The sequence below is a fragment of the Scleropages formosus genome, chromosome 16, assembly GCF_900964775.1.
Source record: "Scleropages formosus chromosome 16, fSclFor1.1, whole genome shotgun sequence".
Taxonomy (NCBI): Eukaryota; Metazoa; Chordata; class Actinopteri; order Osteoglossiformes; family Osteoglossidae; genus Scleropages; species Scleropages formosus.
In genome coordinates this window covers 15,342,638-15,414,726 of record NC_041821.1, presented here as the reverse complement: position 1 = coordinate 15,414,726, position 72,089 = coordinate 15,342,638, and the positions used below count along the sequence as shown (strand labels likewise).

Genomic DNA, 72,089 nt, shown 5'->3' with positions numbered 1-72,089 from the left:
TCTGACAATAGAACAGATTATGTTTAACATTAAAATTATCACTTTGGATGTAAATATAATTGTAGGCTACTGGATTTACTATTTATTATTTATTACTATTTTAATAACTATTTTGTAGATTTTATCTGTACTCGTTTTTCTTTTTGTATTTGGAGGATTTCAGTGATCAGCTTTCTTTAGAACTTTCTTCTGTCAGATTAAATTATAATTTTATCTAAATGACAGATCATAGGTACATACTTTTTTTGGACAACAGACATGAACAATGGCACTTTATCACTTCTAAGAAACACTGTAATTTGCTGTTCTTCATTTATACTTCCAGGTGCGCTTCCAGTATTATTGCATTGTTACATTTCTCTGTGTATCATAATAACCTATATAATCATAGGCAACGCTCAATTATAATATCTAAAGATATTTCCTTTCACCGGGGTGCGGTGGCGCAGTGGGTTGGACTGCAGTCATGTTCTCCGGTGGGTCTGGGGTTCAAGTCCCGCTTGGGGTGCCTTGCGGCGGACTGGCATCCCGTCCTGGGTGTGTCCCCTTCCCCCTCTGGCCTTACGCCCTGTGTTGCCGGGTAGGCTCCGGTTCCCCGTGACCCCGTAAGGGAAAAGCGGTTCTGAAAATGTGTGTGTGTGTGTGTGTGTGTGTGTGTGTGTGTATTTCCTTTCAGTCAAATAAACAGAATTTATGATCTTCAAACTACAAGAAAACATAAAGAGCAACAGTATTAATTAACACTCTAAATGTAAATGACAGGGGGGTGCAGTGGCACAGTGGGTTGGACCAGGTCCTGCTCTCCGATGGGTCTGGGGTTCGAGTCCCTGCTTGGGGTGCCTTGTGGTGGACTGGTGTCCTGTCCTGGTTGTGTGTCCCCTCCCCCTCCAGCCTTATGCCCTGTGTTGCCAGACCAGGCTCTGGCTCCCTGCAACCCCAAATGGGACAAGTGGTTCAGACAGTGTGTGTATAAATGTAAATGACTGTGTTTAGAAATGATGGCAATTACAGGGGTCACAATATTCTTCAACACTCTGTCTTAGTCAAAGCTTCATCATTCTGTCCAGCTCTTCTGTCAGTTGCACTTATTGTGATGCTGTGTGTGGTATGTGCAGGATGCGGGAACCACACACTTCTTAGCTTTAAACTGATCTGTGTAAGTGGATGGGAGCGTAACAAACCAAACTTTAACATCAAATGAATGACAAATTATTCATGATCATTAACAACCTAAAAACAAGTGTTTAGCCTCTAATGAATTTTCCATTAAGCAAAGGTTAAAGGAAAGTTGAACAAATATTCCACAAGTACTTAAGATACAGTATTAAAAACACCATATATGATTACCCAGATAACAATGCCCTTCCTAAAAACATGATATTTATTATTAGCCCTTCATGTATTTCTTGTTATCTGCAGAAAAACAGATTGAAAACTATAATGAGATTTTGTATTAATATTAAGAGTGCAGATTATACCATTCTTATCTCTGAAGGTATAATGACTTTAAAAGTAAATTTAGATAAAACTTAAACCAATGGGTCTAATGTAACCGGACTGTTCACCTATAAATCTTACAGCTATACCTATACATAAAAATATGGTGGCTTCTTGAATTACAAATTATTGATAAGTCTATGCGAAAACTGTAGAAGTTAAGCAGAATATTTTCTTATTTGCAAAACCATTGTGTTCAAGGGCTAGAAATGACTGAAGGTTCTGGCTGTGAACTGAAGGATCTAGACCCAACCACTCCAAGTGGTAAATGTGTGCTGTAACCACAAAAACAACTACTGCAGTCAGAAAAGGTGTGCTGGGGGACCCACTGAAGGTACAGTATGTGATGTGCACTAAAGGTGGTTTGCATGTGCTTCTCTGTTGCAATCTCTTAAAAACTATTAAACTCTAAAAGTGTTTTACACACACTACTGGTTATATTACGAAATTCAAACTAGCAGGTGGTACCCTGGGACTACACCTCTTCATGGAAGTTACTGGAACAGGCACATCAGTTGTAAAGTGGATATGAAGTTTGGGAAAGAAAATTAGAAATATATGTTTGACAACCACTAATGTAAAGTTGGGTGGAACTTTTTTTTTGAAAGAGTAATAGAAACACAGCACATTTTTTTCCAGGCCAAGGAATCTTTCTTCATAGTTTTTTCCTCAATTGCTTAAATACAACTAACAAAAAATTCTGTGCATTTTTTTAATTTTTAGGCAATCTCTGCAACAGCCAGCTCATTCTTCAAAGCACTACATGCATTCTTCTTGCTTGGACAAAAAATGCTTCAGTCAGCTACTCTTTTTCAAACTTCTAAGTAGTAAACACAAAAGCAGACACACACACACACACACACACACACAAAAAAACACTTACAGTACTGTGTTAAAGTTTTAGGCACTTGGTTGCGGAAAAAAGCTGTAAAGTGAGAAAGCTTCCAAAAATAATTCTCTTAATTAATAAACTTCCAACAAAGCTTAGTAACCATCCATCATCAACAATCGCTTGTCCTGAGCAGGGTTGCGGTGGGCTTGGTCGGGTCCCGCTCTCTGGTGGGTCTGGGGCTTCGAGTCCTGCTTGGGATGTCTTGCAATGGACTGGCGTCCTGTCCTGGGTGTGTCCCCTCCCCCCTCCAGCCTTGAGCCCTGTATTGCCGGATTAGGCTCCGGTTTGCCCCGACCCTGCTCAGGACAAACGGTCTCAGACTGTGTGTGGACTTTCTTTCTTTCACGACATACAAAACCCTTACTGTAATACTGTAATTTTTTGCAAAAGGAATAGTTGTAAATCTAAAATATGCTCTTTCCCATTGATACTAATTAATGACAAGACATGAAATAACCGTCTAAAACAAATATTTTTTGTGAAACATCTAAGTGCCCAAGGATCTTACACAGTACTATAATAAATTGTGGGGGGTGCGGTGGCGCAGTGGGTTGGACCACATTCCTGCTTTCCGGTGGGTCTGGGGTTCGAGTCCTGCTTGGGGTGCCTTGTGATGGACTGGCGTCCCGTCCTAGGTGTGTCCCCTCGCCCTGTGTTACCGGGTAGGCTCTGGTTCCCCGTGACCCCGTATGGGACAAGCGGTTCTGAAAATGTGTGTGTGTGTGTGTGTGTGTATAATAAATTGTTTTCAATTAAATAGAATGTGGGTTCTTAGTTGTAAAAAACCCATGACACAAGCTTCCAACCTCACCTCACCACTGTAAATAATGTACTGAATAAACATCAGCGCTTAATCAAAGGGTCATGAGCTGTTTATGGGGATATAGTCCTCAGTGTGGTGAAGGAGCTTCAAGATGGAAGAGCAGGAGGAACCTCAGCAGTAACATTCCATTGTCAGAGGAAGAGGAAGAGCTGTTAGTATGAGTGGTGGCACAGTGTGGGGTGATTGTACAGGAAGGGGAGGGTACAATGACTACATACAGTGGGTGTTTGTGAGTTTGTGGTTTAAAACAATTAGCAAGGGTTTGCTGATGCCATTGGATATCTTTTAGTGCTTTAAGGTTATTTTGCTGTTACAATGTATGTGTTATAGGACTTGCTGTGGGGTTTATGGGTGGGAAATTTATGTTGTTGATTTTTGTGTTGGTTGCATTGGTTAGACTTTAAGGAGTAATATGAACAGAATAACACCCAATGCTTTTGCAAGGACTATAGATGTAAATATATAAATCTTTTAGGCTTCAGTTGACCACGACCCTGCTCACGACAAGTGATTACTGAAAATTGATGGATGAATGCATGAATATTCATGAACACTAATTCTAACATTACTTTTAATTTGATTAAATTTTCTATGTAATTTTCATTTCACTCCAGATTAAACCCTTTAGATTATGTACAATTCCGCACAGATAAATTTACACTATCAGTCAACAAGGTAAGAATCAATTTCCACTAAAATTTATTTTTAAAATCATGGTAAGGATGCATGCAAGCCCTCTGAACTTTTGATGTTTGAATTTTCACATGTGTGGTAAATTGGCCCATCACTCCTGTCCAGAGCAGCACACAGTGAGAATGAGTTTATCAATCAGAGCACTGTTTAGGAAGATCAATGGAGAGATGGAGCATGAAGAAGGACAAAGACCTAAGGAGGCTGATAAATGGCAGCAGCGCTGGGTCTGAGGCAGAGTCATTCATTACAGCTGTGTGCACTTTACTGCTGCCTCCGTCTAGACAGCTAACCTTTGCTGCTGTGGCAGTCCTGCTAGACAGATATGGGAAATTATCAAGACATATGTTGAGGGAGCTGTTTTTTGATGTGTTGCCCAGTTTAATTGGGAGAAGGGCAGCCTCTTTCACAGGGTCAGCGAGGCATGGAAGGAGGAATCTGCAGGGTGAGGGCTCACATGAGCCCAGGCAAGGATAAAAAACATGTGCCACCTACAAGAAGGAAGGGCTGGTCTCATGTGGAGGAGAGGGGGGAGGAATACATGATAAATACAGGTGGAGTGCATAAAGAGACATTTGGCACACAGTGGGGAGGGAAAGCGATGTTGCACTCGCAAGATAAGAGAACAGAGACATTCAGCTACTGGAAAAGAGCATCTTTCCCTTTGTTTCTGCTTGTGAGCAAAACCAGGAAGCTCCAGGTACCAGCTTGTGGGATTGGTATCAGGTAGAGTAATCTATTTCCAGGTATGTAAGAAATACGCAGACAACCTTCATTTACTGTGACTAATGGCTTATTACCATGTTCCCTGTAATTATTGGCATGAGCCTGAACTCTTGCATGTGTTCTGGATCATGTGTTGGAAATAAACCAAGAAACATAAGAACTGGAAGGCTGTGCAGCAACGCTAGACTCCAGGGCGGAAAGTGAGTCCTAGTCCTGCTCCGCAGTGAAGACATGGCACATGCGCATTGTGCAAGGAAGGGTGACCTTGGTGCCGATGATTCGCTGTCTGGTGAGATCAGCTGAGCACAGATGGTGTCCATAGCCTTTCCCACACCTCCTGCACCAAGGAAGATGGAGAAACTGAAGGCAGGAAGCAAAGTGGGGTGATGAGAGAGGAAGAGCATGGTTAGGCCTGGAAGGAGAAAATGGAGCAAAATGCAGTCATGGAAAACAGAGAGACTCACAGATCACCCCACAAAGACATGCAAATGGCCTCAGAAAAAAATAAACATAAACATAAACAGACACATAAGCTGGATAACACCTTCGTGTTTTCTAGTGTGGCATAGTGGCAGAACAGGAAATGCTGTTCCCTCGCAACTGTAGGTTTGTGCGAGAAAAAATGGCAAAAATCGACCAGAGGTTTTTCAGTCATCAAAAACTTCATGCAGCAGTCAATATAAATTGACTGGTTTCTGTCTGTTCCTATCAAGCCAGCATATATTCTTACTATCTTTGTCTTGCTCTCTTTGTTGATGTCATTTCTTTTCACAGACTCATAATTTATATCATGTCAGATTGTTTCATCTGTAATCTGAAGACACTCTGAGTCTGTCTTCAAGACAGAGTGCTATAAGAATAAATTGTATTTTATTGCTCATGGTGCACACATTTTAGATATGGCTAAAATCTTGCACGGAGTGAGTATTTAGCTTCAACAACATGGTGGCACAATGGGTAGTCAGTAGGGTCAGTGCCTCAGGACCTGGGCTGTGCAACTGAATGTAGGTCTGATCCCTGGGGAATCTGTGTCCAGATGGCATGTCCTCTCTGTGTTTCTGTGAGTTTCCTCCAGATGCTCCGGTTTCCACCTACAATCCAGAAACATATGTTTCAGGTGGATTGATGACTCTAAATTGCCTTTAGTAGGTCTATACATGTGTGTTACATTTCTCTGGTGTATAGATGGGTGAATTATAGTAGGGAGTTTAGTGCAGTGTATCCAGCACTGTAAGCAGCATCAGATAAACCTGTCACCTAAATAGTACTTTGGAATCATTGTATGTTGCTTTAGAGGTAAACACGTTCTAAACAAATAAACATAAATTCAGTCACAAAGATTTCTTAAAAAATCTTCTGTGTACAAAATAGTGTATCTGGTTTTTATCTGCTGCATAGAAGTACTGTACAGAAAGACAAACCATGCTAACAATGTACACACACCCACACACACGCATTGTCTGAAACCGCTCATCACACTAACAATGTAGAAAATGACAAATTCCCAATGAAAATCACTATGGCTGCTTCTTAGATATTTTTATGTGCATGTTCATAAGCAGCTCTGAGAAATGATAAAAAAAAAAAAAAATGTGTTGTCCTTGTTGTCCAATTTTTACCAATTACAGTGAATTGATTTTAACATTTATTAGTTTTGACTGCACAAGCAATCATTACTGTCAGCACTTCATTTAGCAAGATTATAATCGCAGTCATGATTATGCCAGAAATAGACTGCACCATTTAATAAGCCAGCAATTTCTGAGAAACAAACCTCCTGGAAAAAGTCCACGTTTAATTTATAACTGGTCCTGGACATGGTCACAGCTTGATTTTTCACAAGTGAACTCTACCTTCCTATGCAAGAAAACAGCAGAGGGTGCTCTGGTGTCCACACACTGATAGTCAGAGGGGGGTGGAGTCAGAAGTTCGTGTTCAGTGCTCCATGGATTGCACTGGCTTCATGTCAGATATGAGAGTGGTTTGCAGGATTTCTCATCATGGTTAACACAAATCGGCTAACAAATTGTGTGTTTCTCAGTCTCTGTACTGGCAATCCCCATGGGTATGCTGGTCATTGTTCCACCTAAGCTGTCACATTGTATTGACTGAGCTATTCCTAGAATAAACAAGATAATTAAACTAATTTCATACTGATATTACATGTGCCACAAGCATCCCTTGATTTACAAACTCTCTTTATCCAAAATTTTGCTGTAATGGCTCTTAGCTTTTAACACCCAATTTTCGATTTATGGAACAAAAAATTAGTACAACAAAATTTAACTGAAGAATCTCCGGAAAAAGAACTGTATATCGGCTGAGTGAAGAAGTGCAATAATGTTCATGTGACATGTCTGCAACCAAATCTCAGTCTGTTGGTGTGTTAGGAATGTGAGAGTATTTTTTAAGAGAGTGGGGCATTATGGGAAGTATATGAAATTCCACAGTAGTATGTGTCACCCATACTGGGTCATCATTCATCGATTTTCAGGAACTGCTTCTCCTGATCAGGGATGCAGAGATCTGCAGCCTATCCTCGAATCACTGGGTAAAGACAGAGGAAGAATACTTCCCGGACAAGATGCCAGTCCATCCCAGGATAGCCACATGCACATAAGTCTAACATACAGACACACACACATACACACCATCAAACAGATGATCACAAGTGATACAGAATTTATGAAAAAACAAGAGACAAAGATAACGAAGAAAAAAACATTTCTGACTAAAGAAATGGAGGGAAAAAACCTGTAAGGGTCCAAGTACATTCTAATGTATCGCAATGGACCTGGGTAATGAGTGTCTGTAGCTAAGAAGATTTCATTTGGTTCTCTTCTTTTTCCTCTCTTTGACTGAGGTGCCTTGGTGAACTGGGAACAACAGTCCCTGGCAAGGACTGCAGTGGCGCTAGAGTATTAATGTCCCCTTGACAGGTCACCTGATGTCTGGAGCTGCTGACCACCTACAACAACCACTGGCTTCTATGGCTGGGAGATGACAACTGCCTACCTTGACTGATGGGATTAGTAACCATGGGTCTGAATGCCATTCATGTATTCAAGAGACTATAGCTCTGCCTCACTGGCACTTCAGTCTTTGGTACTAGACACATCGACCGAGACCCCCCATCACCACATTAGATTGCTCAGGAGGGGGTAGGCAGCTACTGGTACTTGGACCCCTAGAGGTTTATTTTTGTCCTCTGCAGCGGGAGTTTTTTCCTCTTCTCAGATGCCATCTGGTTTAAAGTAATACAGTAGTTAACTAGAACTATATTTTGTGTTCTATCTTTTCCTGGAATTTTGTTCAGCACTCTGTGTGACCTTCCTGAATACAGTTCTTTATAAAAACAAAGTGAAATTCATCTGAATTTAGTTGAAGCAAACAGAGAAGTCATGATCTAATCATTAGGTAGCAGATATCACTATGTAGTCATCACAGTGCAGGCGTTGGGCAGATGATCTGGGCACTGTAATGTCTCAGGAAGATGTACAAGACAAGACAAATGATGAGTAAAATATTCATGACTTGGAGAACATTTAAGCAGGTGAGATACAAACTAATGGAGGGGATTGCAAACACAGTAAGAGGAATGAGGCAGAGTGGATCATTAGACAACATATAAAGTCTTCGGTCTTGCTTTGAAGACAGGGACAGAGGGTGTAGCTTTCAAATCACTTAGGAGCTCATTCCACTATTTATTTATGCCTAAGAATTGACAACAAACAGAAAATGAAATTACACTGAATGAGAACTACTGCATTTTATAAATACGATATTTAATTAACTATGTTATTTTTATACAGTCAAGACAGCCTTTGCAACTTTAAAAAGAATCTTTCACCAGTTTTTGAATAAACCTACCACATGTAGCCTTGTAAAGTTTATATAAGTACATACACAACAAAAATCTTAGTGATCTAAGAAATCTAAGAAATTAGCTGAAGAGAGTTTAAAAGGCATAACTAGTAAAATTTCATAGATCCCTTCTTATTCATCCTCACAGATTCATCATTGTCTATTTAGTTATAATGGGTTACCTTCCACACTAATGAATGACTAGATACAATGTTATGCTGTTACCAAGGGTTGTGGGAAACACCTGTAAATTAATGAATGATCTTAACATGGAATATACAAGGCTCCGTGATGCTTTTGGGAAAACTCTCCCATGAATGAACCTGTAACACACTTCAGGGATAAACCACCTCGGGATTTGGCAGGGATGGGCGTCTCCTAAACACCACCAAAGAGATACGATCTAGTGTTTGGCTGAAAGGAAACGTAAGTGAATACATATGCTTGGTATAGTTGTCACAGTGTAGAAGCTTGACCGTGGAGACATCACAGAGAAACTCACCATTATGCAGATGTGGACATAAAAATGCAAAAAAAAAAAATACAGTTAATGGAGTAAAGCACTTCAAATGGCTTAAAAATAATCTCCATCATCCAATCCATCAGTGAGCACATCCAGGGACAAAGGAGGAAAGGATTAAAGGTTTATTTGAATCTTCGTCAGTGAGGTACTGCCATAATCCCATCGCATGTGTGCCTGTAGGGAGGACCAGTGAGGACGTGAAGCTGTCACAGGGACATCTCGTTGGCCAGGAATCTCTGAGAGACAACTGGAATGTATCAGCACTCATTTTCCTTTCAGCGTTAAGCAGTAAGCAGCAGTGATGATGATATGAACACTGAGGGTAAGGATACTCATGGCCATCATAAGAGTTGGGACAGTTCCAGGACCCTTCATGGCGAAGAAACTTCAGCTCTTCTGAAGAAATAGAGAGAGGACCATTGCAGGCTACTCACTTGTACACCAGTCCGCTCTCATGAGAGAGCTGAGAGCAACAATGAAGATTACTGTCTGTCTGGCTGTCATTTTCCTCTGCAGCCTCCGTATGCAGTTCTCTCTCATCAGTGTGTCCCAGGGGTACTCTAGTAATTTCCAGGATGATCCATTTGTTACAGCTGAAGCAGCTCTATGATCTTTACAACTTATTTTTGTGGCATTTTCCAAATAAATTTCAGCATGCCCTTTTAACCTGGAAGTCACTGATGGAGAAGTGCATTTGTTTTGGCCTATTGAGAAGCAGTTTCGAACTGCTCATCCCTCCCTTTATGTTGGCCTTTCCAGATTTTTCACCTCTATTCCAGTTTGTTTTCACTCGAACCATACTAAACTATTCATTACTCCACGCTTGCCGCATTCTTCTTCCCCTCTCTCCTGTGTGCTGATGAGGTTTACATTCTTAGATGTTAAGTGCCCATTAGATTAATTTTGACTGATTTAGCTGTAAAAAAAAATTTAATAATATTTTAGTTATTTAAATATTATATTATAAATATTATATTTGAAAATTATGTTAATTTCCTTTGAAAACGCTGTAGTGTCAGTGAAAAGCTCATTCAGTAGACTTACATCTGCAGACTGGGGACCATTTCTAGGAGGTGGCTTCAAACCGAGCATTTGTCGAAGTGATGTGAATGTGACACAGCAAGAAAAAGGAGGGAGAAACAGGGTGGGAGGAGGAATAGCAATGAGATCGTGAGGAAGGAAAAGTACTGCGATGCAGTAGCTCCTTGTTCACGTGAGCTGGGAGGGACACACAAGCCCAAACAAGTGAAGGTGAACAAATGTGTCAAGAGACAGCAGAAATGTGCAGAGCTGGGTCCCTTGAGTGGGCCTCTGACGTCAACCAGGAGGCTTTAAATAAAGAGCAGTCAAGCAGTCACATGACCTGTAGCCAAACGAAAGCAGGTTGAGGGAGGGATGGTCGGCAGGCGGAGGAAGAGCGAAGGGGGGCGAGGCAGATGGGCAGAGGGGAAGTGAGGATCGATGGAGGGAAGGAGGGACAGAGAGACAGAGAGCAAACAAAGGCTGATTCTCTCAAAATCACAGTGGCTAAACATCTTGCCAACAATGAATGCAGAATTTTTTCTTGTGAAGAGTGATAAGATTTCACACATTTCTTTCTATCCTCGCTCGTTACCAATGAAAGCTGTCCAGATAACCAGAAGTCCCTCAGCAAAGGCTGTTCACCTGAACCTCACTCTTAACCTTAATCGATGAAGGTTTTCACCTGCTTATAGTTTCACGTCCTGTTCTGAAATTGGTTTTCCTAGCCCTGAAATCTTCACCTCGAACAGTGAACACTGGTCATCCTTACTTTGCCATAAAATGCTTTTTTGTTCACCTGATTCCATCTTTGGTTGGAAAGAGGGGCTCTCAGCTAGAAAAAAGAGCTTCTATTCTTCACTCGCTTTTCAGCACTTTTTACCCAACCTGATACAAAACTCCTCTCAGATATCAGGTTGCACTGATATCTCCCTCCTCCCTTTCTTTAACCATCTATCCTTGTCAGGGTCACAGGGGTTTGGAGGTTATCACTGGACACTAGTCAAGGAGGGCTGGACCCTGGATGGGAAACCAGCCCTTTGCAGGCTACTCACATTTACACACAGTTACGCATTACAGACAATTTAGCATCACCAATCACCTGAACTGCGTGTGTTTGGATTATGGAAGGAAACCCATGCAGACATGAGGACCGGGCAAACTCCATACAGACCAAACATGTAAACCAATGCAACTTATAAACCATGTAAATATATAGTCCAGTGCCAACCATGTGCTGGATAGTTGATAATAATTGTCTGTGTGCAGTTTGTATGTTCTCCTCCAGTTTCCCTCCACAGCCCAAGGACATGGAGTTCAGGTAGATTGGTGATGCTAAATTGACCCTCATGTGAGTGAGTGTGTTGCTACTATGCAATGGACTGGGATCCAGTCCAGGATGTACCCCCTCTCAACCTTTCACCCAATGCTTCTGAGATAGGCTCCAGTAATGTAATGTACACATACACACACACACATTGACTGAAACTACTTGTCCCAAGCAGGGTCACGGCAAACCAGAGCCTAACCCAGCAACACAGGGCATAGGGCTGGAGGGGGAGGGGACACACCCAGGACGGGACACCAGTCCATCACAAGGCACCCCAAGTAAGACTTGAACCCCAGACCGACCAGAGAGCAGGACCCGGTCAAACCCGCTGGGCCACCGCACCCCCCTAATGTAATGTAATGTAATATAATGTAATGTAAATATAAGTAAATGAAAGGAAAGTTCTCACTAGACATGTTTTACTTCTTCTACATGATTATGCTACATGATTAGTTGTGAGTGTCATATACATTGTTTTAAGTGTTTCGCATATATACCCTGGAATGGGCTGATGTCCCACCGAAGACATGCAATGAGCCCCGTGCTTCCAGAATAGGCTCCAGACCTCTAGCGCCAAATCTGTGCAGTTTTCTGCAATGAAATTTAGAATTTGGAACATTTAACTTTAAAATTTGTGTCATTTTTTGTTTTCACAATAATAAAATGGGCAGCACAGTAGCTTCACAGTGCCTGGACTCTTTGGGTGTAGGTTCAGTTCAGCTCAGGCCGTGTGGAGATTGCCTGTCTGTGTCTGGTGCTCCGGTTTCATCCCACTGTCCAAAGACATGCATTTCAGGTCAACTGGTGACTAATAATTGCCCGTAGTGTGTGATTGTGTGCGTCATCCACAGCAGGTGGTGACACTGAGCAATCTACCGTAGGAAAAAATGTGGTGATATTGAGCAGCCTCCCTTATAGTCAAAAGCAAACAGTGATTACAGGCAGGTCACTTAAGAAACATTAAAGGAGGTATTTTAGACCTCACCAAGACCAACAAAACCGGCAGGGATATTTATCATCGAGCATGGATTATTGGAATATGTTGCAACATTTGGTGACCTGCTTTTGGAACTGGTTGCAAGGTTTGGGAGACTGATATTGGACAGTTTGTCTCGGGGTAACAGCGGTCAGCAGTTATATTAGTGGTGACATAGAACCCATGAAAGAACACAAATTTTCTCCTCATACCATCCAGAATTCAAGGTGTTCATCTCCCTTTTCTCAGCACTTTGGCTCAGCCGCAGCGCTAGACCATGCAGTGCCCACATGGTTTCAAACATCTCCAACAGCTCAAGGCCACCTGGCTTCCAGGACGCATTTGATCATCTGGTGGAAAGAACAGCAACACAAAGACCTTCTGGAAATCCTCTGAAGGAATCAGACCAAAGCTGAGTATGCTAAAGGTTACAACTGAATGAGGCTAAAAGGACAAAACCATCTATTAACAGCAGTGATAGCACTTCCCAACTGGACACCCTCCAACCCCCAGCTGTGCACTGATGCCCTGTCTATGAAAATCAGAAACAGGAGCACAGAAAAAAACACAATCTTTATGGAATAGGATTTCCAAACTGAACAGATTTCATTTAACATGGAAAATATAAATACATGTTACAATGCCTTTGCACAGCTGCCTAGCAGCATTTTTTTTTTTGGTGTGTAGTTTGCTCACACTGGGTTATCTGTGTTTGTTAACACAAAACTTGTTTTGTGTTTAATCTTGGAGTTCAGGGGAATATATTTTATGGGAAAAACATGACAAACTTATCTTACAGTTCCTTGGTATGGTACCTCCATATAGTCCTAACGCTGATATACCAGTCCAGATTCCCACTGAACATCATCCGTCCATCCAATTTCAATAATCACTTGTGCCTAGTAGTGTGACAGTGATCGTTAAACATTGGAGGCAAGGCTGAGGCAGGCTGGGTACCCCCTGGAAGGGATGCAAGTCGATCGCAAGGTAGCCACACACAGTCACTCTACCATTCACACACAACAGGCAATTTAGCATCACCAGTTCAACCAGATCTGCGTGTCTTTGGACTGTGGCAGGAAACCGGAACACCCAGAGGAAACCCACGCAGACCCAGGGAGAACCTGCAAACTCCACACAGACTGAGCGGGGCTCAAACATTCTTTTCTCACACCACCCAGGCACTGTGAGGTGCCACTGTGCCACCTACTGAATATCATGGTTTAACAACTGTTTTCAGAAAGTCCGAAGAACTCCCCCATCATTGCCCCGGGACTATAGCATCAACCTCCTCCCTGGCTGTAGTCCATAATGATGAAGTATATATGCTCTCTGTACCTGAGCAGCAGGCCATGGAGGTGTATGTTTCACAGGTCTTGGCCCTATTAATTATATGCCCATGTACCTCATTACATCTGCTGGCTTCTTTTTCATAGAAAAGAAAGACAGAGGCCTCCAGTCTTGCTTTCACTATTTGTGAACAAGATAATCAGGGATGTTGATTTACCTTGATCATGCATGGATTTTCGTTTCAATGGTAGAAGGAACATATATTTTGAAATGTCTCTATGAAAGGGTGAAAGAATTCCAGTTCCATCAGGCCATATTTGTGTGTTTTGTGTATTATGTTTATTTGGAGGTTCAGCACAGCAGGAGACCCACTGTGAGGGCTGATCTAGGCTGTACTAAGACATCTATCTTGGACCCCTGAGGTGGTAAGTGCTATGTCTTAAGGAGATGATTCACTATAGCCCCCATTTTGAAACATCCTGACAATGCATTGCCATTTGTTGTAAATGCTGATGTTTATGAAGGCAGGCAGGGGCTGTGCTTTTACAGTCACATGCTACCCCTCATCAACTCTCCTCCCGCTTCTTTTCTCGGAAGCGATCTCCAACAAAACGGAATAACAAAGTGGGTAGTTGTTAACAATAAAACCACCAAATCAAAAGGCCACACAGCACTGAATTTCTTTTTGTGACCCATCTACTTTTTTGGTAAATATTCCACACTGGAACTTTTTACTTCCTGTTTCAGAAATTAAACCTTCTGATCCCTGATTCTTTCACACATACTGCATTGTAATCAATAGCAATGGCTGCATGATATTGACAACTGAATGAAAAAATAATTGAACCATAAATTGAGTATCACACGGAATTTAACAACTAAACTTTCTCAACTGTCAAAACTAATTACTACATTTACATGCTGTTGCATTTCTTCAATAAAACGAACAATGTTACATTTGTATACTGAACTACTTGCAATAATTTGCTCATTTATACTTCTGGGTAATTTTTACTGGATCACTTTGGAGTAAACCCTATGATGATGGGCATTACAGCAAGATAGGCATTCGAACCAAAGTCCTTTGATAACCTTAGTTCAATTAAATGCGTTTTGGGCTGGGTTATAGATACCTACAGGGGTTGGACCGAAAAATAGAAAAAAATCCTAACAATGTATTAATGTCAAGAGTCTAATAAGAAGAAGGGCCACATTTTGCCCTCAGAACAGCTTCAGTCCAGCTTGGAATTCTGAATTGTGTGTTGAGGGATACTGCACAATTCTTCAAGAAGAAAAGCCTCCAGTTTTTAAAGGAATGAAAGTTGTGGAAATCTACTTTGCAACCTGCCATCCTGAAGTTCCCATAAAGGTTTAGTGATTGTGACAGGTGAGGCCATAAAAGATGTTCATGAACATTACCATCCTGGAACATAGGAACATCATGAGGGAACAGTGTTTGCACCATGGGGGGCACATGGTCCTGTAAAATGGCCTCATATTCCTTGGTCGCCATACAATCACGCAGATCATTTACCGCAATTAATGACTCCCATGAGATGGCTGCCCATATCATAATAGATATTACATGCCCCACCATGTTCAACTAGCAATATTATTGGTTGAAAATGTTCTTTGGCTTTGCCCAAATGTAAACCTTTGCAGATGTAGCAAATTTAAAAAATTATGACTCATCAGACCTATTACTTTGGATCATCCATTGCCAAATAGGAGCCCTGCCGCTAAATGCAGCTTTGTGAAGTTAGTTAATGATTCAAATGTAAACCTTTGCAAATGTATGGACATGTATGAAATGGCAGACTTGCTGGGTATGCCCCTGAAGGTGTGATACTGATTATTATTTGTTCCTGTTTAGTTAAATAACAGCAATTGTTAATTAAAGAACAGAACAAATTAAATCATTAAAGTAAACAATTATATGGGTCAAGCACATGTGCTGCATGTCATGAATGAATCCAACATTGAACAGCTTTAAGGATAAATCTTCCTGCTATTTGATTTATACAAAAAGATAGCATTAAATTTTCTGCCCAGCAAATTCCAAAGCCAGCTGGCACCGCATTCAAAAATGTTTTGTGGTATTTAGCCCTGTACTCTTTTTTAACCCAGTTAGTGATGATTACAGAAAGCTACTAGGTACAGAAAGGCTCAGAGTGAATGACTGTCACATGACCTTATGTTGCCATGGGAACGGATCCCAGCAACCAGCTCTTGTAAGAGCATCACATGGTTGGCTGGAACAAGCAGCATGCTCACACTGCACATCCATCCAAATGTTTACTGCGAAGGCCTGCAGGTGCTGCACAATGATAGGGTATCTTATATCCCCCCCCAAATTGTTTTGTTATCAGTTCAGTTTCTAATGTTGACTTGCAATATCAAGCATATTCTTTTTATTCAGTAGACTTCTCTACGAAATAGAATTTCTGAAAGTGTGTGTGTGTGTGTGTGTGTGTGTGTGTGTGTGTTGCATAAAGATTTATGTTATGATTTATTGAAGGTGCTGAGTGAAGTCTGGTATCAAACACTAGGGTAAAATTTTTTTGAGGCACACGGTTGAAAAATTCTAAGGCCTGTGATGCCAGGAAAAGCTCGAGCCTGACTTTGGAAGGGTACAACGAGGGTTTGCCGCTCATCAAGGTGAAATATGACAGTTGTAACAGGACACACGTCATAGTCTGCCACATTAATGTAAAATATGTCAATTATATTTCCGAATGCTTATATTTCTGTTAGAGAATGGGGTACAATTAATTATTAGCACCTTTAATTCACATGGCACCACTATAACATAACAGTATGTAAGATTTATATATGACATCCTTTTCTTACTCCTGTAGATGATAAGAAGTCTCTGCAGATGCCGTTAACCAGAGGATCTCTCTGTAGTCTTTTCATAAATAGGGTACCTACGTCTACAGTGTTATGACAGAAGCCAGGATGACTCATGGATGTGTCACATACGCATTATCAATTCTGTATCTCAGTGCAGGATGAAAGATATAAATGAAAAAATGAATGGCAGAACGACCGAGTGATGTGGGTTTTTTTTTTTTTATAGTTGATACCGCTAGTATGCAGGTGGCGACAAGTTCATTCGACCTCTTCCAGAAGAAACACATTATTAAAGCGTTGGGAATGCACGTAAAAGCCTATTATTAGGTGTCCATAATAAAGCACGGGGATGGGAGAGGCTTTTGCGTCACACGGTTTGCCCCACACTCTGCATGTCAATTGAGAGGCGAGGCGGCACGTGATTAAAGCCTTGGCGCGCGCAGACGCTGCTACTGAGGCTGCATGGAGCCCGATCTGTCCGTCGCACCTTCGACCGTCTGCGCGAGACGCCGAGCTGCTCTCTTTATGCGCTCTTTTTAGCTCAACGTACTGGAGCTCTTTTATTCTTCGTCCGACTCGAGCCAGGTAAGAAAATGATCCATACCTCATTTCCTGCTTTGCTTTGCAACTAATTATACTTCTTAGGTAGGGGCTTCCTGTGTGCGTTGGTTTTTACGTGATTCTGATGGTGAAATACATATTTATAGGTTTTTTTGTCCAGTTTTCTTCTGTACATGTGACAGATTGAAAGGAAGGTGCATCCTCTACAAATCAAAATGTTAAATGTGGCTGAATTTGCTTACTGAGAAAACTAAAAATGATTCTCGTAGACGATCGTACGTCTCTAGGTACCCCTTTGATACTTAGTAATTACTGTGTGTGTTTGAAGTGGAGAAGTAGGTAGGTGTCGTTGCCTGGACGCGAAGAAATCGAAGAAATTACATCTTTCCTTATAGTAAAAATTTTCTTCACATATTATATATATTAGCGGTGTCGGATAAATGCGACGAGGATGTGGAGTACAGATTGAAACATATAGATTTAATTATTAATGTGTCATTGACTTGCAGCATAGTTTGACCTTGAATACCATTCAAAGTGAACGTCAGGTTGGGTTTTTTACTGCGATCGGGAGATGCGCTTGAAATACATCCTTGTGTGCTGAAAATGTCCAGCAGAATCGCGCGGGGAGGTGAAAAATTTATAGCGCTGACAGATTGCTTAATAGCAGCGGTTATTTTTAGCCTTGCTCCCGTAGAGAGGCTGGCCGACACTGGAGGCCATACCAATAGATCGCACCCGTCTCTTTGACCACTTTGACATATTAGTTGGCTTCATGACCGTTTGTGCACGTGCTCCACGCATCCGAGCTGATGATGCTGAGAGAGAGCGAAAGATCACAGCTCTACTTCATAAGCCCTCAGCAGTCACCATGTCTCATCCGTCACATCTGCGTCATGCCTGTGTTGATAAACCTTCTCTTGCTGCATATTTGCATTTTTATAGATGGATTTTAGAGTCATTATTTTGCTGCCATATGTGACTTCTGCTCTAAGTACCTTGCAATTTCAATCACACACAGTGGGAACAGAAATAGCTTAAAATATAAAAAAAGGTATGGCGATGGAGGAACCGAGAGTGTGTCATCACGGACCTTGATCAGGTGTGATGACACATTCTCGGTTCCTCCATCACCATATCTTTTGCTCCATCTATCAGAGACCTAGTGGTTTACAGGACTGAACAGTTTGCTTACAGTTTCTATCATGTGAACTTCATAGTTCCCACCCTCTCCTCCTCTCACTGATTACTTACCTCCAAGAAAAAATGGTTATTATTCATCTTACACTGATCAATCAGGGCCTGTAGGTTTGTTTTGTCATAAGCGGTGGATATCTCAGACATGGCACACAGTGAGAATGTGCACGAGGACAAGTGGATACTGTAGCAGCAATAGAAGAGTGATCGTTTCATAAAACGCCATTGCCTAGCAACCAAACCAGACAAAACTGGAACATATCCTTCATAAATGACACTTGAAACCTGATCAGTTATATCATCCTCAGGGTATTGTTTCACAGAAAGGTAATAACAATAAGCCACTTAAGTAGTGACTCCCACATTCATTGCCGTCCTCTGTGGTGCTACATGGATTTAAATATTACATATTAGTACATCATTTAAGATTAAGATACTTGATTGTCATTGTATGAAATACAATGAAATTTTGTGTGAAACCAGCAGCAGAAAGAACAATAAAAAGTACGTATTGTATAACTATATATAGACTTACTTGCAGCAATTTACATACTTTAAGGCAGTATATTCATTGACTTCTGTGATACTACATTGACTCTTCTTTTGGCTGTGCTTTACTGAAAGAAAGTGTAATATTTCTGCTACTTACATTCATGTGTCTTTCAAACTGTGTTTGGATACCCTATTATAAAGTTAGAAAATAAACTGCAGAAAATGTTTGCTGTGCATTCTGCATATCAGGAAGAACTAAAATGAAACTGCTGTTTATTTTTATATCATGTTTTCAGAGATTACATTACTAACAATAATGTGTTGACTTTTGTATGATGCCACTTTGATTTACCTGCTGCATGTCACAACATTGCCACCATGTGTCAGAACTGATGATGATCCTCTGCAATATTTTCTCTAGTTTTATTCAGCTGTATTTGCGCTGACGTACTTACGCAAGGTACCTAACCCAAATCACTTGTGTGAATATCCACTTGTATAAATGAGTAGAGTTATAATTCACTGAAAACAGGGGCTGGCTAAGGAATTAATAATAGTTATAATTTTTATAATGTGCCTCTAAAAGACCTACTTTTACAATTCAAGTTTTGAAAGGACAATAAATACCATGAATGTCAACTCATAACTCGCATCAAACAAGCGTTCTTCGGAATACCACATTTTGGCCTTGCTGTACTCGTTTTCCTTTCGTTAATAGAGAGGGTCGGATCCGTACTGTATTATGTCTTCACTCAGTGTTGTAGCCTACCGTACATGGCAACATATTACAGAGATCTGGAGTAATAGAGATGAGAAAGTAATCAATTAGAAATCCAGAATACAACCGTAACTGTGGTATTATCTAGCAGTTTACACAAGATACTGTATGTGTTACACTACTCTACCTTGTAACTTTAATACGTAACATTTTGAAACCAGTACTGCTGTATTGTAATGACTGTAGCACCACAGAGCATTAAATAGTACTGGCTGTCACTCTTTCGTGAATGAGTGAAGGAACAAGATTTACACCTGCTCTACTTCATTTTCTCAACACAGGGCATATTTCACAGTCCCCTAAAGTAGTTTTACTTTTCTCTGAAATCTACAATTCTTTCACTTGTCTCCGAGTACTTATTTGATTTGTGTCAGTCTGAAGCATAAATACGTAAATTATTCCGTTTAGACTTAGAATTCCGTTTAGAACAGCTATGTGCGTGCAGTGTTTTACATTTAGACACTGCTGTTTCAGTACATGTACAGTATTTCTTAAAAATTTGAACTGAACAGCTGCTGATTTACAATATTTCTACTTTTTCTGTAAATTACAAATGAAAAATATGAAACTTGTTTTTTAAAACAGTGATCTAAAAGTGTTCCAAAGCATCCAAGAAGGGCATTATAAAAAAATAAAATTAAATTTAAAAGAAAACTGAATATTGGTCTACTCATTACTGAATGAATGGAGCAAAATCTAGAGTAAGATTTACACTTTCTGCCAGTCTTTGTCTTTTCCACTATTTACATTTTAAACGCTATAGTATTAGTCGTCTTATGCGGATATCAAAAATTCGCATGTGCTTTTTGTCTCAATTTAGTCACAGCCAAATACTCTGTACTTAGGGCTCTCCATCAAAGCATAACACTCATGCAGCTTGGGAGGGGGGAACACAGGCACGCTTCTCCTCTGATGTGCATGTTATGAGCCACTCATTGCTTCGTTGTGTGGGCTGCAAGCTTCATCAGGCGACATAACAAGAGGAGAGAGCTATTTCTGTTTCCACCATCAGCCATGTTTGCACCTAGCCCACTGTAGGTCTCACGGTGTGCAGTGAGGGAGGGAGAACTCCAATAATCCAGGACCACGATGAGCCTGTTTGTGTTTCCTGGTCTCTCACTACAGATGGTTAGTGGCACAGCTTGGTTTTGGACCTGTATTTCCAATATAGGTCGCCTGTGCCAGATTACCTAGAAGGCTTTACACACCTTTGGGCCATACAATAATATCCGAAGGTACGCCTATTCAGGTTTTGATAATTCAGCTTCATGAGGATTTTCATTTTATACCAACACTTCTGCTGATGAGGTGTTTCTTCATGTTTATGAGGGCTGAATTTGGATTTTGCCTACTTCCCAACAGCTGAGTGGCATGAGACCAGAGCCACCGTGCAGTGCTCTTTGCAGTTATAGTTTGGCTCATGCTACATTAAGTTCTCAACCTCCATTATCCCTTGTTTGCTAGTTTCACTTGTAATCTCATTAATCATGGCCCTCATTTGGAGTATGCAAAGAATGTCAACTTGTCTGGTGAGTGTGAATTCATTTGCGTTATTTTAATGGATTTTTTTTATTGTTGTTTTTTCATTTAAGATTGAAATAGTACATGAACACAGTATATGTATGTATGCTAAGTGTATGATGTTTATTAAGTTTACAATACATGCTTGGTATGAAAGAGTTGAACAAGCACAGGTAGACAGCTTTACGGTATTACATAATAATTAATGAAAAGAAACTGCATTGTTATTTTGTGTTAACTAATAGATATATCATGTTAAATTTTGAATTCATTGGGTTTCAATTTTAATGGGATATTTAATATTTTAACATAAACGGGTATTCATTTTTGGGCTTGGGAATGTGTACCATCTTTTACCATGAAAATTTATTGTAATTGTATCTTTGATTTTTGAGGATTCATCTTACAGAGGGTTTTTCAGGAACTGAAGACTATATATTTCACGAAATAGCTGAGATGTGTTTTACTCAATAATCTGTGCTCATCATTGCACGGGACACAAGCCATCCTCCAGTTATGACTGTTAGCCCAGAAGATTTGGTGTGGACTTAGCAACAGCTTTGTATTAGAGCATAACAGAAATTAAAGAAGCGAACATGGTGACAGTCTAATAGAGATAGTAGAGCAGATCTACTATCTCCCACCACCTTTGATCCCTGTCCAGGAAACACATAAAAAGCATGAAAGATAAGAAGAAACATAACACATAAAATTAAATTTTGATAAATTTCAAGAAGGGCAACAATCGGCACATTCAGCACCACCGTCACTTCAACCATGGTCAATTTAACAGAGGGAATTCCACCCACCTCAGCAGTTGGACTCACCAAGATACACCAGCCCAATTCCAGCTGCTGATTGGCTGAGAATACTCACGTTCTTATCACTGATTGGCTGTCATTCCTCCCATACATTGGCTGTTGCTTCTGTAGGCTTCAGGCATGTCATTGTATTTGCATTGTAATTTGAAATTATATAATATTGTGGAACTCATTTTATACTAGAAAGGCAATCGTACAGTGAAACAAATGCATTGCGATGCCAGCATAATGTGATCGTTTACTGTTTTTTTATTTTTTCACCATTTATTAACATTTCTGAGAAAAAAACATTGATAATTTTTCCATCCCTACAAAACCCAAGAAAGTAAATGGTGAAAGTTGAACTATTTTTTAAGTCTTAAATGCTTTGTGTATCAGAGCATAACGAATTTATGTTAACAGATTTAAATACTCAGTAGAGATACCCATATGATACAATGTCACTCTTTCTAGAATGACCTTATCTCTTAGTAAACTACATATTGTCCCCTACTCCCGGTGTTGGCACAAAGGAAAAAGCCAACAGACAAATAAAACTGATTATCCTGTATGTGTTCCTCTGAAACGAGACCAGAATTGCACATAACAGTCCCATTCTTGTTCACATCCCTTTGCGCTTCTGTGTGTTGTCCAGCTCCTGTGTGGCCGCCATTTTACGCAAAGGAGTTTTGTACTGCAAGCCGTAGCTCAAGCTCCTGCGAACCGCCATCCTCGCAGCACGGTAACAGCCACAGGAGGACCCGATGCCGAAGAATAGCAAGGTGACCCAGCGAGAACACAGCAATGAACATGTCACTGAGTCGGTGGCTGATCTCTTGGCTCATGAAGAGCCATTGGACTACAAGAGCAGTGTCATGAATGTGGACAGGGCTGGCAAGGGCACACCCCAGAAGGACAAGGGGCCCACGGACATACCCAACGAGGATGGCCGCCCTGCCTGGAACAGCAAGCTGCAGTATATTCTGGCCCAGGTGGGCTTCTCTGTGGGACTGGGGAACGTTTGGCGCTTCCCCTACCTCTGTCAGAAGAATGGTGGAGGTGAGTGTTTCTGGTTTTTCAAGTGTAGCCATGTGATAAACTCGCCTACTTCTGCTCTCTGGTCTTGCGATGCACTGATCTTTGGCTGGAGGTCACCTTCACCATCTTGCTTTTACATCAAAATAGGAAGTTAACATGGTACATGTGCTTAATTTTAAACTCTTCTTTTACATTTGTAATAGAGGGTCAATAGCCTGAGTCATAGTAAGGCATAGTTAACATGAATCAACAACTTTTGGAGGAAATGTAAACAAGCCCATGTGAAAAATTAATCTATATCTATATAGTTCTGACTTTTTGTTTTAACAAAGATATCACATGTAAAATGGGAATGAAAGTAGTCAGGAAATGTGGGGAAAGTGCTATAAAATTTTTATATTTCCCAGAAAAGTTTAAAACAAATTATTTACAATGAAATGAGGGAATTGTGGAGTACTGTACCAATAGACAACAAGGACTTTTATCAGAGAAGCTAGTTTTAATAAATCTGAATGTGTTATTAAAGCAGTGAAAATACTTTGGTTCTTTAGTCTGGTTAAAGGTGGTATAAAGAAGCAGGACTCACTGTAGTGAAATGGTATACAATTAAATGTTTTAATGTGAGGGGGTGTGGTGGTGCAGCAGGTTTCACAGGGTCCTGCTCTCTGGTGGGTCTGGGGTTCGAGTCCCCCTTGGGGTGCCTTGTGATGGACTGGCGTCCCGTCCTGGGTGTGTCCCCTCCAGCCTTACGCCGTGTGTTGCCGGGTTAGGTACCGGTTCACCGCGTCCCCGCTCAGGGCAAGCAGTTTCAGTCACTGTGTGTGTGTTTTCATGTGTCTTTAGTATGAAGGTATAAAGCAGGAGGAATAGCACTGGATGTATATGTACCTGGGGAATGTGGGTAATAGAGTATTCAAAGAGTTTTTATTAAAAAAGCTCTTTCACCAATACTATAAAGATGTCAAGTTAATTTTTAATTGAAAATTTATTTTCTAAATCGTTCAAGTATGTTTTCACTGTGTTTCCTAGGGTAAAACTAGATTATCGATTATTGTAGATTATCGTATGACTTTTGAATAAGGTGCTTGCTCTGAATTTTCTTTATGTTCCTTCTGAAGACCCTGTATAAGGAAAGCTGTACTCTAGGCAGTCTCTACCTATAGGGCAGTACTCTGAAAAGCTTGATATTAATATGGCTTTTCATAAAGCTTTTCATACTTTAGTCTTGTTTTTGTGATGTTTGACAACATACATGGCTACATATTGCAGAGCAGATCAGAACTCACTGGTTTAATCACTGGATTTGTCAATTGTAATGTCATCCATTACCTTTGGCAGGATGACTCTTTCCAACAGGTGGTGATCATGTGCGGTTCCTGCAAAATATAGGTGTGGTGAGTAAATTGGAAGGAAAATTAGTTCTATGGATGCATGCAAAGATGCTGCCATGCTGAGCAGGAAATGCTTCAGCTGCACTGCAGTAAGGCTTACAAGTTAAAGGGCTTTTCTATGGCAAGATTCCAACACCATTCGTTTACTGCTTGGTGAATGCGTTTATTTTTCTCTCCCCACCTTGTTTCCTCTGGCTCCTGTTATGGGTATGACATTCACAGGAGATTCAGCATTACTTCCACCAGCCACATGGACACTCCTTATTTGACAGGATATTGGCATTTGATCCACAAATTATACTGTGCCAATCGCCTGGCTTTCTGCTTGCTGTGGATATTGGCAGATGCAAGTTGTAAAAATGAATTTCATGTTTGTGAACAACCAAGTGTTTTTGCACAGGTTTTTTGGTGGATATTTGACTAAATGTACATACTTCATACTCAGTGCTTCCATCCTAGTTGCTATATGGTGTTTGCAGTGTGCTCCGAGCCTTGCAAATGCGCTGTGATGCCGATGAGATTGTGCTTACAGAGAGGAACGAAAGTTTAACCAAGATTTTCTCCACTTGTTTTGCTAGTATTGTCTTGTTCCTTTTGTCTGTTTATGTTCCATTTGTGTTTACCTGTGTTTCTGTTAGCTTCTGTTTGCTTGTGTTACCATTTTTTTGGGTTGTGTCCATTTATGTTAGCTTGTGTGTGTGTGTGTGTGTGTGTGTGTGTGTTACAGGCTTTGTGTCAAGTCATGCTCATTTGTGTTTTACTGTGGTTAGCTACCCTGCTTTGGTCAGTTGCTGTCTGCCTATTGAAAAGCCATTACTTCAGGTTGTTTCTGTCAAGTCTCCTGTCAGGTGTTATCAGTCTTGGTTGCATTAGTAGCATAAATATTGGAAATAAATGTCCCATTCATCTGAAGAACAGCTCTCAAATACCTTCTGGTGCCTTCTATCTGCTATTGTAAATCAACCCTCTTCTACCCTCCAGTGCCATCTGCCATCTATTCTAAATCAGCCCCCTTGTAAACTCTTGTGCCCTCAGTCAGCTGCTGTATTTCAGCTCCCTATCAAACTTCACTGATCTCAGCCATCAGCAGTATACAGTCCTCTGCTGCCCTGTAGTGGCCTCCTCCATCCAATGTACATTAGTCATGTTAATAGACTACAGGGCTGTCAGCCAACTACTGTATATTAGCCCTGGTGTCACTCATGTCCTCAACCAGCTGCTTCAAATGGACTCTTTTCTTCTTTAGAAAAAATATTTTTTCTTCTATAGTTTCAGTGTTCCAGCCAGTTTTCATATTTTACGTTTCTAGGACATTTTCTCTTTGTTGGGTTTGTCCCTTCCTCTTGTTTCCTTCTGTCGCCTTGCACCCATCCATTTGTCTCCTTGTACGGTGCACATCTTCAGCTAGTCCACCATTTTCTTCTGTGAATTATTGCTCCCACTGTATTTAAAAATGCCCCAGTTTCCCAGCCAAAGAACTGATGACTCACTGCCTTATCTCAGGCTGGAAGTCTGATTCTAAATTCCTCTGCATGAGATAACTTTAAAGCCCACTGGAGAATATGTACATGCCACATTATTAAAAACCCAAACTTCTCTCCTCCACTGCCATACCTTTCGCTATATCAGACATTTCTGTTTCCAGTTAAAAGAATCTGAATTCAAAAACACCATTCCTCACTCATTCACCCACGTTAACCACTTGTCCAAGTCAGGGTTACGGTGGGAATCCGGGGCACACCCTGGTCAGGATGCCAGTTCATTTAAGGGTCTAAAACCGCATCCAGTACTGGAAATGCAAACCAACCTACTAATGATGTTCAGGAAATTCAATGGCGGGGGTGCGGTGGTGCAGCGGGTTCGCCTCAGTCCTGCTCTCCAGTGGGTCTGGGATTCAAGTCCTGCTTGGGGTACCTTGCAGTGGACTGGCATTCCATCCTGGGTGTGTCCCCTCCCCCTCTAGCCTTACGCCCTGTGTTGTCGGGTTAGGTTCCACCTTGCCGCGACCCCACTTAGGACAAGCAGCATCAGGCTGTGTGTCTGTGTGTGAAACTCAGTGTATCCTAAAATTCTGCTTTTTGGAGTTTTCTGATAGGCTGTCATTATCATTACAGTCACTTATTCCAAAGCCATTGTTTTTGATGTTACAGTAGCTGCATATAGAATTGGTAGGGAGTAAAATTAATTATTTTACTCCTTATCAACATCCTTATTTTACTGTGACTAGAGCAATTTAGGATTAATATATTCACATGTAGCAGTGGAAGAGGCTTAAATCAGTAACTTTCAGATTGTGAATTTATTAATCATTATTATGCAATTAATTGTAGAGTACACACATCTGTGTGTGGCTGTGGAAGCTGGTTCATATGTGTGTAACTAATAAAGTTCACTTGTTTAGCAGGTGCTTTCCTCCAAAGTGGCGTACAATTATTAAATATTATTTAGCTGTCCAAGGCACCTTAAAAAGCTGGACATACTATTGCAAATCTCTTAAAATCATTCATATTTACACAGCAGAGCAGTGTAACACATGCACTTACACACATTCCCAAACTAAGTGTAATTTAGATCATCCAATTCACCAGAAATGCATGGACTGTGGGAGGAAACCTACAAAAACAGGAGAATATGTAAAAAGAGAGAGCGGGATATGAAGCCACATCTCAGTCCACAGCCCAGGAGCTCTGATATCACCAGTGGTACCTGCGGTGCTGCCATGCCACCCCTCTGAAGTGGAAAATGAACCACTGTTTTTGACTTTTGCCATGTGTAGTGCGGATATCTGCAGTGTGTGTTGAGTCTATGTGTGTATTTGTGATTGTGAACAGGAGGTAGGATTCAGACAAATTTTGTTATATATACATGTGTATGTGTATATATTACTGTATAAATACACACATACATACTGTATGCATATGCATACATTTACTTTGTAGAGTACACGTATATATGTATATGTAGTTAGTTAGTTAAGATGTGTGTTTTTAAGTCTCCATGGAATGGGGAAGTAGTGTGCATGTACAGTACTGTGCAAAAGTCTTAGGCACTTAGATGTTGCACAGAAATATTTTAGACGGTTATTTAATGTCTTCTGCATTAGTGTCAGTGGGAAAGAGCTTATTTTAGGTTTCTAAGCATTCCTTTTGCAAAAAGTTACAGTATTACAGTAAGAGTTTTGCATGTGGTTAAAGAAACAAAGTACACACACACACACACACACACACACACACACACACACACAATCTGAAACCACTTGTCCCAAGTGGGGTCGTGGCGAACCGGAGTCTAACCTGGCAACACAAGGAGTAAGGCTGGAGGGGGAGGGGACACACCCAGGACGGGACGCCAGTCCATAGCAAGGCGCCGCAATCAGGACTCGAACCCCAGACCTGCCAGAGAGCAGGACCCAGCAAAGCTTGCCGCACCAAGCAGTTGTTGATGATGGATGGTTACTAAGCTTTGTAGAAAGTTTATTAATTAAGAGCATTATTTTTGTAAGCATTCTCACTTCACGGCTTTTTCCTCAAGTGCCTAAAACTTTTGCACAGTACTGTGTGTGTTTTGTGATGTGTATACACAGTGTGTGTTGTGTGTCTTGGAAAGGATTAATGACACTATTCTGTAGCATTGCCTGTACATGGTTAAAGGTGCATCTGTGTGACTACCATGGTGACCTCTCTCCTCCCACCAGTCCGATTACCAAAATTAGGGGGATTAATTACAGACTGGCAGCACAGCTGAAGAAAGTAGGATGAGGGATTTGCTTCCCCCTTTCTTCTTTTCAGTGAAGACATCCTTAGCCTCTCCCTGTTCTATCCAAGGAAACCAACACACCACCAGCTGACTGCAACGGCTCAAAATGATTTTACTTTGAAGTGCATTAAAAAAGGATCTTACTGTCACTACGGTGGCAGCTCACGTTATTGCGGAAGAATAAAGGAAGTGCAGAGTATGTTCGCACACACATTTTCAAATCTTGCCTTATTGTTTCTGGCATTTAAGGGGGTGTATCTTACCTGTAATTCTTCTTCTTTCCCCTTAGGTGCCTACCTAGTCCCATACTTCATCCTTCTTCTTATCATTGGTATCCCGCTCTTCTTCTTGGAGTTGGCAGTTGGGCAGAAGATTCGCCGTGGGAGCATTGGGGTGTGGAATTACGTGTGCCCACGGCTTGGTGGGATTGGGGTGTCTAGCCTCATGGTGAGTTTCCTGAATCAGTGACACCTTACCATTCAAGACTTCCTGCTCATCCTCTCATTCCCATGTTTACTCAGTGTTGAAGAGACTCATTCGCACAGTGAATAACACTAAGTAGTCTTTTGCTGGTAGACTTTGCTAAATTTTGTAATGCCTTCAGATGAAACCCTTAAGTGGATAGCACTGCACACCAGTTACAGTAATAGCCACATGCAAGTATTTGTATCTCAGTGGATACTTTAATCATAATGGATCCCATTTTAAAAGGAATTATTACTATGTACAGTCGGATTCTTTCTTGGAGCAATGTTCAGGTTAATAATGTTGCCAAAGGATACCTCCAGGGGCTTAAGTGAGACAGATTACAAGCCAATATCCTCAGTCACTGCTTTACCTTCCTCGGTAATGAAGTACAATTAAAAAAAAAATGATGTTTTGACTCATGAAGAACATTAAACACCCCAAGTCAATTTTCTATAAGAGTGGTTGTCTTAGAAATACTGAACTGTAGTCTGTATTGTATTGTTGAGTAATTAAGTCTGTGAGGCCCTAGTGCTACCCACTACCCTGTACTAAATGTATAATATTGTAATGACCCGTGTTACTGATTCAATGTAAATAGTTGCATTATGGGAAATAATGTTAAATGTGTGTAACCACTGGGGGCACTTGGGGGAGAAGTGATGGGGTGACCGTGTCTCCCAGTGTGTTGAGGAGAGCCTAGGAGTACTAAGGCAGACTAGGAAGGCTGACTGTAAGCGCAGGTCCTAGAGGAAAAGGGGTCCTCGGACTGAGAGCATTATTTCCCTTGCGCTGGTGTTCCAATAAATCGTTTGTTATGAACGCTGTCTTTGCGTCCTTCTTCGCCCCATCCAAACCCATGGTGCTGTGTGCCACAATATCCCTTTGGCTGTTTTTGAAAGAAAGTCTCATGTGCCTACAAATTTGGAGCATAAGACTGCCTGTTGTATGACATTTCTCAGAAAATAAATGAGGATATAGAGAAAGAGGTTTTATTCAGTTTGGCTTTCTATAGATAAAATGGCTTATAAATATACGATAGCCCTCAGACTAACACAACACATATTCCATTTTCTTTTTTACATTTTTGGACAACAGAATTTGAAAAAATGTGCATGAATTTAAGGTTCTGTAACTCAAGTTGCTTAAGTGCTACACTGAATCACCAGCACAGACATGTATTTGGTTAACTGGACTGTTTGCTTCCCTAGGTCTGTGGCTTCGTTGGTCTATACTACAATGTCATCATTGGCTGGAGCATCTTCTATTTCTTCCAGTCATTTCAGTACCCTTTACCATGGAGTGAATGCCCCATCAGGAAAAATGAAACTCAAGCCAGTGAGTGGAAGGGGAAAAACAGGGTGATTGTGTCTCTAGAGAGGCTCTACTCCTTCTTGTGGATATGAGCCTTGAAGCAGTGTTTCTTACCCATGCACCACCCACTTGTGTCACACGCTATTGTTAAACTTAAGGGAAAGAATGGAAAAAAAGTCATTAAATGTAAAACAGTTATAATGCTGAAAAGATCAGCAAGGCTGTTTCTTACCATTCTTTGTAAAATGTTTAAAACAATTCAGATATTTCACTTAAACAATTATGGATATATTTGGGGAGACTAACTGAAATTGGGGAGAATAAACACAAAAAAAAAATTACATTGCTCCAACTTGGTTCAGCAAGTATGAAAAACCTATCCAGAAATAAAGCTGACGTTATCTAACATTCATACAAACTTCATGAGCATCCACCAGCAATAACCAATGCTTAAAATTCTCACTGTACCTAAGTTGATCAAAGGAAAGGAGGGGGTTTGAGTTGCATAAAATTTGGCTATAAAATTTGTTGTACTAGACTGATTTCAAGAGCTTCCTTGAGACACTTGTTCATTTTTATTTTCATCCTTTCGTCTTTTGTTATGCCATAATTTTGTTATGCAATACTTCTGTTCTAGAGAAGTTATAGTATTAGTGCTTGTGTATGTGTACTTATAAACTGGTGTAGCACTGAAACATCAGTTGTAAGAAATACGTTGTCTTGAGTCAAAGCTACATTGCACAGCACACAACTTTTTCATTCCTTAACTTCCTACTTGCCTTAAGATCCTTATACAATAAGGAAATTTGCATCGCCTTTTTAGAATCTTACAGGAAAATCTCTCCCTAACCATATGGATCATCACAGTGTGTGTATTCTACACTTTTACTGTAACTCCCCTTTCTTACCATAGTTGTGGAGCCAGAGTGTGAGAAGAGCTCTGCCACCACTTACTTCTGGTACCGACAGACACTCAACATCACCAGCACCATTGCTGACAGCGGCGGCCTGAACTGGAGGATGACCCTCTCTCTGTTTGCGGCCTGGTTCATCGTCTGTCTGGCCGTCATCAAAGGCATCCAGTCTTCAGGAAAGGTGGATGTCTTTGTGTCAAGTGACTGTAATTTCCAAAACTTTCTGGTTACTGTGCTGGTAGACTGGGTAATCTATTCAGAGAATGAACATATTACTCAGGGCTGGGTTAGACCGAAATACCCACAGACCTACGACATGTAGCATGAAGTTTAGCCTATTGAATATGGGCTGTAACAGTATATACTGGGAGTTATGTGCAAGGTAAAATTGTTACTTCATGGAATTCTTTGTCTGATGTCACAGACAATACATTCATCCCCTATTATTCGGTTTTATATTTACCATTCAAAATTGATATGATTGAATAAAAAAGTAAAACCACATTGTTATAGTTACTCATTCTTATTTATTGTGTTAGATGACTTTTTTTCTGAAGACATTAAGCATCATTTAGGATGACTGAGATTTGCTTAGAATGAACTAGAATTTTTCCCTAAAAGAAATAATGTAATTATTTCTGTGATAGATCAGACTCGCAGGTGTATACAGACACACACACACACACACACACACACACACACACACACACACACACACCTATTTCTGCAAAACATAGAAAGAACGTTATCCAAAATGTTCCTGTCTCCCAGAAAACCTCTATGGCTGTATATTATAAAAGCCTCTGGCCTCTAACTCTGTAGCATGATGTTGCAGGTTAATCGCAGAACTTTATCCATTAATGATGCCCTGTGTATGTCCACTCACTCCCAGGTGATGTACTTCAGCTCACTCTTTCCCTATGTGGTGCTCTTCTGCTTCCTGGTGCGGGGACTTCTACTAAGGGGATCTGTGGATGGCATTGCACACATGTTCACACCAAAGGTGAGAGGAGACAATGATGTTAAGCTGCTAATGAAAACAGCCTATGTGAACTCATCTGCATAAGAAAGGGCTCCATGGTATCAAACTCAAATTAACTAAAATATTACTGTGAATGACCAAGCATTACAGACATATCAAAGGTCAAGTAAAAGTATGACTGCATGTTTTGGTAATGCAAAGAGGAATCAAAATTTCATGGCTTTGCTTCTAGTAACGTAAATATAGATTTTGTAATGAAAAACTAAGATCAGAAATTAACATTATATAAAAATTACAATTTGGAGTTTTTCTGCTTAGGAAGTTGAAAGTTACTGAAAAATGTCTTGTGTAAATGACATTCATTTGGTTATTTTAATGAAGTGACTGAGACTAACTGGTTTCCCTAGGTTAGTCAAAATGGCTTTTTTTAATCACTTTAAAAATGCTAGTTTAATCAGTTTATTTTTCATAGTGCTGCCTTGTTTCCTCAAAGAGCTTTACAATGTGCAGTTTAGAGTGTAATTAGACAGTGAACTTAAGTGCTCAAGAGCAGTTCTGACTATTGAATTATGATTTCGTTGTTAACTTCTGTGGTAGAGAACGAGGCATATCAAAGAGAGAATAAAACATAAATAATGTTTGTGGGTTCAGTGTTTAGTGGTTTGATTCATTTGAGGCAGGAGATCTGTTCATAATGACCATATCTGAGCTCTGTGGCTCGGCTTCAGCCAGATGGGCTACATGGCTCTGGTTCAGTCTCTGCCAGCTCTGCATTACGGGTGTTGCTTTAGCCCAGTCATCTCTCGGTTTGAGTCCCTCCGGACATGGTGATGGGTGTCTGCGTTTTGGCTAGTGTTTCAGATCATCTCTGTGTTCTGGCAGCATGCCCAGAGGACACGTAAGAGAAAGAGTCCAAGGGGCTCAATCTGTGTTCAAGGATTACAGTAATTTTTGCTGCAGGGAGGAACACAGCAGCTCTGCAATTCTGAAGCCTCGTGGCAACTAGCACACTGTCAGCATAGTAATAGTCAAATTATTATAATTTACAACTAAAAACATTACTCATTTGTACTGCACACTACCATCTGGGCTTGATCACGGTGAGGTAAATAGCAGGGTGTCTGGCATAAAGGGTCCATGGTGGTCATTATGGAGTGTATGCTACTAACAGTTCAGTCATCTTTAAGACAACTTGAAATTTTATACACCAGCAGAAGTGTTTTAAAATCAGTATAGGATTAAACTGATGCTTTGGAAAAAAGTGTCTGCTAAATGAATAAATGTAAATGTAAGTGCAATTATACAGCGCTTTCTTCTCCTAGTTAACATTCTGGTGGTGTCATTTTCACGTAACAGGAGTGTGTCTGCAACACGGAAAGAGATGCATGATTACAGCTTATACCAGTTCAGTTGATAAGTGAATTTATGTGTCCTGTACACAGCTGCATGGAACTCTATATTAATTTTTGAAACAAAGGGTCCCTCAAGCATTTCTTTTTTTCAGAGTTTTTGCTGCCTTGTTAGCTAAGCAGGTTGATAAGAGAAGCAAGTACAAATTTATGTACCACAAATTCACATATTGTTTCCAAAGGGAGTGATGAAGAATATGGTCCAAGGAACTAGACTGTATGGGGCACTTAAGCTGATTTCAGAAATGTACCCCTAGACCAGCCATGTTTTCCAGCAGCTTCTTATGCATATTTGAACAAATTATTAGGTTAAAATTAGGTTCAGTTTTGTAAAGCTGTCATGTGAAACCCACTCCATGTTAATAGTGCTACCCTAGACTGAGTTGAAGAATCCTAAGTGCTGTAGTCTTCTAGTCATCTACATACATAAAGCAGTTACCTATGTGTCTGTTCTCTTGTCTTTCAGCTGGAGAAGATGCTAGAACCACAGGTGTGGCGGGAAGCTGCCACACAGGTTTTCTTTGCCCTGGGTCTGGGTTTTGGTGGTGTTATTGCCTTCTCCAGCTATAACAAGCAAGACAACAACTGCCACTTTGATGCAGTGCTTGTTTCCGTTATCAACTTCATCACCTCAGTGTTAGCAACTCTTGTGGTTTTTGCTGTGCTGGGCTTCAAGGCCAACATCATGAACGAGAAGTGTGTCATCGAGTAAGTTCCTTATTGCAGATCAAATACTCAAGAAATGTAGTTTTCCTTGTATAGCAGTGTCTTTTAAATTAGGGATTTAATTTGTCTCAGTGATGCACTTAGTGCAATTAAAACCACTTCCATGGGCTTGAAGGGATCAGATGTTCTATGGAATAGTACATTTACCAACATTGACCAGACTGCATAGGCTTAATTTTTCTTACATTTTTAAATTCTTACGTAGTCGTCCACCTACATTCACTTAAAACTAAAATGAATACTGTTACATGTGCACTATTTGGCATTGCTTGTAAGGCTCCATGGTCAACATAGGTCAGTTTAGCAGCAAAATTAACCACATAGAATTTATAGTGAAATGTTCTGCTTTACAAGACTGACTTCTCTCTCTTTCCTGGTATAGAAATGCAGAGAAAATCCTGGGGTACCTTAATTCTAATGTTCTGAGCCATGACCTTATCCCCCCACATGTCAACTTCTCTCACCTAACGACCTCAGACTATGCTGAGATGTATGGTGTCATCAAGACAGTGAAAGAGGGCAGCTTTGCCCAGTTGGGGCTGGACCCTTGTGTCCTGGAGGATGAGCTGAACAAGGTAGGCCTTAAAATCCATTGAACACGGTTGCATGTCTGTGTATTAACAATAGATTAAATACCAGATTAACAAAATAATTACTACAAAACTTCAGTATTTTTATTGTTTGTGTTTGTTTTTATGAATGTTTATTATTTTGCAACATACATAAAAGCAAAAGAAAGCTTGAGAAATTCACAAGAGACTGACGGGGGTTCTGGTCCTTTCATATGAAAGATTGCAAAAAAGGTCATCTGATAGGACTTAGATTTTGCCTTACCTGGGGGTCAACAGTAATTAAGTGGAAGGTATACGCATTTCTAGTCCAATACGCAGATATAAAACTAAATTTTCCTGGTATAACATTGAGTTAGAAGAGTTGAACAGCAAGTGAATTTCCTCACTCCCTTTGTCCTTTCTTTGTCCTGCATCACGAATTCATATAGCTCTCTTATCCTTCTCTCGTCCCCACAGGCAGTCCAAGGAACAGGGCTGGCCTTCATAGCCTTCACTGAGGCCATGACTCACTTCCCAGCCTCACCTTTCTGGTCCGTTATGTTCTTCTTTATGCTCATAAATCTGGGCTTGGGAAGTATGATCGGGACCATGGAAGGTATAACTGCACCTGTCCTTGACACCTTCAAGATCCGGAAGGAGATCTTCACCGGTGAGTATGATTGGGACTATAGAGGAATAAGCAACCTGTCCTTGAAACTTTGAAGGCCTGGAAGGAGATCTTCACAGGTCTACACAGGCCTTTCATGCTCTTTAGTTTTGCATTTCAGGGTTAACTTAGGCTTGACCAGTAATTTTCTTATGACTTGCTTGTGACTGAGTTAAAAAACTGCTATGAAAAAGTCTTTCCTAATAGGATTCAGCAGAAATACTGTCTTTCTTTCTCTCAGTGTGCTGCTGCATAGCTGCCTTCATTTTTGGCCTCCTGTTTGTCCAACGATCGGGAAATTACTTTGTCACCATGTTTGATGACTACTCTGCTGGACTGCCTCTCACCATTGTGGTCATCTTGGAGAACATCTCTGTGGCCTGGATCTACGGCACTAAGAGGTACCACTTTAATCCATAAGCACTGCAGTACGATGCAGACAACAAAATGTGCTGCATCATAGGAAGAAAGAAAATAAAGCTGCTTTGTGGGAATTCACATTTTTAGTAAAAAAGTTTTCTGTAAAATGGCTTACAACTAAAAGTCTTAATGGCAAGTCATATGTACAGTAGAGACTAGAGTAGAGAGAGGAGCTTTAAACCGCGACCTTTATTTTACAGATCAGTGACCCTAACCACTACACTACTTGTTGCTATGTTCAGTGTAGTTGAAACTCTTTCGTTTTGATTTTTCTTATGAAATCTAAAACATCCCATAATGTACAGTGGCTTTGACACCAGGTAGTCATAAATTTGTTTTATTAGATTTGCAAAGCTCTAGGGAGTTTTTTGGAGAGTGTGAGCCGGGTTCTTTGGATGAAGTTTTCCTCCAGCTTTGGTTCAATCTTTCTTGATATTAGGTTCATGCAGGATTTGGAAGACATGCTGGGATTCCAGCCCTACCGTTTCTATTACATCATGTGGAAATATGTGTCTCCACTATGCCTAATCATACTAATTTCTGCCACCATTATTGAGATGGCTGTCAGTCCTCCAGGATACAATGCTTGGGTACAGGAACTGGTGAGTGATTTTCATTACATTAGTATTAGTTTTAATTTGTTTAAACTCTCAAAAAAAATATATTTCAGCTACAGCTGTGCTACCTGTATGGACTCTCAACCCTCACTCCTTCATATTATGCCTTGCAGGCTGCAGAGCGCTTCCAGAACTACCCTCCCTGGGCAGTAGCTATGTGCTTCGCTCTCATTATAGTGGCATTGCTACCGCTGCCAATGGTCTTTATTGCCCGACAATTCAATCTAATTTCGGATGGATCCAACAAGCTGTCAGTTTCTTACAAAAAGGGAATGATGAAGGACATGTCCACCCTTGAAGATCAGGATGAAACACGTTTCATCCTCAGCAAGAATCCCAGTGAAACTCCATCACCTATGCCAACTCATCGTTCCTACCTTGGTCCTTGCAGCACTTCCCCACTAGAAATGACCAACAGCACCCCCAGCAGTGGCTATGGGACTGGCTATCAGATGACCATAACTCCTGAATCTGAGCTATGATCCCGTCAATGCTTCTTCTCTGGGCACAATACCGAAGCAGAAAGGGAGACGATCCAGGACTGGTAGTGTCCCCCACCCCATTCTCTCACACTCCAGGGACTCACAGGATGTTTCTCAACCCTCATCCAAAAGGAAGTGCTCCTATTACAGTGTTTCTCCTACCATATTCAGAGCCTGAAAGCACTAAGTCTAACTTTCAAAATCGTCCATTACGTGTTAGCGACTCCCCTCAATAAATTCATAAATAGGTCAGAGGAAAAACAAACTGCAATTGAGCAGATAGGAGGTGGAGTTGAGTGAGGAATCTACTGCTTTGCTGAAGTCTGTTTGTTGAAGGCTTCTTGCTTCATTTGGAACTCCATAAAGTTTGCTGTGGTTGAGGTGTCTGTAATGTTGCAATAAACTAAACATTATGAATACTGTGGGCTATACCAGGTGGTTTCAAAAGGAAGGCTAAAGGAAAAAAAAAAGATTTTTTTTTTTTTCCTCTTTTGTCTTGAAAAAATCTGATTAATAAAATATTCAGGAATGTCGGGTTCCATTGCCTTACCACATCAAAATTTTTAGAGTCTTTTTGCCTGTTTGATTGTCCTAAGGCCCACAGCTGACTAAAAAACTTCACCCTTGTTGGTTGTTTTTGGGCAATAACTTGTGGAGAGTAATTTTTAAATAATCTTGGCCTTCCTCTAGGGATTAGACATAGAATGCTTGTGTTTGTTCACCTTTTTTGTCTGTAGTCTGATGGCTAGATTCCCACTGTGTGGTTTTGGATATGCTGGTGCTCCTGCATTGGACTCATGACTATTTATGATGCGTTAAACCCATTGTAGTTAAAGATTGTATTGTCTGCAACACATGGACAGTTAAATTATAGAAAATATCTCGACTTCTATAGGAGTTCACGTTAGCAACTTTGTGAATTGATGAATTTGTGAAGCTGACAACAATGACAATGACACCAAAAAATCTCATATATTTGTTGTTAGAGTAGAAATAGTAACTTTAAGTACATATAGTTAAATTAGGTAGTGTAATATCACTTTGTGTCTGAAAAAAGTATTTCTTAATGGAAACTGAAAAGGTTTCCCTATGCTTATGAGCAGGATGCTTCACTTTTGTGAGTATGGTTATGTTCACAGAGAAACCATGATATGGTGGACTTAATGCCACAGTATGCACAGTATATATTAATTATGTCACTGTAATGTAGCTTTGAGCATTAGGAGATGATCCAGTACCCTATATGACTACCAGCAAAACCAGTAGGAGGTGTAGTTCTGTCCATGTACACAGGCTGGGAAAAGGGGTCAAGAAGTTGCATTTTTGGACCAAAAAAACACGTTATGTTCCTTGTGATATTCCTTTTCTATTATGCCTATTTCTGATATCCAGATTGAATAATTTTTTTTTTTTTTTTATTTAAACCTATCATCTTTTCATTTCAACAAGCACAAAAATTTCACAGTACCACTGCTCAAATGGTTTTTAATAATATTTGCACATTTAACTAAAGACTCTTGAAAGCAATGATAATTGATAATCATGTAACTGGATAAAATATGTGCAAATTTTTTGTGCAAATAGTTTGATGTGTCAAACAAAGACAATTATTTATAACTCCCTGGGAAAGGTAACAGAATGCTTGTCAGGGGTCTACTCACAAGCAGAGAACACATACTTCATAAAGTACACAGGCTCCTCATATTATGAAGGCTGAGTACCTGGTCAAAGACCTTATTCCCCCTCAGAGGCCAAAGACAAGTTTTAGCTGAATTTGTGACTAAATGATTCCTGTGGTTTCAGACGACTGCAACCCTTAACTGGACAAGCAGTTACTCACAATAAATGATTGGCTGCATGCATTTTATTTATTCATCTGTTTTCTGAAATTTCTTTAGTGAAGCAAATGAACCTGTTATTACCCATAAAGCTGATAGAGGACAGTAAAACTCACCCAAGCAGAATAGAAGAGTAGGATTGCCTTATTCAGTTGGTTTCCACAGCATTTATAAATCATTGCTGATGTTAAATAATTTTGGCCATCAGTAACAAGATCACGCATGTGATGAATTGTCAACAGTCAGAACTGAACAGAGTTTTGCAGATACAATATATTTTTACTTTAAGTAATTTCAAATTATTTTAATATAGTTTGAAATTTATAAAAAATATTCAAGTGTAGCAAAGTAATGTTTTTATTTATTATAGCTATATCCAAGATTTTTACAAAACCTAGCTCACAAATAAATTGTGGGGCATTTTACTGATTTACCACTTAGTGGTAAACTTGATTTTGGAGTTATGAACAAAGCAAAGTATGAACAGACTTCTCGTCTCAAATGGGTTTGCAAGTTGAGGAGCTTGTGTAGTAGTATAAAACTTTGCGTGCTCACCCATTAGGCATGACCCATAAGTGCAGTTGACTGAGAGCACAGGCACTGGGCATCTCCCATTCCTGCTAACATATGAGTAAGGAGACTGCTTCATGCGGTGCTCCCAGTGTCTCACAGATCTCTGACCCTTGAATTGCGCATCTAGGGTTTGGTTTTCCTTTAAATATAATGTTGTTTCTAATGTTGATAGCATTATGTATTGTACCCTTTTCTGTATTCTCTGTGTTAGTAGTTTTTGTGTACTACACCCTCTAATTCTTGTATGTGATATACATAGTTCCTGGTGCTAGTGAGGTTGTTTGTTTCACATTCCTAGGTTGCAACCTACAATTTTTAGGGTTTCTTTCACCTGTAATTAGACTGAAAGCAGAATAAAAAAGCACATATTTTTAAACAAGCTCATGATAGGCACAGCTTCACACCAAGCACATGATGCTTAGAGGACCTGCGACCAAAGCTTTTCAGTGGACCACATGGCACACACACAAGTGGTCAGAGCAAGCCAAACAACAGGGTATAATCTCAGAAGAACTGATTGGCACAAAAATCCATCTGTTAGATGAGTGACTTGCAATTTGTTTTCGAGCACTCTTCATGCAGTTTGAATTCATAACTAAAACACTTACTAATTACTTTGCATTTATCTAAGGTGATACAGATTTTCCTATTTCTAATTAGCCTAAAAATAAGTGTGGGACATTTATATTACGTATTGCTTTATACCAAGTCCTTTTTTTTTTCCTGAGAATAATTAACACCTGTTACATGGATTTGCTTAAGACCACGGTCTATTAATTTCCTCGGAGAATTATCAGCATGGTGGAGCATAACAAGCATGTCCTGGACAAGAGTCCCTACTTCCATAACAAGCCTAATCACATCTTATCGGTTTACCCCATTCATTTCTCTAGGTTCAGTCCTCTAAAAAAAGTCCCATCACCTGCAAGGTTTCTTTTGTAACCTGTGTTCTGTAGTTTAAAGAAGTAGAGATAGATAACTGTTTCTTAATTTTCTTTGTCTTTAACAGTTATTTATTTTTATGTGACACTAGAAGCCATGCTAATGTGTAAAAAGTCAACAATTATATTTATATTATTGTATATTTAATGTGTATATGTTGTGTACATTGGCAAATTGACAATACAAATGTGACAGGTAAATAATTTAATGGTACTTGCTGTAAATACATTGGTGTATATTTGAAAATACCTTTATTTTTTGTAGTACAGTTATGCCTTGCTAGGGAACGGAAGAAAAGCAGTAGTGGGGTGAGTGGGAATAATGGAGGAGATTGTGTTAATGAAACTGTGGATGAGTTTAGTCTTGCTTTGTGTTGTTCCCTCTGATCTTGATGTTGTAGTGGTCTGAATTATAGTTACCAATCCTGTAAATCCTGTAAATCCTAGCCTGTGTATCCTTTTACCCTTCCCTATTCACCACCGGATAAATATTCCTATATGTAACGTTTATCGATTCTATATACAGTTTCTTGATAGTACACTTACTAGGTTTAGTCAATGTTTATGCTTCAGTTTCACATGTTTGTAGTCTTAAGGGATCCTCCTTTGCTTTAAGTACCATGTATCATCTCTCTTTGTCTGATTTAGTAAATGACCAGTGCTGGTTTATCCATTGCACCCTACTGTCTGCTCAGAAAGCTTTCTCAGTATTGTAACTTGGAGGAATTTTTGACTCATCAGTCGGACTTAGATGGGATGTGAACACTTAATATATTCATTATGAGTGTATATTCCTCTGTGTGCAATATTTATGGAACAGAAACCAGGACTGTCCACCATTTTACTACACGAAAAGTGTCTGTATATCATGTCTGTGTGCGTGTGTGGGCGTGTGTGTTTCTATGTGTCTGTAATCACAGTTGCCATGTGTGAAATTAGTGAAGTGAAAGTAAATGCACTTTTTAAACATTTGCTCTCTTTTAGCTATCTGTGCTAAATGGGCTGTTCTATGGAAATGTCTTAAATCCCAGACAACGGTAGTTTACACGTCCCTATGAAGCAATATTTTTCACGTTATATCAGCTGGGGATCCACGGAGGATAAACTCTCCCAGGGAAAGTAAGAGAAGTAGAGACTGCAAGGCTAAAGGACCTCCCAGTGGCCAAAATGTTACGATGGCTCCTGTGATCTGTCTTTGTCTGTATTTTTCTGCTAATTATTTGATAGTACTGGGCTTCACCAAGCACATGTGTCCGGTGGTTTACCAATGTCAGAAGCACACTGAGAACACCCATCATCTATATTTATCCACAGCCTATGTTTCTTGAATGTACAATATTTAAACTGAGTGTGAAAGAACTGAATAAATAGTTATGGATGTCACCAAAAATATCAATAAAGGAATCGTACATTTGTTGTTGCTATTCATCTTCTACAAACATTCATTTTATTTCTTTATTTTGGTGGAACCATGTGTTGCTGTTGATAGTAGGTTTAATTTTCCTAATTAAACAATTTTAAGTATGATCTGTTAACCGTTGAAGTGCTCGCATCCATTTTAATGCAATTTTGTGATATTTCGGCATAAATGGGCGACCTGTTTTGGGCTCATGAATACAGGGAAAATCATCAAGTCTGGTGATCCCACAGTTGCTTGGCCAACTGCATCCATAATTCTGCATCCGTTGGTGAAATGCATTTGTTTTTGGGCTGAGTGTAGTTCCAAAATAGCGTAGTCATAATATGGAGCTGTTGCCTTCCAATGATGCATTTTCAGCTGAAAGTGACCAAATGATGACAAACATGTTCATATGATGAATCTGATGGTTTTTTTGGTTCCATTTTTTCTGTGTCACTATTGAGACATACAGTAGTCAGTATTTGATTAGGGTAATATAATATAATATAATAAAAGTCCTTCAAATGACTGGTATCCCTTTCACGATGTAGTCTGTCTCACAGCTGATGTTTCCAGCATTGAGGAGCACTGAGACATTGTATGAGCTCTTGACGGAAACAGAATAAAAACAGTGTATTACTAATTCATTGTAGCTTTATTTGGTGTTTCACACTGAATCCAATTTTTGAATAATTGGCGGAAGGTGTATATTACACTTTTTTAAAGTGTGACATAGGAGGTGAGCTTACATTTGACTTCTGGTCAAAATTGAGGTACAAGTGTTCATTCAGGCCTCTCTTGAGCATAATTTGTTCCAGCTTAATTAGGAATTTGCATTCTCCATTTTTTGAATCCATGTTCCTCATTTTTACCTCATTATTTATCTTACTGCTGTTTTTTCTTTTCATTTTGATGCTTTATTCTGTTTTTCTTGGGTAATGGTGCTGTTTCTCGATACAGTTTTCTCATGAGATGCCTGGGAGAAGCCACACCACACATTGGCTGTTAATTTTTTCTTGATAGAGACATACTGTCATGTCACTGGTATTTTCAGTTTAAATTTTTGTTCTCATAATGGTTTTATCATAAGTGTCATCTGAGGTTTGCAAATTTTGAGGTGAAAATTACATAGGCTAAAAAGTGTGAGTTCTTGTAATGTGAGATTTGTTATATGGGGGAAGAATACATACCTTCTAAACATTAATTTATAGGCATTCATATCTTGTAGAAGGCACAAAAGCAGCATTGTTTTTTCTCAGCAAAGAACTCAGATTTTTGCTCAGTACAGCAAAGACTCTGTGATACAGTGATGGAAGTTTATACATATCAGTTCACAGTATGGGTACACTGGATATGCTGAAGTCATGTAATTTATATTATTGATCCATTGGCTTATTGTTTGTCTTTGCCAATGAAATTTTACTTTTAATATCAAGCAAATAATACACTTTCAATAAAAGACTGCGCTTGCACAAAGATTAAAAATAAAATAGGTATCACTAAAACTAAATATGTATGGAAGCAAGTTTCTGAACAGAAAAAAAGGTGAAAATAAGATGTAGGGATGAATAGTCCTGGAAGTTTGCCTCATTTGGACAGCTTGCTAATGACACGAATCAATGCACTGTTTTCATCTTTCAGCTTCTGATTTTCAGACTTCAGATCAGCCACTGCCTATACGGGGTGAGTAAAACAAAAGCTGTGAGTAATACGGAAGTTCAGTGCAGTCACGTTGTGACCTCCATGTGTCCTGAGTACTTTGACAACAGGTTCACATGAAGGATATTTTTTTCTTTGACAAGCTTTGTATTTGGTCTTCCTTCAGAGAACAAACAGTTAATGGACGTATACAGTATTGTTGGGTGTGCTGTTGTACACTGATTCCTCTGCTTACAAAGACAGCTGGAAAAGTCTGCTTGTCAATCTATTTTTTCCGAAAAATTTTAATGCAGACTTTCCTTGACTTTATTTAAATGTTCTCTTAAAATCCCAGATATAGCTATAATAAAAATACTGAACTGAACTGCTCATGCCTCGTTTGTAAACATTAAAAGGTACATGCTCGTGACCCTGTTAACTCTTGATTCTGGGTTCACAAAACAATTCTGCTAGGTTCTTTACTCAAACCTTTGATATCTAGCAGTATAATTCCACAGTGTTGCTTGTAATAAAAATCGTTTGTAAAAATATACAAAGAATTACTAGAACTCTATTTTTTACAAAGCAAAGAACAGGACAAAGTATTTTTAACATTGTTTACTGTTTTGTACCTCACAAAGGCTTATAATGTGCATGATCCAATTTGGCTTGTTTTATCCATGCTACAACTAATTACCATTTCATAATTTTCATATTTCACGCAGATATCTTATTTGGGAAAGCACCTTACTTTGCTGATTTTAATTTGTGTATCATTTTCTATTTTTAATTAATCAAATATCAGATTTGTGGCCAATATATGCATCAGAGGGGGTGCAGTGGCGCAGTGGGTTGGACCACAGTCCTGCTGTCCGGTGGGTCTGGGGTTCGAGTCCCGCTTAGGGTACCTTGTGACGGACTGGCGTCCCGTCCTGGGTGTGTCCCCTCCCCCTCTGGCCTTACGCCCTGTGTTGCCGGGTAGGCTCCGGTTCCCTGTGACCCCATATGGGACAAGCGGCTCTGAAGATGTGTGTGTGTGTGTATATGCATCAGCATGAACCAATAAATCATATAAATCGGCTGCCACAAGTGACACAATGAATAATGCCTCAACTGAATAAGTACCCTGAAGGACCTAAGCATTGTACAGTATAGCAAATGCTTAACCTGAATTGAGCCATTAAAAATATCTAACTGTAAAACTTATGTTTACATTTATTTATTTAGCAGATGTATTTCTCCAAAGCGACTTACAATGGATACTACATAGTGTTACCAGCCCACACACCTTATTCACGACAGTGACTTACACTGCTAGATACACTACTTACACTGGGTCACTCATCCATACATCAGTGGAACACACACACACTCTGGGGGAACCTGAACAGCATTTTTGGACTGTGGGAGGAAAGCAGAGCACTCGCACAAAACCCACGCAGACATGGGGCAAATATGCAGCAGCAGCACTACTTACTCAGTAAAACTTGAAGTTACTGTGTGTTGACTAAGGAATAAAATTATTTCATGGTATTTCAAATTACTTCAAATGCCAAGACATATATTTTGAATTCAAATGACTTTTCTCAGGTGTTTCTCTTAAGTGAGAGTTGGCAGATTGTTATGCTAAGTTTACAGCACAAATGACATTGTCGTAACTCTGGCTTTTGTAAAGGTGTCTTTATTATATACGGGAAACTTGCAGTATTGTTGGCTGTCCAATCAACTGATGAACTGCATTGCAAAGACCACATGGTCAGGTGCTTGTCCTGTCTTAACAAAGCTTACCTTCAATTCCTTCTCCATTGCTGATATTTTTTTCTCCAGAACTTGAATTTCCTTGAGAAAGAGAGAGAGAGAGATGAGATGGTTAAATTACGAGAGGTACTGACATGGTTAGAAAAGGAAGATGGGCTCTTCTTTATGATTCCAGTTTATGGACGTAAGGGATTCATCACAAGGCAGCATTAATTAGAAAACTTCTGCTGACCACACAGAGGCACTAGAACATAAAACTGCGAGCAGGTACTATATTACACAACCAAGGCAAGAGGAATGACAAATGACAGAAGGTGATTTAGCATAAGGTTAGGGTTAGGTTTCTACTTTGGCAGGTAATATTTCTAAGAAGAACCTTTTAAAATGAACTGATCTAAGACATGGCAACAATAAATGCAAGTGGTAAGTTATTTAACATGCAGAGCAGGAATGTGAAAATTAATGAATGAATGAATGAATTAATCAATTAATTAATTAATTAATTGCAACTGTCAAAGCATGCTCCAGGGATTGTAGCAAGAAGTACCATTTTCTCTGTCTCAAGGACACTCAACCTTTTGTGTATTCTCTCCTGCAATTAAAAGAGGAAATGTTGTTACACAACACACAACGTACTCAAAAACTCCCATCATCCTCTATGAGCTATTATAGATATAAAAATAATTCCATTTATTTCCGTGCCCTCTAAACATTTGCTCATGTTAACTGAACAAATCCTGCTGTGGGTTGTACAGGCTGGCAAAGTGTAAAATGTATGTTTAATGATCACATCCTGCTGATAAAGGATAATCACTAGGGTGAGGCCAGCTGTCCTGGCTGGGGAGTTGGGTTCTAGGTCACAGGCTCTGGTAGCACCTGAGTGGCTTTCTCCAGCTCCGTCTGGACCTTGATCAGCTCTTGTTTGTTGCTTGTCAGCTGGGATTTCAGTTTCTCATTCTCTGCCAAAGCATTTTCATACCTCTGAAAGGGCCAATAACAGTTTAAGAAGTCCTGGCAAACAGAGCTCTTGCATCAGCTTAACAAAATTGCTATGGCTTTGTTTTCTATTTATTTTGTTTAACATCAGAATAGATTTTTTTTTCTTCAATTTTGCTGAAAACTTCATAGCACAGAAATGAAGAGTAATGCTGTTGGTTGAAAATGTTCCATCATGAAGTACCTTTATATAATTCTTGAATCCGGCCTCATCTTCCAATTTTTTCAGACTTGCCAGTCTGTTTTCTCTGTCTCCAGCACGAGAGCCTTGCCCAGTCACCACCCTGTGGGAGATATGGCATACGGGTTACATTACCTTACAGCTTTGTCCACACAGTTTGGGTATTAATGGAATAATAATGTCATATGTCCATACACTTTGATTTATTTAGCTTTTCTATATTGATTCATAGGGTGGCATGGAGGCACAGCAGGTAACACAGGCACCGTACCTTTGTCATTCTACTTAAATATATATCCATCATGCAATCATGACAAAGTTACAACTGACAGAGTAACGCAAACTTTTAGACAGCATTCAAATCCATGTGCCAGATTGACTGAATCCAGTCTGGAGAACCAAACTTCCAGAAATTACCTACCTTGTTTATAGCTGTTTCGGGCCAGACCCTTCTTGCTGTCCCAATCCATAGGGAACCTATTGCCACTTTTCCCCTTTTCCCTGTACACTAATGATGTTACTTTGATTGGTAACAAAAATGCAGGCTGGGAAATTAACAGAAAATTTAACTCAGCAACCCAATCTTCCTATCTTCTCTTTTATCACTAATAGAATTGACCTCTTTTAAAGATGTGACATGCAAGTCACTTCCAAGACATTCCACTGAGTCTTGCTTAAAATTTTAAGAAGCCCTGTGACAGATAGTGTTGGTGGTATGAACTAACACTGAGTTTTTCAGCCTGACAGCAAAGTGTAGAACCCAAGCAGAGCCCATTACCCAGGTTGCATCATCCCTATGTGTCAAGTATGGTGGTGCTAGCCTTATGCAATGGAGATGTTTTTTTTTTTCATTCTTAGCTTATCAATAACTACTTTTCCAATGCAGAGACACTGCAGTCTGGAGTCTATCCCTTAAGCAAAGGGGGTGAGGGAAGGTACATTCTGGATGGGACACTAGTCCATCACAGTACACTCACACACTCATCTTACTCATATAATACATACAAAGGAAAAATTAGTGTTTTATTTTGCCACTTCACGTGAATCATGTGTTTACTTAGTGGGAAGAATTTGGAGCACCAAGAAGAAACCCTTATGAACATATGGAGAAAATGGAGTCTTCATACAGAATGAACTGGGTTTGAACCCATGAACAAACATGCAGCCTAGGAGATGTGAGGCACCAGCGCTACCTGCTGCACCATCAGACCCTCAAAATGTGTTATTTCTGAAAAAAAAATTTCTGAAAATACTTGCATAAGAAATGTGTTGAATTAAATTTAGGGAGGAGTTTGGGACATCAGTTTACATTTTAAGGTGTGATAGACCAAAATATGAAGTGGAAGGGGACTGTAGACCTTCTGTAGGCACTGCTTGTTTATAATATACATATATATCACATACCTTTGAAATGATCTATAATGCGTTGTATTTATTTTGATTTCAGAGGAGAGTACACGTTTTGAAATTATATAGGAAACAGATAATGGAATTTGGTATCAGTTAGACAAAAAGGTGGTCACTCACCTAGACGATCTGTCCTGCAACAAAGGAGAAACACAGTGACATTAAATTTTATCTGTCACACACAGCTGAATGTAAATATTATTACTAATGCTGGGGGATAAGTTCTAGTAAATGCTTTTTGGGGGATATTTGGCAGAAGCTATATACTCCAGATAAATGTTTTTTCTGATTGGCCAAATCACATCCACTTGTCTTGCATTCCAAGTGAGGATGTTGTATGCATGCATGAGAACGAGATCTACTTAACTCGAGTTTACATGCAACCACAACTTTTTAATTGGCCCTCTCCTCTTCAGATTTAATATAATGTTTACCATTTAAAAGCAGTCAATACCATTATGCTGTGAAAAAGATCCTGTTTTTGTAAAAATCTGACGCTCATTTTCTGTCATCTATTGATTAATATGGTCCATCTGATGACTTTGGAACAGTCATAGTAAATGAGTAAATGGATCCTGGAGCAGGGTGGTGCATCGAACCCGTGAGACACTCTGTTCCCTGTTGGGCGGTTCTCACTACTTCTCTTGGATTGTCAGTGTGTGTATGTGTGTGTCTGAAATCATGTCCTAAGCAGGTGTGTCATTCTCTGCTCCGATTCCAGCTACTTATCACACAAATGACAAGAGCATTATCAACATCATTATTCACTTGACATAATTAAATATGTATATATATATATATATATATATATATGTATTTGACACAACCCTGGTTAGGGTTGATTTAAGAACTAGCAAAGCCCAAAAATGTGTGCAAAAGCTCTATTGTATGCCTTGCAAACTAAGAAAAGATTTTTTTATATGCAAATATTGTCAGCTTTTGTTTTTTGTGTGCCATAGACCATACCAAAGAAGCAGCATAATGTTATATATTTTTCACATTTTCAGAATTTTCTTAGAAGGTGATGGCAGCAGATCACATAGCACAAAAGTGGCACGTGCGTGTGAAAATCATGAATACTCCTATTGTTCTGCTCAGTTCAACACACACACACACACACACACACACACACACACACACACATACACACACGCTGGCTGAAGCCGCTTGTCCCAGAGCCAGAGCCTAACCCAGCAACACAGGGTATAAGGCTTGGGGGGAGGGGACACACCCAGGACAGGACGCCAGTCTGTCACAAGGCTCCCCAACTGGGACTTAAACCTCAGACCCACCACAGAGCAGGGCCCGGCCAAACCTGCTGTGCCATCACATCCCCTCACTTGGTTCAACGCCAATCTGGTAAATCGAGTCTTTTTATTTCCAGTTGTGCCCACTTGTCCAGGACTAAGAAAACAAAATCATTTTTAGCTGAAAAACTGACTCAAAGGCTAGAATCTTTGATAAGAATAATTCTTTGACGTTACCTGAAATCTGACTCATAGGCAAAAGGTGTGTGCCCAGAGCTCCTTGCGTCAGAAACCACAGCTCAGAACAGTTTTATCAATGTTATACACCATTGCTTGCCTCTAATTTTCTGCATTCGAGCAGATTAGGAGCTGAGTGTTGCTGTGGGAAGGATGCCAGAGATCTCTGAGAGCAGGGTTCTGCCTCCTGCCCAAGTGAAGTGCACCAAGGAGAAACCCGAAACCCAAAATCACACGCGGGCGAATTTTCAAAAGGAAAAAAAGCCCTTCAAAATAGAGCACAACAATCGATGCACATCTTTAGCAGCTGCTGGAGTGCAGTGCTTAACCTGTGGCTGCTAATGATCTGTGAAAATGCTCAGGGAAAAGTAAAATGCGCAGTAAACATGCATAGTGTCACGCCTAAGTGATCGCTTTCATGCTGGAACCTCGGATCTTTCTGTTTGAATAATGGTGATGCCTCTTACCCAAGCGCTAATCACAGGAAACAAAGACAGTAGCAGAAAATGTAGTCTTTACAGCTGTTTCACGGCTTTTTACAGCATGTACTGTGGGTGGGGTAATGGTGGAGGAATGAGGCTTGAGATTTTCTGGGTTCATGTTTATGTCCCTACTACTCCTGTACAGTGCGAAAGACGTATAATCTTATTCCGTTAAAATTCTCCTATGTTTACATGAATTAAGTATAAAATAAAATCACGTGGCTCTAACTTTGTGATAACCTCTTCAGACAGAAGTTTCTGCTGAAGTGATGCAGTGTCTTTGTTCCACAAATTTGTGCATTTATGTAAATCATAGCTATGGCAGCAGAACATCAGTGTTGTTAGGATCTGGTGGTGCTGCACTTACAATACATTATGACACACTGAAGTGACTAGTTGTAGTGGTCAAGGAACGGTCAGTGAATGAAAATAAAAAGAATGGATTCACTATGGGGGGTGTGGTGGTGCAGTGGGTTGGACCTTGTCTTGCTCTCCGGTGGGTCTGGGGTTTGAGTCCTGCTTGGGGTGCCTTATGATGGACTGGTGTCCCATTCTGGGTGTGCCCCTTCCAGCCCTACGCCCTGTGTTGCTGGGTTAGGCTCTGGCTCCCCACGACCCCGTATGGGGCAAGCGGTTCAGACGGGGTGTGTGTGGATTCACTATGTCAAAATCAAGAGCCATTTACAGTATCTTTATAGTGTTAACAACAACTGATTACCCAAAATGCTTAAACTAGCAGCCAGTGGAGAGATTACAGCTGCTGCCATTGGACTTGGAGGTCTGATTTCCCACCTTCTTTTGCAGAATCCTTGTGCAGGTTACTTACACAATTGCTCCGGTAAACTTGCCCAGTTGCATTAAATGAGTCACTGTAAGTCACTTTGGAGAGAAGTGCCAACTAAATGAGTAAAGGTAAATATTCAGTGTCACTATCACATTTGAAAGGCTTCAGTCTTCACTAGTGATGCCTTTGTCACGCACATGGTTTCAAGTGATGGCACTGTGACATTCCATATTCCATATGATTTTTGTTAAACTTGAGACTTCAGCACTAGTCCATAAAGCCTTGCAGTCATTGTCAGCTGTGCCTAAAGGAAAATATGAGTCTCATCCGCAGGAATGGAAGAGGATAAATCTCAAGTTAATGTAGATTTTCCAGGCAACCACACCTCTATCCTCATTTTTTGGATGTATGTTCCAGTATCACTGGTTGAATAAACAGTTAAAATTGACCTCCCCTTATCTCTTTCAAGCTTCCTGAGGAAGTAATCCAACATGCACTGGTACTGATGGAATGTTAGTATCTGTTTCAACAGCCATTGAAAAACAACTCTCACACAGTCTGAAACCGCTTGCCCCATATGGGGTCGCAGGGAGATGGAGCCTAAGCCAGCAACACAGGGCGCGAGGCTGAAGGGGGAGGGGACACACCCAGGATGGGACACCGGTCCATCGCAAGGCACCTCAGGCAGGACTCAAACCCCAGACCCACCAGAGATCAGGACCCGGTCAAACCCACTGCACCACCGCATCCCCTTCACAAGGCTGGAGGGGGAGGGGACACACCCAGGAGGGGATGCCAGTCCGTCACAAGGCACCCAAGTGGGACTCAAACCTCAGACCTGCCGGAGAGCAGGCACAAGCCAAACCCTCTGCACCATCACACTCCCAAAAACAACTCCACATTTACATTTATCTGACACTTTTCTCCAAAGCAACTTATAATGGTGTAGGGTCACAATTATTTGCCCATTCATACAGCTGGGTAAAGTTACTGGAGCAATTTAGGGTAAGTATCTTGCTCATGGATACTGCAGCCGGGGGAGTCAAACCTGAAACCTTCAGGTCCAAAGACAGCTGCTCTAATCTAATCCCTACACTACCAATTCTAAGAAGTGAATAGGGCCACTATTTCGAGATGCTTGGAATGCCACTGAATTTTTAACAACCTTTTACTGTTGTAATTTCCATTACAAGAACATGGGGTGAGCATTTCTATCTAAACTGGATTTGTTTTTAGCAAATTTCAACCAACTTTGTATCACACCAGTCCACATTAACATTTTCAATTACTTCTAATGCGAAAAATATTCCTGTTACTCATTTTTTCACCTTTTCATCCCATCAGTGTAGATCTCAAACCTATCAGAGGTGATTAATAATACAGTGTAATGCCCCTTGAGGTTAATAGATTATCATTATCAGAGAATTAGGAGTATTATCTGGAGGCAAAATCAATTATTTGCACATACAAGAATCTCCCTGAACTTCTTTATTTGCTGGTTTCATTTTGTTGTACTATTTAATGTCACGCAGTATGACTAGACAAACTAGTTCTGCTGTTGCAGGTACAACGGCATCTGAAAGATGTAGAGTAAGATGACATGTGACATTCACACTGAACTGCTTTGATAAAAATTACCCCTATACATATTGGGCAAACAATTGTAAGCACAAGACCTTAGTGCCCACATCTAACACAGTATGATGCCTTACATAAAGACATCAGCTAAATAAATGTTTACTGGGCACACACTGTTTCATCAGATATCAATGTTTGGAAATTGTGAGAAACTTTTTCTGCTTACTCTAACATTGCATCAGTTCAAGCCAAGTCAAGTGGGTTTTTATTGTCATTCCTCTATATAACTTGTATACAGTAGAATGAAATGTCATTTTTCCGGGACCACGGTGCAACAGAGAACAGTACGCAAGATGACATAAAGTGTAAATACACAACAGCGTGAGATGAGTGCAGGACAATAAATATACAGAACAGACTTATAAATATACAGAAGAGCTGAATATAGAAATTAGGTACTTCTTACTTTGAAACTGCTGGTCGTCGCAGAGTTTGATGACGATGTTAAATCCAACCAAGACTTCCTTTGGTCCTTGTTGCGTGAGTGCACAGATGACATTGTACCAAATTTTAGGTCACACAGTGGCCCAAAAATGCAAACATCTATAGTGTGTAGAACGCCATGTTAGCATACTCCTGACAAACTTCTGTTTGCTCTCTGAAAGATGGTTGGTGAATTCCCAATGCTTCCAAAGACGGTGGTCCCCAGGGTCGCGGAAGAGGTGTTAGTTAATCCAGAGACAAGTAATCTGATTGGAGTACACAGCCAGGCCTGCCTTTCTACAAAAGTACTGTGATCATACAACAAAGGTGAAAACAGTCGCTCCTCATGTCTCTCTCTCTTTCTGTTTTGCAATTTCTTTTGCAAACACAGGCAAAGCCCCTCCCACATCAACAATCAAGGATCTCTTTATCTGCCTATTTCCTTATACGTGCTGAGAGATGCATTGCAGACGGTTAAAAAAAAGTTGCAGGTGAACCTGAAGGCTTTGCGTAATGTGGCTGTATTCCATACAACAATCATGTCATACACCTAAGACAGACTGAAACTTGCTGTGAAAGGGAAGTCACAAATCAATTTTATAAGAAATCAGTCCTGTTAACTCCCATATTCTATGTTTCAATGCTAAAACTGGATGTCATTATTACTAAGACATCCCACTACGTTTAGTTCATGTTTTGCTCCAGAGTGACTTACAATGTTAGTCTACCTTCAAATATTTACCCATTTAGGTAAGGTTACTAGAGCAATTTTAAGGTAGGTACCTTGCTCAGGGGTACTACAGCCAGAGGTGTGGAATCAAACCTATGACTTTTGGGTCCAAAGGCAGCAGCGCTACCCACTATTACCAGTCATACCCGTTTCTTACTTTGTCCTCCATCCGTTAGGGTTGACGGATCACTTGCATGCTTGGTTTGCTCCCTCATGGACTCCAAATGAAGGAGAAATGTATTGCAATATGGAGCTGGAGTAGAACAGCTATGGTCTGGAAAAGCAGTCCAGACTCCTGCATTCCTTACTCATTTTTGATTTCCACAAGGACCACCCAGACTGACCTGCTCTCTCCATAGCCCAGGGGGGTGGATATTATCACTGATGTTCATAAGAGCATGTGATCAATAAAAAAAAAATGAATGAATCAGGGACGCTCCTCAGCTACCAGTGGGGTCCTATGCCATGAGGAGTGGTTTTCTTGTGTTTTTCATCACTTCAGTATTAGAAATTCTTAAAGTCCAAGATTAAATAAAAAACTAAAAGACAACAGATAACCGGGAAAACAAAGATGTGTGCTTTACTGTTTTATTTCCGGCTCCAGAAACTGTGGAACATGCCCAAACCTTATCCCCCGTCCCAAAACTGACACTGAAAAATATACAATCTGAAAGTGAACAGAAGACAAACTGGTGTGGGCAACCAAATATTGCTAGTACATTAATTATATAGACGAAAGACTAAGTAAAATTTAATTTGGAGCAGTTGAAATTAAATATGTTTTATTTGCATAAACTAAACATTGACAATCTCAGATCTCAATAGCCACACACATGCAGCTGGTATCCAGACAGCCTCAAGGCATGCTTTCCATTCCCACACACACACACTGTCAGAACTGCTTGCCCCCTTGTGGGGTTGCAGGGAACCAGAGCCTAACCCAGCAACACAGGGCATAAGGCTGGAGGGGGAGGGGACACACCCAGGATAGGAAGCCAGTCCATTGCAAGGCACCCCAAGCAGGACTTGAACCCTAGACCCACCAGAGAGGAGGACCCAGTCCAACTCACTGCGCTACTATGCCACTGCATCTTCATGCCCCCCATGCTTTCTGTTCAGACTTCTCTAAATTTAAATGTACCTAAGATAAATGCACAAAAGTGTAAATTAGAACATTTAAACTAAAACCTCAGTCCAAGGCACTGGGGCCAGAGAAATACCTCCTTGTATAGACTGGAGAAATATTGAAAACTGTTAAGAAGGTCCTGTCTAATTTATTAAACAAATTTTCACTTAACTCAAGCTTCTTTCCTTCATCACATGACAGGTTTTCAAAACTGTACATGCTTTTCCAGAACTTCTGAATATGACAGCTTTTGTGGTGTTTTTGTGTGCATACCTGCAGTATGAAAAGCATTGTTTTTAAATAGCTTACACTTCCTTACAAAAGTAATCAAACGTGGGAGAAAGGTATACGTGAAACATTCCCTGTTTTCTTCTTTTTATATCTGAAAAAACCTGAAACAAAATCTTATGTGGAAGATAAAACCAATTTTCAATTATTACAAAATATGTTACCAATTTTTTTTCAAGAAAGAGCTGAGTGGTGTCATAAATTGTCTGAAGACTGAAACGGTCATCTTGATTGTAGGACTTCTTATTCTGAAAGACATCGTAACCGAGGGGTCATTTACGATGCAAGATGTATTGTCGTAAACACAGTTTTTGTTGTTATTGAAGTTAAAATCTGATAATATGTTTAAACTGGAAGACAATGCAGATGTCTTTTTTGAGTTAAATACTTACCTCTTAGAGTAAGCATGGCAGAGCACTCAGCCCTGCCTAGTGGATTCTCTGCAATCACCTTGTATTCCCCATTGTCACTGGGACCAACCCTGAGAATGACCATGGAGCACACACCACAGGTGTTAGTGATGTAGTAGTTGGTATTGGTGTTGAGACTGATGTTGTTGTGGTACCACGTGACATGAGGTACTGGGTTGCCCCTTACTGCACAGCTCATGTGGCACTCATAGCCTTGGGGAGCACTGTGCATTTTCAGCGGCACCAAAAAAGTTGGCGGTGTCTGGAACTTGATGGCTTTCATTTCGGGTACGTCCACTTTGAACTTGTCTGAATAAAATAATAAAGATGTAAAAGATATCATTTTAGTGTTTTATTTGCCTTTGTTACTCATATAGTCATGAGTGTCTACTCACACCCATGAGTGTCTACAATTTTATTTCTAAAAATATAATATGTGCTGCAAATACTGTGATGCTAGAAATGACTGATATCATCTTACAGTATATTAACCTGCTAATCGCAGTGTCTGTGCTGAAGCTTTGCTGGAGGTTTGGAAGAGATAAACAAAAGAAAGGCTGCATTTCTCAGCAAATTCACGGATGCTCACAACTGATTAATACATTGTTTATCAATAGTCTAAATTCCCCTTGTGATAATTATTTTGTTGTACAATTCACAGTTTTTGCATCGTAAATTGCTATAGTGTTAAAACAACACACAAATTCAAATGAATAATCTAGTTCAGGAAAGCATCATTTTTAATTAAATCAGAAAAATATTTCCTGTTTTTTTACATGATGTGACTTTTATTGTCTCAGACAGCAGTGCCTTATGTTTCAGTATACTGGGTTTAAAAAAACTGAACAAACCTTTCTTTTTTTTCGTCCCCCAGGGTGACGATTTGGAGGGTTCGGAGAAGCCAATGTCATTTTTGGCATACACGCGGAACTGGTACTCGTGCCCAGGTGTGATATTGGTGACTGTGAACTTGTTGTTAAAGAGGCGGTCAGCTAATGTCTGCCAGCCCCTCTTGCTGGTGTCACGTACGCACACCATGTAGTGCAGGCGGTTGTCAAGGCTCTCATCTGGAGAGGACGCCCAGGACAGTGTCACAGTACCAGGGACATTCTGCTCCAGCGTCACTGGGCCAGGGGATTTAGGGTCATCTGGAAGCAGGTTCAAACATGAGATTCCTTTCATATGCCACACTTGCAGTCTCATTGCCTGCATTTACAGTTATTAATTTCCCCAAATCTCCCAGCGTGTACCCTGTCAGGTCAGGGTTATTGGCGACGCTGTCATGTTTATGCTTTGGTGACAATATACCGTGGCACCGATATGTTTCTTTGGGTGTTTCAGCCACTTTGAGACAGTTCTTTGAGAGCTGCTATAAACGGGAGTCGAGTGCTGAATAAGATGCATGTAGTCCATATTATGTGGTTCCGTGTAAAATGTTTGTGGTTCAGCTCATGTGGCTGTGTACCTTTTGTATGTTGCTACTTTTATCCGTAAAGTTAAATACAAAAATATTTGGCAAAGAACTTACAAAATAATGATAAAGTTCAATATAGTTCTGATGTACTCATCAAAGTGGGGGATGCGGTGGAGCAGTGGGTTAGACCAGGTCCTGCTTTCCAGTGGGTCTGGGGTTTGAGTCCCGTTTGAGGTGCCTTGCGATGGACTGGTGTCCTGTCCTGGGTGTGTCCCCTCCCCCCCTGACCTTATGCCCTGTGTTGCCGGGTTAGGCTCTGGCTCCCCACAACCCCACATGGGACAAGCAGTTCAAATTGATTGTGTGTGTTTGTATTCATCAAAGTCACTCAGCTGGATTATTAAATAACTCTGATGGTTATGTAAGGCAGTGACGAAAACTCAGCAATTTATGCAGACAAACACACACATTGTCTGAAACCGCTTGATCGAAGCAGGGTCGTGGGGAGCCGGAGCCTAACACGGGGCGCAAGGCTGGAGGGGGAGGGGACACACCCAGGATGGGATGCCAGTCCATCGCAAGGCACCCCAAGCGGGACTCAAACCCCAGACCCACCACAGAGTCAAACCTGCTGCACCACTGTGCAATTTGTGCAGCCGAAATTTAATTTAATTTTTTAATATGTACAAGATAAAAATATATGCTACATATTTAAAATCCAAAGAATTACCCATTTTACCACAAATAAGAGGAAAACATTGGAGTGTTACCTGTGACTCTTATGTCAAAACTGATAGTTTCCTGGCCAAAAAGATTCTTGACAATAACGGTATAAATGCCTGTGTCAGAGCGCTCTGAGGTGGGAATCAGGAGCTGGGAGGTGCCCTCGGTGTTGCTTATTGTTACTCGTTTCGACACTGGCACACCATCCTTCAGCCAGATGATATCTGGAAAGGGGGAGGCCTGTACACAAAATCAGACCGTAGTGAAATTGTATACGATGTCATAAACATTCAAAGCGTACAAAACACGTAACGTTTTAAGAAATCCTGTCCTGCTACTTCTTCCCCAAAAGCTGTCCCTTCCTCGCTTACTAAACCACTTTTATCAGGTTTTTTCTTGGACAATTGCAACCCCCTGTTGGTGTTGTCTCTCTTATCTGTTGCAACTAAATGACAATGCCTCCCATATGGTGTTTCCGCATCTTCCCTACACCCACACTGCTCTTCTGCTCTGCTTTCTGCACTCAATTCCTGCTAGGTTTAGAATCCAGTTCAGACATAGTTCAGATTTTACGGTTCTCTGCAATGCTTTGCTCCTTATTGTGAACGACTGCAGATAATATGTTGTATTCTACCCAGCATTGTAATTCTCTTGGATGAAAAGGTGTCAGCTAAACACTGCAGAGTACATCACTGTAAGTCACTTTGGAGAACAGCATCTGCTAAATTAATTAATGTACATCACCCAACGATGACCTGTCAGAACACAGGGAGAACATGCAAACTCCACACACACTGAACAGTGCCGGTGCTGTGAGAGGGCAGCATTAACTGCTGTGCCACCATGTCACCCTAAATTAACCTCATTTTCTTCGTAATTTTACAACTTAGTAACAAGTAATAGCTACTGCATTGTAACAGTGTAGCGATTACATTGCATCCCCTGACATTTATTTTTCTACCCTCTTACCGTGAAGGTGACGTTTATTCGGACAGTATTGCCTACTCGAATCACTTTGAAATTCTCTTCTTTGGTTTTCTTAATATCTGGTCTCACTGAAAAGCAAACATAAAGAACGATTAGAATAATAAGTAAGAATAACGAGAAAAAACATTTTGTTAGATTAGAAGGCCCCAAACATTTGTTAGACCTCATTTTTGTTTCATTATATGATTTTGCAGTTTTATAGATATTGTGAAATATAAGTTACTAAAAAAATAAATAAATATGCCGAGAACAAGCTGCCGCTTTTGCCACTCACCAGGTGGGGGCATAACCAGGATGTACTTGTCTAATTCTTGTGGTTCTCCCTCTCCCCCTTCATTCATGGGGATCACCCTCACCCAGTACATGGCCATGGACTTCAGGCCTTTCACTGTGTAGCTGGTCATGGTGATGGGATTGGTGTTACAACGCACCCATCTCGAACTCTCTGCTGGCCTCATCTCTACAAAGTACCCCTTGGCCTCGTCTTGCAGCCCTTTTTCTACCGTGGGTTTGTTCCAAGACAGGGTCAAGGATGTGTTGGTGGAGTCTATGACCTTAAGGTCTGTGATCTTACCAGGGTACTCTGAAATTACACAGCAGAGATTAGTAACATCTTGACAATCCTTTGTTGCTCAGAGTTTTAAAATGCAAAAAAATGTTACCAAACTGTGCATCTAAAAACACCAAAAAACAGCTACAAAATATTTTGGTTCATAATTCATTTATTTGTTAAAAATAAAAGTCCTAAAATATCATTTTCTGTCCTTAACACAACTTACTTGTTGGGTCTCTTGCCACCACAAGATGAGATGGGGCACTAGGCTCACCAGGCCCTGAAGCACTCACTGCCGTAACACGAAATTCGTACTCTGTTCCTTCAACCACATCAGACACAGCATACTTTTTGTCTAAAAGGAAAAGGAATAATATCTACATTTAGTGTGGAGGAGACATTTTTTTGCCAGTTCACTGACATGCAAATTTAAAGCCATGCTACCATAAAAAAGGCATTTTAGGCTTTGTCACATTAAAATTTATTCTTCCATTAATAACTGTAAAACACCTATGGCATTCAAGCAAACCAATTAATATCATGTCTGATAATGTCAGAGCTTGTTCTATGTGAAGTTCAAACCTTTAATAGGCTCATCAACTGGATTTATAGATGTCCACACATTGCTGCCCTTCTTGCGTTTCTCCAGATGGTAGCCCAAAATGTAGCTTCCTCCGCTGTTCGTCGGAGCAGTCCATGAGAGATTGATGCAGTCTTTAAAAGCGCTTACTACCTTTGGTGCTGCTGGTGAATTAGGAAATGCTGTGAAGTGAGAACGAAAGCACACTGAGTATGTCAGTCTAACGAAAAATGTAACGGAAAAACATTCAAAACGTACTGTTGTAGAAAAAACAATAGCCTGAATGTGGTAAAATATGAAATATATGCTTTGTGCAAGCTAAGGACAGAAGAGCTTACATCTAAACTGCTTTAAAAAATCTATGAATTTGTGAAGTAATTAAATTTATTTCCTACAAAGGAATATACATTGTATGTTGCTATAGTATAACTATGGTTGTTAAAATTTCAGTTAGCAAACTGTGAAAAAAACCTAAGAGTCGGTGGTCTAAGGCTGAGCTAGGCTAAATGTTGCACTGAAGCTACAAAAATAATTTCATGGAGGTTGAGAAACAAACTCACCCTTGGTGCCTGCCATGATGTCTTCAGTCTCCATCATCTCACTGACACCTTCTGCTGACTTGGCCCGGATACGATAACAGTATTTTCTCCCATGGTCCACATCAGTGTCTTTGTAGGTCGGTTTGCCAGGTATCTCCTCCAAGTGTTTCCAACAGCTGCGACCCACTTGCTGACGTTCCAAAATGTAGTGTGTTACTGGAGAACCCCCATCATCCTTGGGCTGTCTCCACTTGATCTCTATGCATTTGGCCGAACTTTCAATTACTTCCACGGGGCCTTGTGGTGGAGTGGGCTTGTCTGCCAGATAAGAGTTTTGTATTAATGTTGTGTTCATGATATAATACTTTGTGACAGACTTCTGTAATTGCTTAAACCAGCCAGAAACGGGAAAAAAAGCAAACATATTATTATTTATGCAATTCAGATAATTCATAATTAAGACTTAGTAGAAGGGTTGGAATTTAGACAACCATATCTTTTAAATTTTTTGCTGGAACTCAAAAATTGTCCATTACTTGTTAATGTATCACTAGAATTTTTTTCACATTTTTGAAACATATGTTTTTAGCAAGGAATGATTTTTCACCTCTTGGGTGTTTTCTGTAACAAACTAAGACTGTTGGATCCACCATACAGAGTTAAACTGTATAAGATTACATTTTTACATGCATGTTCTATAAAGAAATCCACATATGACTTTCTTGGCTGTACTACTGGCTACTATATAGAACTACAAATTATAAATGAATTCGGTTTATTGTTTTATTCACTGGGTAGCGTTGTATTTTTTAGCAATGCTTTTCAACTGTATTTAAAAATTGTTCATTGCTATTGGGCACAGGATTTGAAACATGTAATACTTAATATTTTCATATTTAAAGCACAGCACTCATATATTACCTAGCACAAGTAGTTTGGATAAAGCCTCAGTTGTTCCAAACTCATTCTTGATCTTGATCTTAATTTCGCCAGAGTCTTTACGTTGGCACTTGCTGAGGAGCAAGCAGCTGTGAGTGGAAGTGGTCTCTACCTTGATATTTGGATCGTCCAGCAGTTCATCACCATCTTTGTACCACTGCACCTTCAATGGCTTTCGACCGGCAAAACACATCTTGAAGATTGCATTTTCACCAGCTCGCACCATTGCTGGTTCTGAAAACTTACCAAGGTCTTTTGAGTCAAATTTTGGAGGATCTGTAGTATACAAGAGTAGTCAGTCATAAAGTTTTGTTTGTTTGAAAATAATTCTGTACAGTACTAAAATAATTCTACAATGTTTATTGGCTTGATATTGCATGCTACTGGCAGTTAGGAAAGGAGAAACATCGCAATTGTTATCCAAATAAAAATGTATACACTTTGATGGCCACATCTCTTTTATGTCTTTCAGAATAAGTGAAAAACTAATTATTTTTTAATTAAATTAATTTGTAATTTACCCTTCCAAAACCCTGAATTTTTCCAAAGCTGTTGCTTGTTCTTCGAAGGTTTAAAGCATACAGTATATTAAAGATTACTCAAAATAAAGGTATAACAAAAGAGAAAAACCTTTGAACATGAAGAAAGAAAATTGAAAATGGAGAAACGCAAGACATCAAAGGAAAAATAAAGCCATAAACTAAACTATACTATACTATGTTAAACACATACCTGCAGCATACATGTTACCTGTGACAGAACAGCTCAACTGTTTATTACATGCATTAAATGTGCCTGCTTATTTCAGGTAATACCAAATTAGAAGTGCATGCCAATTAACATCTGATCAGTACTGGAGATATATTTAAAATGAGGTAGAATCCCCTGTAAAAATGCAATTATTTCTGTTTTAAAATTCAAGCACAAATGTGAAATATTCTAACCTCGCACATTAAGCACAGCTTCTGTTTTTCCCCCATCTGTCTCAAAGCGATATTTTCCTGAATCAGATTCCTTACAGTTCTTGATTGTTAGCTTGCAATAACGTCCATCCTTAGTAACCACCACCCCATCTGTAGGTTTCAGCTGAAAAGGTTCACAGAAAATATAACTTTAATGCTCCTGCAAGTACATTTCTCTAAGGGGAACTTGGGTGGGTCTACATGTCAAACGACATTAAAAAAGTACAAACTCACCTTCTTCCCATCTTTGTACCACACACCATTGCATTTTTCATTGCTCAACATACAAACCATCTCAGCTGGCTGGCCTATAAGGGCACTGACATCTGATAGTCCCCTGGCAAAGTGAGCTCCATGGTCTGCGACATAAAATAAGTACAAATGGAAAATGTTGCTATACTGATTTGGACAATTCGAATCAAGCCCTTTAAAAACAATCAGAAGAAATATGCACTCAGCGTTAAAGCGTTTAGCATTAATTCCTCACCTTTGATTCTGTCCAGAGGCAGTGATCCAGTTCTGTTACACTTCTTACTCTTGCTGTCTGTTCCATCTCTGTCAAGTGCTGTATCACTGGCCTTTTCCTCACCAAAACCGGTGCCACGAGGCCTTTCGCCACCAAGTGCACAAATTCCACTGGCACCATCTCCTGCACCTTTTTCTCCAAGTCCTGCTCCTCCTAAATGACCCTTTCCTGGATAATCACTCATTCCAGAGCTCAGTGCAGAATCATTTCCATGTCCCCCAGGCCTCCCTTCTCGTCCTGTCCCACTGGCTACTACAGCAGCTCCCCCTGTACCCTTCCCCTCCCTTGCACTTCTTGCAGACTCCTTGTCATCCTTCACTTTCTGCATTTTAGCCTGATGTTCCTGAGCTTCTTTATCCAAGTTTGTGTTCCTGTCACCACTTCTATCTGTTTTCCCACCTCTTCTTTTACTGTGTTTATCTTGTCCACTGTCATCTGAAGAGCAACAAGATGGACGGGGGAAAAGAAGACAAAAAGCAGTACGTGCATATATAAGGTACATAGAGAAGAATGAACATCACACACACATTTTCAGAACCGCTTGTCCCTTACGGGGTCACGGGGAACCGGAGCCTAACCCGGCAACACAGGGCGGAAGGCCGGAGGGGGAGGGGACACACCCAGGACGGGACGCCAGTCCGCCGCAAGGCACCCCAAGCGGGATTTGAACCCCAGACCCACTGGAGAGTAGGACTGTGGTCCAACCCACTGCGCCACCGCACCCCCAGAATGAACATCAGTCTCTACATAAATAAAAAATAGTCCAGGCAATGGATTAGAATGTTTTGAGGATATATTTACTTAGGCAGCATTGCGAGCCAGTAGAGTTAAAGAAAATACTGGTGAAAAAATATGGTAGCTTTAATTTAAAGAAGCAGCTTTTGAACTTCTAAACAAAGTTCTACAAAGTTGTACCTACAATACAAATATAAATACAACTTACTTTAAACTTGTACCAATGCAACAGATTATATAAAGGGTTTCAAAAGGGTATTTCATAAAATCTAAAGTATTATAAAAAATTTCGTAGTCTACAGCTGGTTAGATTAATGAAGTCCTAACAATGAATAATCAAGTTTAAAATGGAAACATAGAAGCAGTGGGTCCTACCTTCAACAATGAGTGAAGCACTGCTTGACCGAATGCCAGCAAGTGCTGTGTATGTGCCCTTGTCTAATGCTTTTGTGCTTTTCACCACAAGCTTATGTTTTAGTTGATCTTCAGATACAATGATGTCATATTTCGTTCCAGCTTCCAAGCAGGTACTGTTACGCATCCAAGTAATCGATGGTAAAGGACAGGATAAGGTACAATCAAAGACAGAATCCTCTCCTTCTACAGCTTTTACATCCTTCATTTCGACAAGGAACTCCACAGGTGGAACTGGGAATGGGAGAGATGTTTTTTAAAGGATAGCAGGATGATAACATTTCCATCAATCAAAACAGCAAAACCTCCTCAGAACTTCCAAAGATTGTCTTAGATATTGTAACTAACCAACAGGTCTCTTACTATTGAATACAAATGTGAGTTTGTTAAACAGAATCACTTAATTATCTTACTTTTCAATTCTGTTGAAAAAATATTTGTGTTCTCAACATCCACTTGGTACAAGCCAGCATCCTCTGGCTCAAGATCTTTTATGCTGAAGGTGTACCTCTTGTCCATTTTTGTCATATTGTGCTTCATTTCATTGTCTTTGCCATAGTCAATCATTTCCCCATCCTGTAAAACATTTATTATTTTCATTTTGACTGGATGTATACTTTTTCCTGAAGTGGATTGCACTGGCTGTAGAGGGGCAGCCAGAGTCCTGGATTCAGCACAGAGTGGTGGTGGGCACAGTGGCTCCTGGAAGAGCACATTTAGGTGGTCTTCTGACATGCTGGTACTGCATGACCAGGTCCAGGGGAAAGAGAGGTGCAAGCTGATAAAAGGGGAGGTGTGTACAGTAATGGACAAAGAATGGATGGCTTTGATGGAAAGCATGCAGTGCTCAGGTGTGTGAATTAAGTGGGAACAAATGCTGGAACGTAAGAACTTATGGGCAGAGCTCTGGAGAGCAAACCCCGCCATATTAAACTCTGGGTCCAGGCAGTTCAGGATGTGCTACCTAGTCAATCAAAACTCTATAGGCAGTCACAGGAGGCAGAGTATGAATGCTGTTCCCGAGGCTGTGGAGGTAGCGTCTAGATGGTTGTAGATCAGGAGTAGTGAGCTGGGGAGTTCAAGGTAGCATGACCTTGACAGTAGCTGGGATCTGATCAACCCTGGTGAGGATACGTGAAAAAACCCAGTGACCAGGTTACATCACTGATGATGTGTTCAGGTGCACTGGAAGATGTGTGACAGAAATAGAATATCTGCGTCGTGGTTTGCAGTCAGTACGGTAAACCCGTTTAAATGACCAGTATTTTAACTTAGAAACATCATCTCACCTTGAACAAAAAAATGTTACTATTCGGGTCCTTAAGTTCCATGTCAAATTCAAATTCTGCTCTTCCATCTCTCTTAATTTCAATAGGTTTCAAGTTGGTGATATTTTCCACATACTGAGAAAAACAGAAGAGAGGAAGAGGTCATAAAAATGGTTGGAATTAAACATAATTAGCGACATTAATTGCGTTCCCATTTTTGATTTTTTAGACATTTTCAGTGACGCTTGTGTATTATGCATGAGAAAATATTAACGACAATAAACACGCGTGTGAAGCATCCGCACTTTTGCTTGCTCTTCTTCTCTTTCCTTTTTCAGCTGATTGAGTTTCTTCAGCATAAAGCGGAAGTCTGTGAATCCATGTTCCAAACAGATCCGTTCATAGTCTTTCCTGTCCGCACTTAGCAAAAGTTCCCAGAACTGTGGGTCCACTTCTCCTTCCTTTTTCGGAGGAGGTTTTTTCTTAGAGACAGTCCTGTGAGAAGGATTGTCGTATGGGACATATAGGCAGCACTGTTTTGCACAATATTCCCCTTTCAAAACTAACCAGAAGAACACAATGCATTTTACCCGCTTTCTAAGGTGGTGCTTACTAATCTTTAATAATACATGTGGTTCTTCCAGAAATAAAATAATTTAGCGTACGTTTAGAAATAAATTCTAATTTGGAACAAGCTGAATGAATTATTAAAAACATTTATATTTGGAACCTAGGTTCACATGAAGATCACAACTACTTACGTTTTCTTCAGCATTTTTCTGAAATCCATCTCTAGACCTTGATCTAAAACAGAGGTACAGAAAGTTGATACGTAGATATATTTTATGCTTTTAGTGTATATGTCTTTAACCAGTTAATTATGTAAGTGTTTGTCGAGGTTATACCTGTTGCCTTTTTTTTCTTGATTCCAACTGGAAAGAAGAAAGCACGTAGTCAAATATCGTAATTCACCAAAGAACTTATTCGGTACGCTTCTTTTTAATCATTCATGTTACATCATCTGCATCTAAGTCTAGAAATGTGTATATTTTAGTTGGCTTTAGAAAGAAATGCTCTAGCATCCCAAAATGTATTGTCTCCAGGTTACAAAATAAATGTATAGTTTATTTATGCTTGTCAGTGCCCTTCCCCCATATTACCTTTAACAGTATATAATATTAAAGCTCATGTTGTGATTATTTTGAAAACTACAAGGGAAAAATTTAATCCCACAATATCATACAGTATTTTGTTGTCACTTTATGGTCTCTTTTCGTTTTTTTTTTCTTTTTTTTTAAACATGCCAACTCCATGCAACATGTCTCTTTCTCTCTGTCCCTATCACTAGGCTTTCAAAAATATACCCATTAAAGTCAATTATTTGAGCAATTTATTCACTAAAACAAGGATTTAATATAAACATTTATTTATTAAGATGAATTTTAAGATTTTGCGTGCAGAGAAACTAGGCTATCCTAACTTTGTTCAGATCATTGTGCTTACTTTGGGTTGCTGTATTCTTACCTTCAGTAACATTCAAGATGACATTGCAAGTAGCTTTTCCAAACTCATTCGTGGCAAAACACTTGTAGGTGTCTGCTTCATCTACAGAGACATTGGGAATCTGTTGAGGAATTAAACAGTGTTCATGTTTGTTTCTTAACCTCTAGTCAATTCTGTAATAGCAAAGTATTTAAATTGTACTATGGCTCATAAAGCCTGCAACAAGCTCTACAGTGTTAATGTTATTTCACACAAGGTATGCTTTCACAACAGTTCTGTGAAATTGTATAAAATCATACCCTGTAAATATGTATCGACTGGTATAATTTTTATCTTGTCTGCTTTTATCATAGCTACAACCGCCGAATCAGTAATCCACAGACTTCAGCTCTTTCGGAGCCATTTCCGTCTCATCTTCTTATGCCTACATACATTTTTTTCAGCACCATCTGTTATGATTATAGACACATTTGTTCACTCACTTTTACAGGTATATATTAGAGTAACGTGTTCCAGCAAAATTTCAGTATTAAATAAGAGTTGTGCTTCAGTGTTTGTCTATACTCATTTCTGAAGCTCTGACATAAATGTAAATATACATATATATACACACACACACACACACACACACACACACACACACACACTTTCTGAACCGCTTATCCCATACGGTGTCGCGGGGAACCGGAACCTACCCGGCAACACAGGGCGTAAGGCCGGAGGGGGAGGGGACACACCCAGGACGGGACGCCAGTCTGTCGCAAGGCACCCCAAGCGGTACTCGAACTCTGAACTCCAGACCCACTGGAGAGCAGGACCCAATCCAACCCACTGCGCCACTGCACCCCCTCGCCTATATATATACGGTATATATATAATTTTTTTTTAAATTTTGCAGTTTAGCCAGGTGGGGGCATGGTGACGTGATGGGTTGGACCGGGTCCTGCTCTCCGGTGGGTCTGGGGTTCGAGTCCCGCTTGTGGTGCCTTGCGACAGACTGGCGTCCCATCCTGGGTGTGTCCCCTCCCCCTTCAGCCTCGCACCCTGTGTTGCCAGGTTAGGCTCCGGCTCCCCGCGACCCCATACGGGACAAGTGGTTTCTGATGGTGTGTGTGAGTGTAGCCAGTGTTGATTGCAACCACAGAATGTAAAGTACTTATGAAATGGTATAAGAAATGTAAACATAATAAGAGAAATGACACAAGATTTCATTTTATTTTCCTTCTTACCTCTAGTATGTTTTCCCCAGTCCTGTCATCATATTTAGCATGGTATTTTTCTGGATCAGTGAGATCACCATTATTTCTCCGCCAGGTTACTGTTGGTGTTGGATCCCCAGTTACAACTGTTCTGAAGATGGCCATTTTACCTACAAGGTAACAAACCTGTAAATCTGGAAAACTGGAAATCAAATGTTTCTTTGCCTTTACATTACTTAGGCTGACACTACAAGATTTTGAGTCTTAATTCTGGAGTAACTGGCAAATACCCCACATCTTATGAAAAACATTTGGTAATAAGCAATCCACTTATGTTAGGGTGTGTTCTTAATTTTTTTTAACTCACACTTTTGTCCAGTGACACAGTGTTTTGATTACTAGCTCAGCTAGAATAATTTGTGGCAATTTCCTTTATTTAGGATACTGCTGATGCTGTGAGAAGTGCATCTTGAGTTGCCAAATAGTGATCTCATGTATTTCATTGCAACAGTACTTGTCATCCCATGCTGATCAGCAAATGAAACCCTTTTTTGACAACGGGTAGAATGTACAGTGAGTAGCATTCCAAATGTTTCATCACCGCACATACTGTGTAATTTACCTTACATTTTACATAAGACATTTGTGCAACCAGGCACTGATTATTCTGTTTCTGCACTCTAATTTGTTTTTTTTTCAGTTTAGTATTGACTTCAGGTATTACTTTAAACACCTTTTGGGCCACCTGACTGAATCAGGCAAGTTATCACAATTTACATTTAAGGTTTTTATGAAAACCTGTTCCCAGTTTTTATTGATTTTACAGGCAACAAGGAAATATGAAATTGGCTAGAAGATGACAAATTTTCTATGCTTACTTTCAGTCATTTTAAATTAGTTCAGATTTTTCAGCTCCAATTCTGTTCATAAGGTAAGGAGTCATTGTACTTTATTACTTTTTAAAATAAAATGATCTTACCTTCGTTAATAGTTAAGGAGACAGGTTTGCGGGTGATGTCTGGTGCGCTCTTCCCTTTTGGAAGCTGTTCTACATACTGTGTAATCATGACCCCAGGAACTCTAGATCTTTTTTTGATCACCACTGTCAGAAAAAATTAAAAAAAAAAAAAAATTAAAAATTGGTTGCTCAGAAAGAGATGTTTCACCCAGGTTCTGGATTGCTACTAAATGGAGTTGCTTTAATATGTTTATAAATGAACAACACATTAATCATCATCTTGAGTAAATCAGATGAGTAGGAAATGATTGGGAGAAGTTATGAACATGATGGCAGGATATCACTACTTTTACAACAGCAAGGTTGCATAAGTAATACAAAAAATACATTGTCTTGTTTATTACCGACCTTGTTTTTTGGCAGGATGTTTGTCAGTGCCTGGTAGTGTCAGAACATAGAAAATGAATTGTAAAGAAAATGTTAATCCCAGTGAAAAGCTACCTTAATTTCCTCTTGATTATGCACAAATTACATTTACATTTTACATTTATGCATTTAGCAGACTCTTTTCTGCAAAGCGAGGTACATCTCATAGAAAATACAATGTGTGCATTACATTAGCAGAAAGAGAGACATGGATGCAGATACGTGATTCTTAAGTACAGTTAGTTACTTTCCACCTTATGAACCAACGTACATCACACGAGTAGCTGCATAAAACTTTATCCGAATATCGACAATTCCTAATCACCTTCCTAATAATATTTTTTGTTTTTGCATATATAAACATTTACGTGATATTACAGGTATAGCTGCATGAGGGTTTATCTGTTGTTTAACAGGTGTGACCTCAAAGTTATAGTGTATGAACATTTACACATTACATGAACTTGAGAGATCATGGGTAAAGTGAGTCTTAAGACCCTTTTTAAATGTGAACAGAGATTCAGCAGTTCTGAGGGAGAGGGGGAGGTCATTACACCACATCGGAACTAGAACCGAGAACCTTTGTGCTTTTGCTTTTGGACCACTGTGCTGTTGTCTCACAGATAAGTCAAATGACATTTAATGTTAAAAGTAGTATACCATTTATATATCTAAACAATTGTTTATTAAAACAGCCTTTTGCTTTATTCTCTTTTTCACAAAAGTAATCTTGGGATTCTGCTTACCTCGTTCATCATCAGTTTGGTCTGTCATTTTCGGATTCTTTAACATGATTTCGCTGGAAGTGGATAGTTTGAGAAAATTTTGTGCAGCTGAGAGAAAAAAATAAAAATCAACAGCAACAATCACCCAAGATGACTGATACACTAGTGATACATGAGCAAACAGTAAAAAGTCCTAGTTGAAAATGTGTTCTCACCTTAAATGCACTGCTTGTGGTATTAACACTTTATTTAAAGATCTTTTGTGTTCAAACACTTTGAAAAGTATTAGATTTAGAAGAAAATAATGGGAGTCGCTACAAACATACACGAAAACAATATGTAGAAAATGCTGTGAATGTGTGAACTCAAATGCATAAAATAATGGAAAAATACAAGATTAATCTGTCATTTAGGGATGTTTTTTATGAAAAAGACATTTTGGTCAAAAACCTTCTTGCATCTGTCAGGAGATTTGCACCTTGCACCTTCCGAAATGGAACTTGTGGCAAATAATGAGCCAACAACTAGCAGTTTTATTAGTATGTAGGCTTTATTCTAGAAGTTCATCATGGTACATACAGGGCCGCCACTGGTCAGGTTCTTACTACTGCAGTCCTGAGCTCTGCTGCTGAGGGTTTTAGTGCTTTCTTTACACTCATTAATCCATAATATCAGGGTAGCACAGATACTAATATGATTGTAAAAGAAGTATGAGAGCCCCATTACTATCGGTTGCTGGAACAATTTTGTTGGAGAGACTTGCAAAAAGGTTCTGTGCCACAGCTGGTAGTGTGGCTGGCTCACAGCACCGGGGCTGTTTGCACATAGGTTTGAATTCAGCTTAGTCTGTGTGCTGCAATTGTTTTATCCAACAGTTTAAAGACATGGTTGTCAGACTATTTGGGGGCTAAATTGTTCTTATTGTATGGCTGTGTGAGTGAATGTGTGTGGCTGCCTGTAATGGGGGTAGGCTCTGGACCACATTTACACACACACACACGCACACGCACACGCACACGCACACGCACACACACACACACACTGGCTGAAACCGCTTGCCCTGAACTGGAGCCTAACCCGGCAACACAGAGCACAAGGCTGGAGGGGGAAGGGACACACCCAGGACGGGATGCTAGTCCATCGCAAACTTACATTTACATTTATTTATTTAGCAGACGCTTTCAACCCTGACATGTATAAACAAGATAGGAGGGACTAAAAGTTACTAGAAACTCACAGAAACAGCAACATTATAGTTTTGTAGTTTAGTAGTATCATTCTCTGCTCTAATGATTTTGATGATTTTTGGTAGGTATATATTATCTATGAATTGTATATGTATTGAAAGCATTATGTACAACTGTAACCTTGACATTGTAAGTCACTTTGGAGAAAAATATCAGCTAAGTGAATAAATGCAAATGTCACGCCTCCGCATCCTCTGTCACAACTTAAAATCGTTCCTACCCTTTTTTCCCTCCTTTGCCCCCTAACCTCCTTCCCATCCACAGCAAAATTCTCAGATGTGTCAACATATGACCCCACCAATGTCCTCCTTTCAATCCTGTCTCCTGACTCTCTTTGATCTCTAACTTCCAGACCAGCGTATCCCACCTCCAGCCCTTGGTTACTGGGTACACTCCATGCAGAACCAAAATTTCTGCAGCTGATTGACTTTGCACTTCATAAACAGTTCCTTGCATTCTTTTGTGCTGCTGTTTCATCAGCAAAAAACAGCAAAAAAAAAAAAAAAACTTTCATAATAAGATACACTCGGCAAACAATAACCCCTCAATGTTTCGTCACTTTTTCCTCCGTCCTCCCCATGCATACACTTAATTATCTGTTTAAAAAAACTGTATGTTATCAGGACGGGTCTGGGGTTTGAGTTCTGCTTGGGGTGCCTTGTGGCGGACTGGCGTCCCATCCTGTGTATGTCCCTTGCCCTTCGGCTTTGCGCCCTGTGTTACCATGTTAGGCGCCGGTTCGCCGTGACCCCACTTGGGACAAGTGGTTTTGGACTGTGTGTGTGTGTGTGTGTGTGTGTGTGTGTGTGTTATCTGCACTTTTTTGTTTTGTGATTTAATCTATCAGAAATTGGTTATCTGGCTATTGGCTTTGATCACTTTTAAGCACTCTCGATCTCAGTTTTCTGCTAGCAGATAGTCCTAAAGCATCCCAAATTGTTGGCTGATAATTTTAGAGGTTGATGTGGAGATTTCTTTTTGTATGAGCATCCTCATTCTGTAATAATGAGCTATGTGGTGTCACTTTGCTTGTTTTAAATTGATGTTTTATTGTTTCTTTAGCTTGTTCTGTCTGAAGGATATCAAGGACATCAGTACTGAGGACACAGCAGTTCCCCATGGATGAATGACTGAGTGTGTTGTCCAGCTTTGAAGGACTTATTTCCAATATCTTTTTCCTGGGAAGGGGGGGGCGGGGTTGGGGGGGGTGCAGTGGCACAGCAGGCTTGGCCGGGTCCTGCTCTGTGGTGGGTCCGGGGTTCAAGTCCTGCTTGAGGTGCCCCTCGATAGACTGCCATCCCTCCCCGGACATGCCCCTGTCCCCCAGCCCATCACAACCTCACTCGGGACAAACAGCTTGTGTATGTGTGTGTGTGTGTGCGTGTGTGTGTGTGTGTTCCTGGGAGGTTGTGGCAAGTATGAACAATTGTGTCAATGGCCATACTAAAGTTTCTTGGATTATACAGCTGTTTTGGTTTGTATTTATCAAGGTGCCAATCACTTTGGAGTTTACTGTATATATATTATATATATTTTTAGGCACCTGGTACATATCAGTGGAACTTTATACACTTCCAGACATGTTAGAAAATTTTCAAAGTAAAATGTGCACTACTTTGAAACACATACATCTAGTTGCAGTGTAAACAATTCCCATGAAACAAATTGTCAATACTCACTCAATTCTCACTACTGAGCAGTTCAGTTTTCATGGATAGCTGGACTGTTCC

The 72,089-nt window shown here is 40.1% G+C and overlaps 3 protein-coding genes across 3 annotated transcripts; 1 reads left to right on the top strand and 2 right to left on the bottom strand.

Moving 5' to 3' along the window:
* Positions 1-16,868: 16,868 nt before the first annotated feature.
* slc6a17 (solute carrier family 6 member 17) lies at positions 16,869-38,694 on the top strand. Its single transcript, XM_018751135.2, has 12 exons — positions 16,869-17,069; positions 22,489-22,892; positions 28,308-28,465; positions 29,695-29,821; positions 30,711-30,892; positions 31,604-31,714; positions 33,569-33,810; positions 34,211-34,403; positions 34,857-35,049; positions 35,288-35,447; positions 35,906-36,068; positions 36,197-38,694. The coding sequence occupies exons 2-12, from the start codon at positions 22,598-22,600 to the stop codon at positions 36,563-36,565; spliced, it is 2,193 nt and encodes a 730-aa protein (XP_018606651.1). The 5' UTR covers positions 16,869-17,069; positions 22,489-22,597; the 3' UTR covers positions 36,566-38,694.
* A 4,143-nt stretch (positions 38,695-42,837) lies between these two features.
* Positions 42,838-52,445, bottom strand: LOC108933694 (protein phosphatase 1 regulatory subunit 12B-like). The gene is made up of 7 exons (XM_018750894.1): positions 52,091-52,445; positions 47,417-47,430; positions 45,893-45,992; positions 45,589-45,693; positions 45,260-45,304; positions 44,743-44,793; positions 42,838-42,990 (listed from the first exon to the last, which is right to left on the bottom strand). The coding sequence occupies exons 1-7, from the start codon at positions 52,181-52,183 to the stop codon at positions 42,904-42,906; spliced, it is 495 nt and encodes a 164-aa protein (XP_018606410.1). The 5' UTR covers positions 52,184-52,445; the 3' UTR covers positions 42,838-42,903.
* Positions 52,446-54,435: 1,990 nt separating this feature from the next.
* LOC108933691 (immunoglobulin-like and fibronectin type III domain-containing protein 1) lies at positions 54,436-68,106 on the bottom strand. Its single transcript, XM_018750891.2, has 20 exons — positions 67,983-68,106; positions 67,034-67,173; positions 65,826-65,925; positions 65,207-65,233; positions 65,063-65,105; positions 64,607-64,796; positions 64,323-64,436; positions 63,447-63,609; positions 62,995-63,267; positions 61,593-61,717; positions 61,341-61,482; positions 60,379-60,672; positions 58,921-59,100; positions 58,565-58,693; positions 58,060-58,368; positions 57,768-57,853; positions 56,846-57,038; positions 55,513-55,809; positions 54,644-54,970; positions 54,436-54,499 (listed from the first exon to the last, which is right to left on the bottom strand). The coding sequence occupies exons 1-20, from the start codon at positions 68,068-68,070 to the stop codon at positions 54,495-54,497; spliced, it is 3,225 nt and encodes a 1,074-aa protein (XP_018606407.2). The 5' UTR covers positions 68,071-68,106; the 3' UTR covers positions 54,436-54,494.
* Between the last annotated feature and the right edge of the window lie 3,983 nt (positions 68,107-72,089).

Coding starts and splice junctions, on each gene's coding strand:
- LOC108933694 (XM_018750894.1), bottom strand. CDS start 52,183: ATGTCATCTGTGCACTCACGCAACAAGGACCAAAGGAAGTCTTGGTTG. Junction 45,694..45,892: donor GATTCAAGAATTATATAAAG/GTACTTCATGAT, acceptor TGGCCCTTTCAG/AGGTATGAAAATGCTTTGGC. Junction 44,794..45,259: donor TCCTTGAGACAGAGAAAATG/GTACTTCTTGCT, acceptor CTCTTTCTCAAG/GAAATTCAAGTTCTGGAGAA.
- slc6a17 (XM_018751135.2), top strand. CDS start 22,598: ATGCCGAAGAATAGCAAGGTGACCCAGCGAGAACACAGCAATGAACAT. Junction 30,893..31,603: donor GCATCCAGTCTTCAGGAAAG/GTGGATGTCTTT, acceptor ACTCACTCCCAG/GTGATGTACTTCAGCTCACT. Junction 35,050..35,287: donor CCGGAAGGAGATCTTCACCG/GTGAGTATGATT, acceptor TCTTTCTCTCAG/TGTGCTGCTGCATAGCTGCC.
- LOC108933691 (XM_018750891.2), bottom strand. CDS start 68,070: ATGATTACACAGTATGTAGAACAGCTTCCAAAAGGGAAGAGCGCACCA. Junction 63,610..64,322: donor GTAACATTTTTTTGTTCAAG/GTGAGATGATGT, acceptor AATGTTTTACAG/GATGGGGAAATGATTGACTA. Junction 57,039..57,767: donor GAATAAACGTCACCTTCACG/GTAAGAGGGTAG, acceptor TTTTGTGTACAG/GCCTCCCCCTTTCCAGATAT.